The 72,089-nt window shown below is 38.1% G+C and overlaps 3 protein-coding genes across 3 annotated transcripts; all 3 read left to right on the top strand.

Annotated features, from left to right (window-relative positions):
• Positions 1 to 17,617: 17,617 nt before the first annotated feature.
• LOC131983424 (nuclear GTPase SLIP-GC-like) lies at positions 17,618 to 37,101 on the top strand. The gene is made up of 22 exons (XM_059348134.1): positions 17,618 to 17,689; positions 17,981 to 18,088; positions 18,204 to 18,248; positions 19,116 to 19,149; positions 19,261 to 19,353; positions 19,747 to 19,837; positions 19,997 to 20,213; positions 20,346 to 20,561; positions 21,655 to 21,861; positions 21,983 to 22,137; positions 22,432 to 22,468; positions 22,583 to 22,688; positions 22,861 to 22,982; positions 23,312 to 23,482; positions 23,575 to 23,732; positions 23,883 to 24,009; positions 25,991 to 26,099; positions 26,197 to 26,330; positions 27,431 to 27,512; positions 27,621 to 27,699; positions 36,221 to 36,328; positions 36,993 to 37,101. Exons 1-22 carry the CDS (start codon positions 17,618 to 17,620, stop codon positions 37,099 to 37,101), a joined length of 2,580 nt encoding a protein of 859 aa, XP_059204117.1.
• A 4,149-nt stretch (positions 37,102 to 41,250) lies between these two features.
• On the top strand, positions 41,251 to 58,168 carry LOC131983822 (nuclear GTPase SLIP-GC-like). The gene is made up of 22 exons (XM_059348631.1): positions 41,251 to 41,322; positions 41,647 to 41,754; positions 41,871 to 41,915; positions 42,937 to 42,970; positions 43,071 to 43,160; positions 43,446 to 43,536; positions 44,767 to 44,980; positions 45,109 to 45,315; positions 45,818 to 46,024; positions 46,173 to 46,348; positions 53,834 to 53,924; positions 54,010 to 54,097; positions 54,257 to 54,378; positions 54,712 to 54,882; positions 54,980 to 55,137; positions 55,330 to 55,456; positions 56,508 to 56,616; positions 56,714 to 56,847; positions 57,132 to 57,213; positions 57,322 to 57,381; positions 57,471 to 57,516; positions 57,619 to 58,168. The coding sequence occupies exons 1-21, from the start codon at positions 41,251 to 41,253 to the stop codon at positions 57,503 to 57,505; spliced, it is 2,421 nt and encodes an 806-aa protein (XP_059204614.1). The 3' UTR covers positions 57,506 to 57,516; positions 57,619 to 58,168.
• A 3,928-nt stretch (positions 58,169 to 62,096) lies between these two features.
• Positions 62,097 to 70,628, top strand: LOC131983423 (nuclear GTPase SLIP-GC-like). The gene is made up of 20 exons (XM_059348133.1): positions 62,097 to 62,328; positions 62,657 to 62,738; positions 63,063 to 63,175; positions 63,292 to 63,336; positions 64,333 to 64,390; positions 65,010 to 65,100; positions 65,245 to 65,461; positions 65,594 to 65,809; positions 66,333 to 66,539; positions 66,661 to 66,815; positions 67,364 to 67,400; positions 67,514 to 67,607; positions 67,784 to 67,905; positions 68,194 to 68,364; positions 68,464 to 68,621; positions 68,782 to 68,911; positions 69,706 to 69,814; positions 69,938 to 70,071; positions 70,382 to 70,463; positions 70,573 to 70,628. Exons 2-20 carry the CDS (start codon positions 62,672 to 62,674, stop codon positions 70,626 to 70,628), a joined length of 2,262 nt encoding a protein of 753 aa, XP_059204116.1. The 5' UTR covers positions 62,097 to 62,328; positions 62,657 to 62,671.
• Positions 70,629 to 72,089: the final 1,461 nt, after the last annotated feature.

Below are 72,089 nucleotides of genomic sequence, written 5' to 3'. Positions count from 1 at the left end.
CCTCCTTGAACCTGAACAAATTTCATACAGAGGAGGGAATAACAGCTTAAGACAACTTCAGGCACTTGCGTAACAAACTACAAGAAGAAACATATCTGTGTGCATTTCCCTCTTGGGAACCGTCCAATGTTAAGATGCTTCTGCTCTTACTGGCTGCAGTACGCTTCTGTGTACGTAGTGCTTCTCCACTGGCAAGCCCTTGCTTCTCTGGCTTTCTTCTTTTTTTCTTTCCATTTTTTTTTCTCAAAGAAATATTTGTTGGCAGGGTTGAATTAGAGCTTGAATAAACTTCAATAGACTTGGGATTTTGGCATGAAGCCACCAGGCTCATCTAGTGTTGGCATTTAACCCCCTCTACAGGAGAAGGAGATAGCCAGCTTTTCAAGATTTTCATTCAGATGTTATCTCTCCAACAGGCACATGATCATGTTTGAGTTACAAGAGCTGCAGCGCTCTCATGACAAACCAGAACACATAGTTATTTTTTAACTATTAATACATGGAAAATTCCCCTCCTGCTGACATCATTTGGGATGTGCAGCCCCCTGAGGCTATGTGGTGGTGGCCCTGGAAGGTTGGGTAGGGTATACTGAATAAATACTTTGATACATGCTGTGTATTCCCACCCTCCCTCTTTCTTTTTCGTCTACAATTGCTCCATTCAGCCCTGTTATTTCTGATCCCTTGGGCAGTTGGTTGGGTCAGCTAGGCGATCTAATGGTCCATCAGCTAAAGGGCTGGTAGTTACAGAGCAAAGCTTTATGACTCAGGTGCATCCCACCTACTAAAGCACCTGAGGAGAGCCCATGGCTTTGGCTGGCCTGGGTGGGAGGCCTGTTTAGAGTTTTGCCTTTGACTCCAGCTGGTGACCTTTATTGCATGTCATCCCTTTTTAGCTCTCCCATGTTTTCTGCCAGACAGTCGGATATCTTAGAGGCAAAGATAACAATCAAGTGAGAGTTTTGCCTTCAATCCTGGGCCAGTAAGAGAAAGAAAGGGACCTTGGAGATACCACTACAAAGTACAAAATCAGTTTGAAAGAACATGGCCAAAGTAATTTCCATATTTTAGCATTAAAGTGTTGCAACCCAGACAGTTACTGTGCAAATTAAAAAAAACCAAATACATTTTACACATTGAACAGATTCTCACAACTACATTTATAGGGCTAAAGTCCGGTTTTGCTGTATTGATGGCATTTATAATAGGATTGAGATTACAGTTTTCCATCATAGTGCACAGAGAAACCTTTCAAAGGTAGTAAAAAAATATAGGAGAACAGAGGAAAATCTTCATCTCCCTGCCAAAAGGTTAGACATTGTGCAGGTGTGTATTCCTGTGTGGCGTGTTCACCTGTTGCCGAATGCCTCACATGTTCGTCAATATCCATCAAGCTTTAAAGAAAGCAGGACCTGAGCTGAGCAGGCAGTCAGCCGGGCAGCTCACATACACAATAACAGGCAGGGAGGACTGCACTGGTACAGCAAATATTGATACTGACCTGCGGGCGTTCTGGTGTGTTTTCAGGACATTGAGTGGTGAGGTTTGGGGACTGGGAGGAAGGTGAGGGATTTCTCCATGAGTGCAACTGTTAAGGAGTGTGAAACGCTCGCCAACGCCTCGTCCCCTCACCCCAACCCTCCGCCCTTTAATTGTGCCATGCCTTCATGGCGCTGTCATGTTTAGTTTTCCAGTCAGCTCCTGGTGCCCCTCCCGACTTCCCCAGACTCCCGCCAGCAAAGGGATGAGTGGAAACTGAAATCAATCAGCTGCTCTTCCTCGAGGTTTCCTTATGTTTGTGGAGGAAACCGGGAGGAGGATCCCTGCGAAGCCGGTCAGGCCTCCACTAACACTGCTGCTGTATAGTCGAATAGTCAGAGAGGAGCTCCCACAGTCAGATATAGCTTTTATATGTTTACACAGGGGAGATAAAAATCATTTGGCAGTCACTGAAGGCTGAATGTACAGAGTATAGAGGGATGTGTGCAGTCTAGTCTACTGTAGAGATCGGTGTATAATTATATTTAGGGAGTAGACAAAATAATGGAAACACCTGACAATACACTTTATTGTATGGTAGCCTTTTTTTCCATTATCAATCATCCCAAGCTGCGTACATGTAAGGTTTGTAGTTCCTATGAAACGTAATGGCCTGGAATTCGTAGCTATCCCACAAAATGTTGTCCTGTAGCGTAGCATAAGGTGGGCAGGAGTGTCGGTTGGTGACTCAAAGAGGCTTTCACCCAGGAAATCGATGTCGAGACCCGCAGGAGTCCCTCTGACATTAACACCTAATGTTCCACATCATAGTGAAACTGCGTCCAGTATTTATACCAGTAGCTTTATTGCCTAAATGTAACCAAGGTGTGAGTAAAGTGTTTAAAATACCAACCGTCTCGTGTTTACGTGACCAAAACAGGGACCAACATATTTCAAAGGATATCATAGGAACAGATTTTTTATTTTTTAAATAATTTCTATTTATCCAATGCTTGGTACAAACATAAAATGTTTTTAAAATGTTTTTTTTTTCTTTTTTCTTAAATACCCCCCCCCCGTCCTCTAAGTAATAATAAATAAAAAAATAAAATAAATTAGGTGAAAAAAATACATAAATAAAGTATACATACATTAGCTTATACATATACATTAATACAGTATATACAGTAATAATAAAAAGTACAAATGTAAAGTGCAAGTGCTGATCATAAATTGTACAGAGTCGATATTAATGGTTGCTCCTCAGCCGTAAAAGCCAGTTTGTTATGCTGGAGTGTCTTAAAGTGGATCGATCTTGTGGGGGTGGCTATCTGCCGCACCGAGGGATGCGCACATACATAAACATACAATGGGAATTTACAGAGATGCTTCCTGAGCTGACAGCTCATCTAGACAGTTAAGTAGTGGTCTCCAATGAGTATAGAACCTGTCAGATGAACCTTTGAGTGAAAATTTGATCTTCTCCAGTTTCAGAAGAACTAAAATGTCATGCAACCAGACTTTGATTGATGGTGGTTGAGAAGACTTCCACAATAGAAGAATTATCTTAAGAGCAATAAGGGAGGCGAAGGCAACAATGTTATTTTGGATGGCTGTGGTTCGGAGGTCGTCTGGGGGCTTACCGAAAATAGCGACATGTGTGGTCGGAATTAGAGTTATGCCTGTATAATGTATCTGAAATTGCTATAAAGAATTCAGACAACTTGGGGCATGACCAAAACGTGGGTAAGATTGCATGGAATCAGCGAGCATCTACTACACCTCTCATCTAATTTGTCCGGATAGAGCTTTGAGAGTTTTTCTTTATTATAGTGTAGCCTGTGAAAGACTTTAAATTGTATTAGGGAGAGTCTAGCACAGCTGGATGACGAGTTAAGAACCACATAGCTTCTTCCCAGGAGATCTCAGAAAAGTGTAAATGAAGTTTTGACTCCCACTTCATTAGGAACTGCATTTTTGTAAGAAATTATGCAAACTGTTCATGAGAATATATTGATTATTCTGCTGATTTTTAAAAATTTGTTTACCGATTAATGACATTGTCATTTGATGCTCATGCTGTGTAAATAGAAAGATGAATTTTCCCAGGGGGACAAATAAAGTACAGTAAAACCATCAAATACTCATCTTTAGGATGCTAGAACCAGCATATTTTCTGGCATGTTTTTGCTTAATAAAATGTTTTGAATGTTATGATTAATTTTCAGTTGAGCGATTTATCATTTGAGCCCTAGTTTTCAGGTAATCCTCCCACTGACCCACTAAAAAAGTGGTTAATTTTTTTCTACCTCACAATAGGGATGTGTTCTTGGGATCAATAAGCCTATGTGCATTAAAGTGTATGAAAGGCTATTCTATGTGAGAAGAAATAGGGTCAATGTTTTTCTCTCTGTGAGTCAACTTCCTTCACAGACGGTGTAATGGGAGCAACACACACTCGCGCAAACTGGGGAATCACACATTCAGTCCTTGTCACAGAGTCATATAGGTCAAAGCAGAGAAATCGCTTTATGACTGGTTATCTTGCGCCATCTGTAGGTCATAGAGGATAAGTTGCTGATTATTCTCAGACATTTTTTTAAATCCTGAGAGTAAATATGTCACTTTGTGTGTAAAAATGTAAATTTATTTCCTACAATCTGTCTTTGGTGCAATAATATTCAGATGTCATGAGATAAATGCTATGTAATTTATATTATAAATACACAAGGAACTTTTGGACACACAGTATCAGACTTCACACAGTCACTCTGCACCAGTATAAACCTCTATGGTACGCATTATGATGCCAGTTGAGAAAAAAATGTTTGGTGTACTTTTTTGTCTTAAAATAGACTAAATAAACATAATCTGAAGAAATTTTATAATTCTGTTTTTTTTGTGGAAGTTTTTTGGGTTTGTTGCCCGTAGGCAACATTGTAACATAACGATGCACAAGTGAAAAAGAAAGATTTTAAAATTAATTTCAACATAATTTATTTAATAAACATGTGTAAAAGATTCAGTAGCTTCAACAGGGTACAATACATAATATTTTGAATTTAAAAACATTATAAAAGGAACTTTTTAAACCGGTTTCTTGTCTGAATGTTGCTTGTAGGCAACATTGTACCATTGAACCAACGACCCATTGAAGTGAATGAACAGTCTAAGTGTATGAAACTATCAAAAATGAAGTTTTACTCACCTGTTAGTAGGAATATATTTTTTCCAGATGGAAAAGGGCCAGGAAATGACGTTTTGAGTCATTTTTTTTGTGGTGCAAAATGGCAAAGCTCTTTCCTTTTGGAAAAGTCTGCAAAATAGGGTTTCAATATGGCCTCCTGGAGGTCATGTGACAAATTAAAGCATTGCTATTGGTTCCCTATACTCTTACCTCGTTTTTAAAGTATCGCATCACTCAAAAACATGCATTGTAGAAATTTGACAGGCCAAAAATAGGTATGTTTCCTGAGGGCAAGACCGTACCATAGAGGGTTAAAGGAGCACTAAAGATGTCGCCTGTGCATGTGGAAACATTTATTTGTAGTTGTATGTGCCGTGTCTGTCTTTCCATTTGTCTGTCAATATTATGTGCGAAAGAGAGAGCCAGCATTCACACTGGGTCTTCCTGGCTTTTGCACCACTCCCACCCTCAATAGTTAGCAGCTTCACAGCAAGATTTAATTTTTCCTAAAACATGTACCGGGCAGATTGGAAAGTTTTAAATAAACCCAAATGAATACAAACACAGTCTTGCCCATAAAACAAGGATTTCTCTGAGAACCCAGAAGCCAACACTTTGTCTTTTGTGTGCTCCATTCAGCAGTAAAGTTCCATATGCCTCAATTTATGTTTTCCCACTCTGAATTATTTTGGATTTCTTTTCTGTGTTAACGACAGGAGGGAGGCAATGACAAGAGAGAAGTAGGAGAAAAGGTCAGGTTATGAATGGGCTCCTTAAATTTTGCTTAGCTGCGCTGGTAATATTAAAACTTGTTCTCTTGCCCTGAAAATATGTTTTGACTTAAGTCGATTTACCTCTGTTAACAGCCCCTGATAATGTGCTGCATTCAGGCTGTTCATGAGGAAAATCGTGATCTCTCTCTCTTTTTTTCTCTCCTTACCTCTCGCTCCATCATGCCATTCCTTCCCTCCATCCATGTGCCAAAGTAGAAGCTTAATAAAACCATCACTCATGAGGACTCACTGAGGAGGCCAACAGCTTGACAAGTCCAGGGAAGCTTTTCATTGTGCGGAGGAGGGCCTGGTGGATGAGCTGCATGGTAGAAACCATATATCACAGATCTCAGTTAGGCAAAACTTATTGTGCCCTTAAAGCTGCAACAATATGTAGACATATTGATTATAAAAAAGGAATATCATTTCTTTATGGAGTACAATGAAATTAAGTTGCAATCCTGATGCATTGATAAAGAAAAAAAATAATTTTACCTATAAAAATAGTTAGACTATGAGGAATTGCACTTCTGGATATTACACATTTGATTAGTTGATTAGCAGAAGTAGTATTTTTTCTTAAGACATTTATGAAAATTGAGGGATGAATCCTGATGACTTAATTGATCTCTTGACCTATGCTCCAGTGCCACCATGAGGTTCATATTGGTGAATACAGGTTAAATCTGTCATATCGTTCAATCGTTTTATTCACATTCAAGTTAGTGGAATACTAAACCGCCTTTAGTTCGCAAGCCGTATGGGCCCAATAGATCCTTAAGTGTCATTAACATGTGTGACACTGAGTGTTTTTAACAGACAGTTATCCTCTTAAACCTGCAGTAGGTTTTAGAAGTATGTTTTCTTGGAAATAAAAAAAAAACATTAATTGATTTTTCAACTTTCCAATGGCCCTTGAATAAACATATCATGTGTGACTTATGTCAGAAAAAGTAACAAGGAAGAAGCCTAAAATTGTGATATTTCATCAAGATAACTTTACTCGTCATGTCTCACTTAAAATTAACAACAGGGTTATTTATTTTCTCTTGAAAAATACCATGTTTTCCCCCAAAGGATATACAGATTTTTAGGCTTGCAAAATAGTACATATATATAGCCATAATAAATAGGAAAAAATCTCCACAGATTCCCCTAGGTTTGTTTGCAACATCTGGCACTGTCCATGGTGGTCATCGTTATTCCTGCTAAGCTCAGTTTGGTCAGTAGGGGGTGCTGCAGGCACACTGCATCAGTAGCTGACTGAGAGATTTCCTGAACTCATTTATGTTCTCATACATCTACATGTAAGTTAACTATAAACACAGTCCAGGTAATAAACAGCGGTAGTCCTGTGAGTAGAGCCTTAGTGTGTGACTTTTATCTTGCAGAAACAGTGAATTTCACAACAGTGTGAATAAGTGTTGTCTATCACAGACCTTGTGATTAGAGAAGCTTGTTAGCTAAACAAGAGAAAAGCTGGATAATATTGATCTGAATTCCAGTGACTAATGCTTTTTGTATATAAAGCTGTTAAGTTAAAAGATGTTGATGTTTAAGCATAATTTCAGGGTTAAAAATGATGAAAAGACATGGCAAATTCATACAGTATTGAATACTTATCACTTATTTTTTCTACCTGTAATTCCTGTAAAAGACAGAAGTATAAATGTTAAGTGTAAATGAGTATTTAATAGGGAGATCCAGTGAGAGAAAACCTCAGCGATGTCAGATTTGTGCAGATAGTAATGTGTGTGTAATGTGTTTATTTGTTTCTTTAAAAGGATCTCCATTAACTAACACCAAGACCACAGCTAGTCTTCCTGGGGTCCAGACAATCATTATCAGTCATTATAAAAATATATAAAAAAGAAAAAAAAAGAAAGCCTTATACAGTCCTGTATTACATAGCCCAACCATACTCAAATAAAATGACAATATAATTAAGGTGTTGGCATCAAAATCATTCTTAATCTTCTTTTAAAACCAGCCTTCCCCTTAATTTCACCAACCTCACCTGGAAGACTGTTCCAAAGTGCAATTGACCTATAAAATACTGACAACTTCAAAGAGACAGTCTTAGGTAGTGGTAGAGTAATCAGTCCACTATTCGCCCCTCGAGTGTTATAAGAATGATATTATTATAAAAAGATTTAGGAGTCTGAGTATTAAATATTTTATGCAAGTACATTAGTGGATTAGCAGATAGTCTATCGTTGACTCTTAACCAGGTGAGAAGTCCATGCATTTCTACAAAACTAATTCTTGGAGAACAACCAAGAACCAGTCTTGCAGCCTTGTTTTGAGCCACTTGTAATTTGTTTAAAAGCTACATTATGCTATATTGTATGACTTGTTAGTGGCATTTAAAGATTAATAATTGTTGCTCATGTTTGTTTATGTGGTAAGAGAATATGGTAACTATTAGAATGTATACTAGCGAGTAATGTAGAATAATAATTGAGACGTTAAATTGGTTAACATTTATTTAACACTGTTATTGTCTGAACTGTCTCTGCCTGCTTACGTGGATCAACATTGTCTGCAGTGCCCTTATTATACATTTATGTCACCTAAATAAATATCCACAGGTAATCAAAACAAAATGTGTGTGTGTGTGTGTATGGTTACTTTTCCACTGTGTAGCTGTCTACAGTAAGATTATCAGAGGTCGAAATTAAGCAAAAAAAAAAAAAAGCCTTAAGAAATGAAAATTGCATGTTTTGTGGATGTACGGGGTAGATTTACTCCAAAATATGTGTCCGATAAAATAAACACAGCACAGTCAATTGTGTCTATTTCCATAGCCAGGAAGTGGGAACTTAACCCCGCTGCACCTGTTTCTCCCTCCCTGCCCCCCGTCACACTCTTTTGAGCCCAGCTACAAATTAAAATTCCTCCTCGACAGATTTAGGGAAATCAAAAACCCGAAGCCAAAAGGTTTTCTGTCCTCTCCTGAAGGAAGGGAGGTAAGACAATAGTGGGCGAGGGGGAGGGACGTCTGGCTCGATTAGGCCCTGCTATAGTGTGGTTGTAGATCACAGATGTCAGGGTGAGTGTTGAGTCACTATAAGACAGGAAGAAAGCGATGTGATGCTATGCTCACTTACCTTTATAAAATCAAAGCCAAATTCTTCTTTTTCTGTCAATCACAACCACGTCTTGCAGTGTGAAATGAGAGCTGATGACCTGCCAAACACAGGATGTATAGTGTCTGAACCTTGTCATTAAAATAATATAGCGCTAATCCAGCCCAATTATTTCCTCAGCAGGGTAGGAATTTTGTTTTAACAGTGCAATAAGGGCTCACAGTACAAACTTGACAGCTAATAACAAAATCTGAAGACAGCGGGCGTGAGAGAACATTAAGAACGTATCCTGGGATGGTCATAATTGTGTGGTGTGGCAGTTCTCAGCTTAGCCATGTTAGCGGTGTGAGAGAGGAGATCACAGGCGGCGGCGGAGGACATGGAAGTTGTCTCACCACGCCTGGCGGCAGATGAGCCCGCCGCCTGAGCTCTCACGCTGGTAAGACACGGCCGCAGACTGCATTCAAGCCACACAGAGACACTGCAGCAGCACAGAGCTTCATAGTTTGTCAGGACTGTCATCACCTTTTGTGTACCGTCGCATTGGTAAAAGTTAAATAAACTGAATAAATTCTCACAGACACAGGAGGACTGTTGATGTAGGTCTTTTGATTTTGGCCTCGCTGCAAAAGATTTGAATATTCTTGCAACATAAATATCCGAAAGCATTGAACATAACGCACAATATATGGAAACGAGAGGAAACCGTCTATTTTTATGATGATGTAGAGGCAACCAGTGGTGGTTGGAGAAGGACTGATGTGGGAAGGAGGGAGGGGATGGAAGAAGAGCTGGAAGGAAAGGAGGACGTTGTTACTGTAACTTTCCTAGAATCCCACTGAGACAGCCTCGGCTCCATCAACATTTGTAAATGTGTGTGTGCGGATGTGTGCATACCCTTGGCTGTGTGTTCAGTGTGAGCTTTTCCACTCAGTGAAGCGCAAGCTGTCAGCAGAGCAGCAGGCGACTCATACAGTCATGCCCAGTCAGATTTATTGGAGTGAAGAGGTGCTGATTACATATAGAAATGTAAAGGCTACAAAAAGGGCTGCATAAAAAGGAGCCCATATATCACACCCTATTATACTTTATATTCTGTGGGCAGGACTGGATTTTGTGTTACTAGCATGCTGTAACTGGGATTAAAGAGGAAAATACATTATGGCTGCGAGGAAAGTGAGGGGAAGAAGTTGCAACCAAAACCTTGTTATGACCAAGCACAATGTAATTCAAGTGCTTAAACCTTCTGGTTGATTGGTTGATGTGCACCCATCCAATGAAATTCTCATTGTTTGGACAATTGCTGGTGACTTTCATAACGACATGCAGGGTAGTTCGGCCTGATGGTAAGAATCTTTTGCCAGGACTGGTGGCTCAGCCCAGGTTAGCAACCAGGCAGTTTTAACGTTACCTGTAACTTAACATGCATACGCTCAACGCCTCCTCAATCTGCTGTAATTTATAGCATATTATATATATGCTATAATATATGCTTCACAAAAACTTTTTGGTAGACATGCAACACTACCCGGTAGTATGTGCTGTGGCTGATTCAATAAATCTAGATAACATGCAGATCCATTCACAAATTAATTGGTTGAAAAAAAAGTATAAGTTAAGTCCTCCAAGACATAATAAGTAAAACCCTAATCTTGTTTGTTGGGTTTATTGTAGTCCAAAGACAGTTTTCTAATACTCCTTTTTCACCAAGGCAGTTCGAGGGCTGGTTGGGTGCCGGTGCCTAACCTTGAACCAGTTCTTCGCGATTTGATAGCCAAAGAACTGGCTCTCGGCCAGGAAAACTGGTTCCAGTATGGCACCAACTGGTTGTAGGACTCGAACCAGGAATCGCTTATGTCATGGGCTGGAGGCGAGATTATCATCATTCATTATATTTTATTTGTTTAACAAATATGTAGTGATCATGTTGCTGTGATCGAAACGGGCTAGTGTTAGCAGGCAAACGTTAGCAGGCTAGCATTAGCTTACAACAAAAGGCTAACATCAACATCTTACGTTCAGTGTTAATAAGAATGTAATCGCCGTCCATAGCAATCAAGATGAGCAGCACAAATGTGTCGTGCTTGGATGTGAATGTAGGATGGCAAAGTCAGGAGCAACATTTGAAGAGAAGCGATGAAGTCCACCATTATTATTATTATTATTATTATTATTATTATTATGCTTGCTGATAGCGGAGATGTATACAGTGACATAATGACGTCTCTAACCTGTGGTAAAGCAAACAGGTTCTGAGGAGATTCACAAGTTGAACCAACTGCGAACCAGCACCAACCTAGCACTGGAACTAAGTTTGCATTGGTTGAAAAAGGGTACACATGGAGCATGTGAAGTATTTTATAGTTTAAAACTTTAATTTGTGTCATCTTTATCTTGCTTGTCATTAGATTAGCTCTGCATGTGATATGTGTGATAATGTAGCTACTAAACTTGCCTGGTTTACATGAGAGGAAAAGTAAACACGTGTCATCAGTGAATTTTTATCTCCCCCAAGGAGAATGTTGCTGATTTAAGTTGTGCTGGGACATGGGTCGTAGGGTGCTTTTGGCCTGGTTGCTAAGGAGCCGTTTGCCGAACACCATAAAAATAAAGTAGCGTTACTAGGTCTGGATCTGAAGACAGGGGACGGGAGTGGGGAGGTGGGTTTGCAGGCAGGATGTGGTGTTTTTGCTCAGTAGGAGAGGAGGTTTCCCCCCGTGCTGTCATCTATGAATGGAGCTGAATGGACAAACTGCAGGGACTCTGTAGAGTGGCACCACAGCTCCCTGTTCAGTCCAAGGCTCCGCTACCATCCATCACACAGCATCCCTGCCTTTTATGGTCTGAAACAGATGGTGGGTGAGATAGAGAGAGAAAGAGATATTTCCTCTGTTCCTCTTCTTTCTTAAATGTGTCCTGGTTCTGTTTGGTTTCCAGGTAACAACTCTTGTTTCTCTAACTGGCGGAAATGTTCTGAATGTCCCCCCATAATCAAGAACTCAGCTGGAGCCTCCTTAATCAGACTGATCCTCTCACTCTGTGAAAGCATCATTCCACACATGCCTCACACACACTCACACACTGGCATCATCTACAGTGTTTCTTTAGGAGGGATCCCAGGTCCTCTGAGACGGTGCCAGTCCACTTGGCTCGTTTGCTTTTATACACACAAAGTTAATCCAGCCGCTTTACATTGGGCAGAGGCCTGTCTTCCCTCCAATTACCATGCACAACATCACTACCACCACAGCTTTTCTTGGCAGGAGGCTGTGTTTACCCACTGCTAGAATACTGACAAACTCCATGTGCCTGTACACGCACAAACACACACACACACACACACACACACACACTGAGGAGATAGTATTGACAACAAAGGTGATGGAAGGGAAGATTCTTGGACAACGAGAGCAATGGTAACAAAGCAGCACCACATATTGTTTTTTTTCTGATAAAAATATTTAGGTAAATGTCAATTAATGACCCAAGCAGATGTAAAGTTGGTATAGTAATTGTTATAATAATGATAATAATTTCCCTGTCATAGTTTGAATTGTCAGCAGTTTTCTACAGCTGAATGCTATTCGTTTTGAGCATATTTAGTCCAAAAGCAAAATATTGGTTGAAATTGTATGACCTCCTGATGCTTATTTCAATTAATCATAAGAGAGTGATGAATTGTAATAATATCATGGCAATCCATCTTATAGTTGTCAAAATATCTCAGTTGGGACGAGATGTGGATAATAAAATGTTTTAACCATTAGATAATTTACATTTAAAATAGGTTTAATTTCTTACTGCTTTCAGTACTTCTTAATTGACATGCCTTGAAAAATGACCCTTTCTGGGCAGAGGAAGTGGCTGCACTGGCTGCAGAAAGACACGTACACACATACTATACTCAGGAAAGAGTAAACACAGGTGCTGCAGGTTGATCATTTGCCCATTTTTCGTTGAAGTTCACTGTGCACCTGTATGTTTATTTGCACCTTTCACCTTTGTTGCTCTTCCTCCTTTGCCTTGTAAGTGAATGTTTTATTGTCTATTAATTCTAACATCCACAGAGTTGAGGTGACCACTAAATTGTTTTTTCTCATTTACTGAAGTTTGAGAACGTATCTGTCAGCAGAAAATCAGCCTTGTGCTAAGCATGGCTACAAATATACACCAGGGAAATGAGGTAAAGAGAGGTAAACAAGGGGTAAATAGAAGAGTTGTTGTGCTGTGGCGAGCGGAGCACACCTGGGTGGCTGGGGCTGGGTCAGGTTGTGCTCAAGACCTGGTCTGACTGCCCGTCTGTCTTGAAGGAGCCGTTGTTTGGCCGTTCTGGGATGGTGTGTTGTTCCATAGAGACTGGGTGCAGCTGTCACCAGTGAGCAGGGTCGTGGAAAGGTCTGGTCAGTTGGTCTGGCACTGGAGGCAGGTGAACAGGGACGCTCATTTGCAGAGTCACCCAGAGTTGCCATTATATTTGGTACAGAGAGCTACATCCACAGCAATCCAACAGAAGCTTGGAAAGAAATCCTGTCTATTATGATCCTTAATACCGACACGTATGGCTGTCTTATTAGAGGTGTTGATTTGATTCTATGGTTATACATATGTGTGTGTGTGTGTGAGAGAGAGAGTGTGTGCGAGTTTTTAGCACTGCTTTGGTCTCTAAAACGTCTAAAGGAAATGTCTTTTAGCTTCTAAAATCTCCACTGTATTTCTCAGCTAAACACTCACTTTGTTAGCGATGTAAAGATGTAATTTGTAGTTCTCGGAGCAGGAACGTTAGTGTATCTGAGGATAAAGACTTAATGTGATTCAGGTGAGATTAACAGCTACGTGGATTGCATGTTTTTATTCATTATATAAATATGGCTGCTAACTTCACATCTCTTCATTTGATAAACCACAAACACTCTAACTGACTTAAAATTCCAGCTGGTTAAGTTGGTGTCATTTTTGTCCGTTTTATTTCTGTCAAAAGGGGAGAAAAAAAAGATTTATCCTCACAAACACTGTAATCTTTCTGCACTTTACTTTATATCTTGAATCACTGAATCTTCCATGCTCATTCCTACTGTGGAGATGAATTGAAACCTCTGTTCAGCAAAACATTGACTTCTACTGCCCTCTAGTGTTCACAGCAGGGAAGAGTTCTGCTGCCTCCACAGTGCAGACACTCTGAACCAAGGGGTCATCAACTACATGTGTCCAAGGGTCAGACTTGTTCTCAGCAGACACTGTGGTTGTGGGTACATATACTTATGCCTTGTTATCATTGTTGGATATTTTCACTTTCTTACTATATCCATGCTATATTATATTTATTATATAATCCATATTGAAAGCTAGATAATTAACTAGAAAATTCTCTCAGACTTCCAGCTACGAGGCAGTTCACTAAGGAATGATGGTCAAAAACTGTGATTACAGAAAAATCAAGTATGTTAAATACCAGTACACATTTTTTTCCTTCTTATATTTTCTGAATTAATTAGGAAATTACTCTGTGGGCAGGGCTGGAAGCTTTGGAGGGCCGTATGTGGATGATCACTGCTCTCAGTCAGGGGTTATCAAATTTTGCCACTTTTGCAATTGCAATTCAAATAAAAATTACATATACATGATGATGGCAAAATCAAACATACGCCTTATATATTTACCTTACGGTACTTCTATTTCATTATTTCCTCTGTTATGTACATTGCTTGTCATTTGTGTCTTTATATTCAACAGTAATATTTAGAGTAAACATATGTATTTTAGATTTTTACTCTTTTGTTTGGACTATTTATTCATTACATTCAGTGTCTTCGGTTATAAAAGACATATTAAGTACCCCACTTTGAAGAACAATGCTCTAAACAACCAGTAGGAGACACCAGTGCACCAACAATGGCAGAAACAGATTCCTGTCTTCCTTTCCTTTTAACACTGGTGTAAAGTAATTTACTCAAGTAGAGTGCTTAAATGCAATTTTGAGGTACTTTCATTTTCCTCTGTATGTTGAGTTATACTTTAACTCCAGTAGATTGCTGACTGCTGCAGGTACTAGTTACTTTTCAAAGATAAACTCATAAAATGTGATGATCATATGTAAACCTGTGATTCCCTGCTTTGTTATTTGCATGACAGGATGAATGTATTCGATTTTGGAGGTCAAAGCTCACGGTCACTGTTACCCAGAGTTTATTGAACAACTACCAGGAATATGTATTAAATAGCCATATAATAGTTTACATATCAAGACACTTTTTGTATATTTACTGTCAGGCGGATGAGGTTTGGGACACAGTTGCAGACTTGGGGTATCTTACAGTTATCCCAGAGAGACAGCCACAAAAATTGTACGCGATTGTTTGAGAAAGGGGGAAATATCTAAAAGAGGCTAAATGAAAACGAATAACAAGTTACTTTAAATAAAAAGGTTTGGATAAGGAGAAACAAAACCAACACTGCAGAGCAGCTCACTTAAGAAACAAACTCAGGAGGCACTCACTCACTCACACACACACACGACACTAACTTCGACTGTTTCAAAATCCAGTAACTTAGAAACATCAGATATTTACAGAAACAAAAAGAGAAATGTGATGAAAGAAGCCCAAGGTTGTTGCTTGGTGACCGTGTGTTTTAATCGTACATCAGGACTTTGGCACTGGCGGAAATGAGAAAATCTGGTTCATGCAAAGTATTAGGAACATAATCTTGATGAAGCTGCTCTCTGGGCTGAGAGGAGAGCATGCAGGTGAGAGGTGGAGACAACATGAATGAAAGGGCTCCAGTTAGTTCAGGTACCAGAGGGGTCATGTTCATGTAAAGATGAACAGACCAGATGGAAGTACACTAACATCATTTACAGATGGATATATTAGTGAGAGACTAAATTAAACAGTAAGACGATAATGATATTAGGAAACACCACGAATGACGTTGCAGCAAAACACCCTGTGTTTATCAAGTGGCTGATCTTGTATGCCCTGAGATCAGGTTCTGATTTGCATTATTTTTGCATCTTTTTTGACTGTTTTGGGCGTGTGCATTGTTAAGGAAGCAGCTGTTTGTATCATGCAGCAGCAGCAAGTTGTAAATGACGTCTTCACGCCATCAGAACAATTTAAACACACAAACAGCTCTGCTAAATAAAAAGGGGAACTAAGAACTTCCTGATTTATTTTCCTGATTTAATTTGCTGTTGCTACATTTACAAGTGCCACATGCAACACACACATTTTGTAACAAGCATTGATTCCAACATTGAAACTCAAGTCAGAACCTGATGTTATGAGCACTGATAAAACAAACGCAGAACTCAACAAGCTTTCTCACAGACAGCCTGATACATAGATTTTAGTAGTTTTGTCCCCTAACAGCATCCACAGGATGTGTTTTGGTCTCATCATGTTCTAAAACCATTTCTAACCTCATATGAACCTCGTCCAACCTGTTCATCCATTCTTTGGTCATGTTATTTTTGTCTTTCTGATTCAGCTGCCGTGTTTGTCTGTTAGTACAGGGAGGGGACAGTAAATAAAGATCGAAATCCATCGTTGAGTTTTAAAGGGCTGGCTTTTGCACGCATGTTATACAGAGTTGCTCTAAAGGAAGGAGGTGTGAGGAAGACAGAGAGCACAGGGAGTGCAGGTCTACAACATTTCCACTACAAGCTTAAAATAAGAAAACAAATGTAAATACACCTTTATTAGAAAACACAATACTGGTGCCATTGATTTAATAAATGAAATGTTATGCTGTAATGGCCTGAAACGGTGTCTATGCTGATTATGTTTTTTTTGTGTGAAACAGTTGTGTTGCTTTTTTTAATACAAGTCCTCAAGTGCACAGAGGTTTTATCTTGATACACTGAATGTGTGGTTCTTCTAACAACACAGCAGTAAGGGCAACACTGAATTTGTTGTGCAACAGATCTTCAACAACTTATATGGCAATCCATCCAGTTGTTAAGATATTCTCTGAAAGCCCAAAATGCTAATCTGCTGTTGTTGCAGAAGGAAAAGTCAGAGGATCACATAATTTATTTAATGAATATTTATGACTTTTCATGACAAGTCATGAAATAGTTGTTTAGGTATTTAATAATTAATTTATGTTGATTTCTTTTAATTGCTTTTGTTCATATTACCATTTATTGGTTGATAGATGAGGACCTACTCCTTTATATCATTTTTATTTTTTTAAGCTACCAATAAAAACAGTGTCGCAACTGTACCAGAGTTTTAAAGCAGCTATTGAAAAATTAAATATATATTGTTTGAAAACTTTGATGCCAAATTTAGATAAAAAGAGTGTTACTGCAGAGAGAGAGAGAGAGAGAGAGAGAGAGAGAGAGAGAGAGAGAGAGAGAGAGAGAGAGAGAGAGAGACTTTGTTTAACATTGTGACAAAATTGTGCTGTTCAAGATTAAACTCGTGGTTTTCAGCCTTTCTGGTTTGTTTCAATTTAATTAATGCAAGGCAAGCTTCTCTGTAGCTCATTTCTGAAATAAGAAAATGAGACCATTTAAGGTAATATGAGCTGTTCGGCAGATTATGGGAGGAGTTACTTTATGCACACCTTTGGCAGAGTAGTTTAATAACAACAGTTAAGTTTCCATTTCATTTTTTGGGTTGGGTCGACCTGTCGAGAGGGAGACCAGTGACGGACTCCTCTCGCTCACTTCACAGCTGGAAGACAAACATTGATCTACATATATATATGTAGATATCTTTATATTTACACTTTACAGGTAAAGTTTCTTTTTTCTTTTTTAGAGATTAAAAATAGTTTTGATAGATAAAAAAACAGATGCCTATTATGTTCTTTTGTCTTAATTTTCTCAACAAAAAAATATATCTAAGATGTATCAAAACCACACATTTAATATTTACAAGCTAAATGTCTGTACACGTGCACACTGGTAGGTAGAGGAGAAATAAATTACACACTTGCAACCCCTTTTTCCTATTTCCTTCTTCTTTTTGTTACTTCCATTGTCTGTAATAATTACAGATCAATTATTGATCATAACAGTTTTAATGCCATGTAGTCATTGTTGATTAAAACGTGTGTTTATCTTTCAGTTGCTGTTCTTGATCATGGATGATTTTGTCCAGAACAAATTAACTGAGTGGGGTCTCAGCGAGTTGATCGACAAATTTAAAGGTAAAGTATTACTGTAGCCTACTGTTTGTTGTTCACCGATATGATACAATGCTTATATAGCAAACCGTTACTGAAACATACACAAACACACATATATACAGGGGACAGGGTTTATGTACAAGGTTTATGTACTGAAGCATTGTTCTGCAGTACGATACTGACGATTCATTTTTAGGAAAAATAGGAGAAATCAGCCTTAACTAATTCTGGCAATTCTTGTTTGTATGTACACTGTATATGATGGATTTCTGCAACAATTTGTCTAAGATTCAACTGAATACTTTTTAACAGATGAGGGCATTGACAAAGAAAGTCTCCAAGAACTCGGTGATCAAGAAATCGCTGTTTTGATCCCAAAAGTGGGACCAAGCATAAAATTCAAAAAGTACCTCAAGCTGTTGAAGGTAAAATTCTGCACTGTGAAGACAATTACAAAACAGAGACAAATAATGTCATTGACATCAATAGTATTTACTATACTTTTAAAATGGATTTACAACTATTTCCTTTTGTCACTAGAAACAAAAGTCAACAGATCCAGAAACCGTTGATTCCTCTGCTCAAGTAAGTTGAATAAAGTTTCAAACAATTCACTGTATTCATTTATACAAGGCACCATCTGTTTTATGTGCAGATGTTGTTATCGCTACATTTAAAATTATTATAATTATTGTTGTTTATTATGTATTATTGTAATAGCAGTAGTAGTAATCATTTATATCTCTGAATCTAAATGCCTGTGTTGGGGTGGAATGTTGAAATAAAAGACAAGAGACAGAAAGACATTTTCACTTTTTAAGTTTAAACTACCAGGTGATATTAGGTTAAAAATACCAAATAGTATTATATGTGTTTCTTGTGGCAAATTGTTTGCTTTTCTTTCTGTTTAAAGTCTGTCTTCCTTTTTAAATTATTTAACTGTTTTATTAAATTCCACATGGCAGTCATGTTCTCAGTTATATTGTGATGAACTATGACTATCTACAGATTTCTGTTTAAACTTATTTAATAAAGTGTGGGGGTAAAAGATGATTAAAGAATTAAAAAAAAACCTCTTTATGTACATTTTACTGGTGTAATAAAAAACACGTTGGTGTTTTAGTTGTGGAACAGGTTTGAACAGGCGTGGAGCAGAATTTGATTAAATTGTGGAACGCCCACTTAGCTTTAGGTGACAGACAGCTGAGCTGGTGAGGAATTGTCTCATTGGATCACAGTGTGTTGACTGAGGGAAAAAAAGATGCTGAATGTGATCACCTGTTTATCCTATTTTAGATTCTATCTTCAGGTTTTTCTAAGGCTCGTCTCAGGTTGGATGAGAATATAAATGAAGTTGAAGTTAATGAAATTAAGTTGTGGTCAAGCTGGTTGAACCCTGTTAGAGCATGAAGTCAATTTCTTTAAGAGTCAAATATTCCTGTTCGTCCACAGGTTTCTGCATCCACCAGTGGCACAAGTGATAAAGGTGAGATATTTAGTATCTGACTGATTATTAATTGATTTCATGAAGTGTTCATATATGTTTTAAAGATAGTGATATCTTGCTTTATAAAAAAAACAAAAAAAAACGCATCAGGAAAGAGAAAGTCGGATCTTCAGGACTGGTCCAGCGAATGGCAGTCACCAACTAGAAAACCACGACTTGACACAAAACCGGGATCATACTCAGGTATTTATAATACTTTCTAAATAAATACAACTTACTATAGTGTTTTAAATTTTCTTTTTTTTAAAATTGTTTACCAAATGTCTGTCTTTATATCTTTGACACAGAAAATTGTTTCTCATTGTCTCTGTGTTAAAATCTTATCAGGACACCTCAAACATGTTGCGCACACCAGATTTGTGAGGTATCCATAGTAACAAGGGTTCTAAAGATATAACTTAACTGTGGCCTTTTTTTCAAGAAACCAAGTTTCCGTTTAGTATAAGTCTGATGAAACACTCTGAGGCATCCTAAATTAACTTGGTGGAGAAAGTGCCTCTCACATATTCTTCTCTTTTCTTTTTTTGCATAACAACACGCCTTATTGTGTATTACTACTTACCTTTATTCTGACAGAAGGATTCATACTGACTGATGTGAAAGACATCATGAGATGTGTCCAGAAAAAACTGCCTAACCAAGACAACAAGCTAAACAACTTCCTCAAGTAACTATTGAGATTATTTAATTTACCTTAATTTTATAGCAAATAATTCTTACTAAAGGTACATTATGCTTGAGTAGGCTGTTGATAGATAGAGTCATTTTATAGTTGTGTATTTTCCAAATGAATCATTTAACCCATATTTAAACTCTTGTACAACAGGCAAAGCATCCATGATTTGGAGACAGACAAGAGGGAGCTGGTTGGTGTCTTTGGTAAAACCGGGGCTGGGAAGAGCTCTTTGATAAATGCAATCATTGGAGAGAAGAATCTCTTGCCATCTGGAGGTGTCAGTGCATGTACTACAGTCATGATTAAAGTCGAGGCTAACAGGCACAACATGAAGTACGAGGCACACATTGAGTTCATCACAAAAGAGGTAAAATGAGCTGAATATGATGGTTTACTTGCAGCTATTTAACAGTTATGATACAAGTACAAAAAATATAGTTGTTGATCTCACAATGTATAATTTAATTTACTAAGTTAAATTAATTATTTCATTTTTTAGGAGTGGAAAGATGAGTTGTGGACCTTGTTGAATTTCCTCGAGGACAACGCAGATCAGGAGAATGACGAGGATTATTGTGACACCGTTGAAAAGCTGTCAGCTCTGTATGGAGAGGAATGGAAAAACAAATCTGCTGAAAATCTCATGGAATTCAAACATTTCAAAGAAATCCCAGAATTTCTCCATTCCCAGAGGAAGATTTTGACATGTGAATCAGTAAGTAAGAGGACCATCAGATATTGCTTCAGTGAAACATTCTTGTCAGACAGTTAAACGTTTTGAATTCTGAGTTATTGAGGTTTATGTTATTTACATTAGCTTAGCCATGTCAGGTCGGTTTAGTTCTACGTTAGTTAAAAATATCATGTAAAAGTAAAATCAGTATGTAAAGAGTACTTTATAAAAAGATCTGTCCCCAACTAGAAACCCATGTCAAATGTACCCCTCATAGGAAAATCAAAACAAATAGTGTCTTTATTTTGTTGTTTATATTTGATAGTGCAGTGCCCGTAGGAAGTATATATTCGTACATTACATGCCACACTACAACGTCTGCAACTCCATAAAACACTTACTTTTCATAAGGTATGCACACCATCCAGCACATATATTTCCAATATTATTGGAAAATCGAACCTTGTAGCACACTTTAAAACTCCGAAAGATAGGTAGGCTAAATAGACTTACAGATGAGATGAGTCAGGTGTGGAAATCCAGAGCGAAGTGGAGCCTGCGGCTTAATTAGATACGGGAAACCTCACGCAGCCTGGACACGAAAGGATTGGCAGATTTATAGCTCTTCTGTAGGTGGTGGTGCATGGCTGTTCTTTGTTGGTGGTGCGGAGCTCCCCTAAAAGTCTGATTGGAAACAGTGCAATGCCGCGACACGTCCCACGTAAATAATGATATTTTGAAAAATGAATTCAAAAATCTTCAAAATTGAAGATGCACACCTTCGTGCCGTGCGCAAGCCACATACGAAATCTTAGGTCAGTCTGACTAACGGTCAGCGAGATATGCCCTAGACACATATCCACGCACACACATACACACTTCTTGCTTTATAGATAGATTGTGTTAAGGGAATTTTTTAATTAAGTTTTAAAAGTCATTACTATGATTAATAGTTTCAAAATGAATGCAACTGCTTCAAAAAAGTCCATTAAAGTGTAACCTGTGGAGTACTACAAGGATCAGTACTTGGCCCGTGTTTATTTGGTATTTTCATGTTTTATTTTTTTTATTTTTTTATATATAACATCAAGTTTATAGTTATACCTACTTCATCTGATGTTATTGTTTATTGCAGGCTACAGAGCTCTCTGCAAAATTGGTCAAATACACAAGAAGTGACTCAAAAGACAGAGAAGCTAAAGGAGTAAAGAGGTGGTACTGGCCACTGGTGAAGTGTGTGACTGTGATGGTGCCGGATAATGATTTTCTACAGCACGTCACACTTGCGGATCTTCCTGGAAATGGGGACTGTAACAAGAGCAGAGACAAGATGTGGAAAGGGGTAATTGATTCACATGCAATGCTGTTTATTGTGTCTTGTGTTATCTGGAAACTGTAAAGTCATGTTTTTACAAAGCTGGTGATAGATTTTTCATTCCGAACTTGCGATTATGTCCCTTCAGGTTGTTGGAAGTTGTTCTACTGTGTGGGTCGTGACGGAACTTAATCGAGCAGCAGCAGAAGATAAAGCCTGGGAGATCCTAGAAAGTGCCAGCAGCCTCATGGGAAATGGTGGCGAGTGTCAGCGCATTCACTTTATCTGCACCAAGTCAGATCAGTATGTGCAATGTGAAAAGTTTTTAAACAATGTATTTTGTCTTATTGTTATTCTTTGTCTTACTTTAGACGACATGTCTCTAAGACCCTGAAATCTTCCCATAATGCTTAGGGGATATCAATGTATAATGTTGCCATGGATTCAGTGAGTTATTCTGTGGGCTACAACTTCATCCCCATTCTTTAAGCCTGGCAAATTAGTGCAACTTAATTTGATGGCATCTGAGTCAGATTGCAGGTGTTAATACTTCAAATACTGTATGAGGTGCCACTTAATACAAACCATTTCTTACAGGTCAGCAGCCGGTGATCGTGAAAATGCCAAGGAACTAGTGAGAGAGAAATTCAAAAATCAAAAACAGGTTAAGGTATGTTTATCAACTGACAAAAAATATAGCGCAATCATGTTCAACACCTGCAATCCTGACGTTTTTTTTTCTTTTTAGAAACATTTTAGTGATGAATGTTTCCAAGTGTTCACAGTGAGTGCCAAAGAGTTTCTTGAAAAAAACAAACCTGAAAAAAAACCCCATCCAGACGCAGATGACACTGGTAAGTTGAGGTGTCAATGAGCACTTTGTGGATAACAGAACATTAATATTTAAATTTTTTGTTTTACTTTATTTTAAATTCTATAATTTAACACAAAATAATGAATTTAATTTTCTATTTTAATATTAGCATGTAGCTTAAATATGTGACATGCAAACTGCATTTTTTACAGAGATACCCAAACTTGTAAAAGTTCTGCAAGATCTCAACGACTGTCACTCAGAGACATTAAACTATGTGTCTGGAGCTCTTGGGATTCTCTCTCTGATTCAAGGGGCCAGCTGTAGACAAGGGGTAAGATCAAGAAATAACACTTCTTTCATTGTCTTTGTTATTAATATTGAGAGAATATAATGATATTCATAGCAAAATAAGTCAACAGAAATAAACTGCGCTCAAATTCAGATTCTGATTAAAATGTCACGACACAGCAGATTGGGAGAGAAAGCAGCTGTCAGATACAGACCCAAGATACACATCTAAGTGACAAGAAGCAGCATAACCATATAATAAATAACGGTTAAAGATTCTCTAAATTTCAAATTCATTTCACATGTGACTAAATAAAGGGAGCAGCCTAGTTTCATTGCTTTAAATCCTGAATGTGTTGTGTTTCATTTCAGGATGACAAGACAGCTGTGTGCACAGAACTTGAAGAAAAGATGAAGCATGAACTTGATAATGTCATAGAATCCATGAAAGACACTTACCGGTCTTTTGGAAGATGCATCAGTGAGGGTGTCGAAAACTCCAAAAGTTCATGGGAAAGAAACTTAAAGTCGGTCTTACATCCTGTATGTATTTGAATTATAATTAAAACAACCGATTTTGCCCTTCATATGAATATGTATTGCATTACGTCTGTTGTCTTTCTTTCTTGTTTCAGCATAAGGGCAAGGATAAAGGTTTTCACAGGACACTTAAGTCTATAGTTCATAACGGCGGCATACACAAGCCAAGAAGAAAGAAAGAAATAAACCTGAACATGAAGTTGGCTTCAGACCTGACTGACAGCATTGATGAGGAATTCAAGAAGACCTTCCCGTAAGAAATTTCTTAGAAACCCAGTGTTTGCACGTATTTACTATGGAGAAGAAGTAACAAATGTTATGTTGAAGCCTACAGTTACAGTTGTGTTAAATAATACATACAACTTACATTGAATGGACAGCATTTTAACTATTTATGTTTCAGAAATGAAGGAAAAAGTGAACCATTTAATGGGATCATCAACAAGTTTTCACTTGGCACAAAGAGGATGATGGGAGAGGGGCAAAAGTACAAAGATGTTGAACTGCAACTCACATTTTTGAACACAGAGGTAAAAGATTAGAATGGTACTATCCTATTCATAAGTTTATCTATTTATCTGCTGTTTGTCCAGATCAGGGAGACTGAAGCAGAAGAGTAAGCATTTGTCCATCCATTCATATTTTCTTCATTTATCTGGGGCCAGTTTGTGGGGCAGAAGGATCCCAAGACCTTCTGCTCCCCGTGGCTGCACCTTGACATCCTGTCCATAACACAGCCTGAGCCAAGGTTTGTGCTTGTGCAAAATCCCCCTGCTTTCTGGCCATCTGCTGGTTCAGGAAACTCCTGGTCTTACCAAGCCCATAAGGCTCGATGGCTTCCTTCTTAGGCTTGATGGCTTCCTTCACTGCTGGTGAATAGTTCTTAGGTGGCAGATGCAACAGGCACACCAGTCTACCAACCACAACTCCTAGCAGCTGCCTCCACAGTGGAGGTTTTAACATGGCCCACTCAGGATTTGATGTCCACAATCGTTCCTAGGATCCACAAAAATTCTACTGGAGGTGGGAGTTGAAGACCTCATAGACGGAAGCCATTCCACTTCCACCGTAGAATGAGTCAGTGATACCAGTGGTTAGCCTATGTCCTGCCGCACAGCTCACATTGCACCAAAATGCCTGCCAGGTGGCGGGCCCATGGCGCGATACAGTACAGGGTGGCAAGAGCAATAAAAAATAGTGTAGATGTTGCATGTTGCCAGTGTTGTCCGCGCCTTTTTCCCCATTTTTCGATTCTGCTGCTTATATAACGGTGCGGCTAATCTATGGATTTTTACAGCTAACGGCCAGTAGGTTACCTCCTAAATCTATGGATTTTACAGGTTACAGTCCACCAACTTTAACTCTTAACTCTCGCGAGGAGCGGCGGGCTCCAGCAGGAAAAGCTGGAGGCAGGTGTACATACCAGATCGGCTCGGGGTCCTTCATATACTTAAGCTATTTTTCACTTGTCTGTGTGTATTTGTGTCGAAAGCTACTTAGTTTGTCGGAGTCGCCGTGCCGTAATCAGCGGCAGACGAAGGACCCCGAGCCAATCTGGCAGGGCGCCGGAAAAGAGTGAAACAGGTAGCGCGCAAAAGTAAAAGTGAAACCGAGAGTGGTATGAGACAGAACGAGAGCAAGACCGACATTACGAGAGCGAGATAGTTTGTGCAAAGGAAGTTTTCATGCACAAACCCTCATTATGGAAAACAAACGTAGAAATGCATATGATGCAGCTTTTAAGTTAAAGACAGTCAATCTGGCTGTAAAAGAAGATTCCTCAAGCAGCCATCTCTTTCCCGACAATCCCCTCTGTGCATGAACCCTTACATATGGTAATTAAACATTAAATCACCTGCGGCTTATAGTTCAGTGCGGCTTATATATGTACACATCATTCAATTTAGCTGCTGCGGCTTATACTCCGGTGCGCCTTATAGTGCGGAAAGTACGGTACTGTATATGGAGAATTCTATCAATACAATATTCCGAATGCAGATGTTGGGCATTTTCTTTGTTCTAAGGACTGCTTTGAAAAAGCCAATCAACATCCATACCAGCAAACATACACACATCAAATTCATGCCAGCTGTAAAATCACCCACACATCCTCAGCTGTACCCCCCTGATGCCACACGGAGCCTTCAAACATTAAACTAGACTCATGAATCTGTATTTTGAGTCAATAACTAATAAGAAATGTGTAGGTAGAAAGTATTGATTTTGGTGATAGCAAGCTGTGATTTGTTAGCATGCTCAGTGTTTAGTCTAGTCTGTATGTCCAACCATCTGATTAAAATGTCACGACACAGCAGATTTGGAGAGAAAGCAGCTGTCAGATACAGACCCAAGATACAGTAAAATAAATGTTAACAATGCAGATTTTTAAAAGATGTAAACACCACAGGTCCTGCCATAAAATTAATTTGAATAATTAAGAGAAAAAAAAAAGTAATGTTTTGATTAATTGCTTTAATATATGTTGATCCTGCTTTAATTTCTCTTTCTAAGGAAGAAATAATAAAGCCAAAACTGAACAAAATCATCCGGGAGCGCAAGAAAATAATCTACAGCAGTCTGATGACGACAATCGAGGAAGCCATGCAAGAATGCTATCAAAGTAAGAAAATCATGACATAAAACCTGAGCATTAATACTCATTTAGATTTATCATAACTGTGCAGAAAAGTTGACAACAATTTTCTGTTTTACTGCAGGAGCAGCAGTATTTACAGGAGCCGGCTCACTGGACAAAATGAGAAAAACTATTAAGGAACATGTACATAATTCAGGAAACATCATGTTTGAGAAGGCGAAAAAGGAAATGTTGAACGAGCTGTTCAAGCTGATGGTTTGTCACATTTTATAAAACGTCACACGATAATATAGTAAGAAGGGCTGTGCCGTGCTGTCTGAATTTAAGGGAAATATGCATCGGAAAGCTAGCCTGGCTAACACCAGACCAAATCTCATTGGAGATTAGGTCTGGACACCTTCAATGCTTTTCTCCGTAGAGGAGGTGTGGTTTACGATCCTCCGGAGCCGTTTATTGGACGCTTAGAATGTCTATCAAAGCGTCTGTAGGTAGCTCTTAGCCAATCAGATCAGTTATACCAGATGACGTAGTAGAGCAACAGAGATGGATGTTTGTTGTGTGTGTGTCTGTGAGAGAGTGTTGCTGCTGCTTTGCTTCTCCAGTTCTCGCTTTCTGCAAGATTATTTATTTTCACGCTTTATTCCCCCTCATGTCATTCAGCCACACACATCCACTGATTTTATGGGCAACAAACAAGCTGCTGCGGGCCTCTGGGGGCTCCGCTGTCCCCCGATTCGGAGCGAGATCACCGGCGGTGACCGGCGGTCTCACCGGCTCGGCGCAACGAGCCGCAGAAACCGCCCGTGCGGCGCTAATAGCCCCGCTACCGGTGATCTGGCTACCAGCCGGGGGACAGCGGAGCTGCCGAGAGACCTTTCGCCTTTCAACTTTCGCTCTAAACTATTTAAAACACCATCTACAGCTAAAGAGAGATTCGCGTCTGCAGCAGCCATGTTAGATCCGGAAAGCTTCCAAGTGCCGAGTAGTACGCGTCATCGTCTCACCGTCCCTCCCCGCTCTGTGATTGGATCCCTAAAACAGGGCTAAGATAATCGCCTAGTTGCCAGACCGCCTGGAGGTTCGAAATCAAATTCGAGCGCGCAAGGCAGTCTGGGTATACCCAGGCTATCGGAAAGCTGCTTTTGCTACCTAAAACACGCCACTGTAACAAACATTAAACAAACAAACTAACAAACAACTATTGTTCTAAGACAGAAATATACAAAATATTATGTAACTATTAATATGTAAGCCCAGTCTGACCTCCTCTCTGAACTCACATCTAAACAGTTAATTCATGTAGGATTCAGTTAATCTTGAACACTATATTTGACAATAAGTTGATGCTCATTTAGGAGGAGATCCTGCAGATACTGAAGAGAACAATGCAGGAATCAATCGAGCTGTCACTCAAGACAGATGGTGACTCGATCCCAGGTAAAGGAAATCTATCAAATTCAAATGTGATGTAAAAAATACTGTAAATATTAAACTGGCATCACTTAGTCATTAATAGTGTAATTTACAGTGCACTGTCTTTTTTAGATGTACAAGCGGAGCTTGAGCTGGTGAAGAACCACTACATTAAACTGAAGGGAAGCCCAGGTGATGAACCTCTTGTTTGGTAAAAACCTTCGTTAAAATGTTTACATAATGTCCTTATTAATTTATTGTTCTGAATTATGTAAATAATAATATGTTTAATAGATCCACTGGGCCCAACAGCTGCACTGCATCCATGACATCTGCACAGGTACGTTTTAGTGACATGAAGCATTCAAAAAGGATAAATGAGATGACAGCTCTACTGTTTGTTACTAATATTCAGCGTTTGTCTCTCTGGTGGATGTTTCAGGTTTGCTCAGTGGAGAGAAACTGCAGAGGCCTGATCACCCACTGAAGGTTCCTGCAGGCATTAGAGAGGAGAGGCTTCTGGATTTAGTCTCAACCAGTTTTGTCAAGTTATTATCCCTGTTTTTTATATGTACTATTTTTGTTTGGTGGTGGTGAATTACATGTAGCGAGGTTTTAGATTTTGTCGTTCTGGTAGGACATTTTTGCCTTCAATGGATTAAAGATCAGAGGCAGAAATGTGTGGAGAAAGAAAGAGGGATGACATGCAGCAATCCCAATCAGATTTAAACATTGTGATTTTAATGTCTTAGCCATTAGGCCTGTAGAGACTCTTTGTTTTTAATGATTTAACATTTAATGTTTTGAAAAATATTCAAAATATATATATATTTTAGTAGTTTAGCATGCTGAAATTTCAATGATTTTATAGTCGTCCTGAACCTGGATTACAGTACATATCACAGGTTGGATTGGACAGAGACGTCAGGCTTATTGAAGGAATTATCTTAATAATTTTTCTTTCATGTTCAATGAAAAAACTGTTTTGTTTGTTCATCCATATATGAGAAATAAAGACAACTAGAATAAACCTGCTTATCTTTACTGAACCATTGTGTTACTACTAGCTGCGACAGTTATGCTTGTATTATTATTATTATTATTATTATTATTAGTAGTAGTAGTAGTAGTATGTGTGTGTGTGTCATTGTGGCAAAATGTGATCCTAGAGGCACCTACTGTGTCTTCCAGGCATTTCATTTAAAATGTTAAAATCTAATTTTTAATTAGATGAAATAAAAAATGTAAACAAACAACAAACACAATTTAAAAATAAAAACACATCTGTAAAAGAGTTCTGAGATGTGACAAATATGTCAAAAAATGTCAACAATCAAAACTGATTTACAGATGTCTTTAATTTAATTATCGATATCTTCTTTTACAACTGAGAGTATTGTACATATTTACAATTGAATTCCTGCATGTTGAAAAAGGATTAAGACTAATTATATTATAGCTTCCTGTTTCAGGTATCAACAATTGATAGTAATAATATTAATATTTTTTCATCACTATTCATATATTTTCTGAGGCAGCAAAGTCACTTCATAAACTCACTAATTTACATTGAATGTCTGAAACATTAAATGTGACACACTTACTGCTGGTGATGCTCCAGTGTTGAATGCAGTGGAATGATATCAGGCAACCACATACTAATAATGTTCCAGTAAAACAGTCTGAAAACTGCAACATATGAATAAGAATCTACATTAAAGAGGTAAACACGGAGTAAATAGAAGAGTTGCTGGGGCGAGCGGAGCACACCTGGGTGGCTGGCAGGCCCGGCCCCAACCAATCAGGCGCCCTTGGCAAGATTCTAGGTGGCGCCCCCCTTGCATCGCCAGTGTAGTGTATATACTCACAAAAGAAAGCAAATTCACAATCAGAATAAAATCAAGATAAAAAATATATATAAATAAATAAAAAAATAAATATATGAAATACAATCATTTTACATATGGTACATTCAAATAGCCTACATAAAGTATAAGATAACGAAACACAAAATAAAACGTGTCAACAAGTTGCATAAAACAAATTAAAAATACAATATTAATAAGGCACTGCACAAAACAAGATATTAAAGAAACCAGTAATGACTTTAACAACTATATTACAAAAAAGGGGGACCTTACAGAGTTCTCTAGTTGTGCTTTTTAATACTGCATTAACTAGAATGACTTACAAATTACTGTACACCATCCCCTCATCAACCTCACATCACCTGCTACAGCCTTACTCTCCTAGTCTTTCTTGCAGCCAAGTCATCTACAACATCATCATATGACAACTAATTTCAGACCACATGATTTATGCTTATGATGGAAAGTCCACTGAGACGTTCTTGCACCATAGTAGATCTCAGGTAAGTTTTAATGAGTTTGAGCTTAGAGAAGCTTCTTTCAGCAGCAGCCACTGTAACGGGAAGAGTGGCAGAGATTCTCAGTTCAACCCACATGCTGGGGTAAATTTCTGCCTGCTTATTCTCATGCAGCAAGGTCAAGAGTTCCATGTTTGTCATGTCAACTTCAACAGCACGTCTGAAGAGAGGAGTATGTGACACCATTGAGTATTACAGTCTAACAATAAAAACATGATTCCAGGAATAAAATGAAATTATATAATATAAATGAAAAACCAAAGAGATATATGTATAATGTTGACTGATATGCAAATTCGATTAGATTCAATTTATTGTCATCATTACTGTACAGCAGAATGCAAAATAGCAATACAATATATCATAAGAGAATGGTATGTTATGATTATCTTTGACCGAATCACAGCAGTGCTGATATTCAAAACAGCATTCCCTCTCATGTGACATTGCTTAATTAACATTAATGATGTGCACTTTAACAACTCGGCTTACAACTATAATATATAAAGGGGTGGAAAAGTGACTATTACCAGCAGGGCAAACGTTAGCTAACCAGAAGGCAATAAAAATATAAACAGATGTAAACACCTGCTTTAACGATCTAATATTTACAAATGTCCCAGAGGAATGTAAGGTGGGAGTACTGTAATTGCCTACATTATCATTTTCCATAATGACTTAGCCCCTACACAATATTAACTGACGTTAAAAGAGTTAACACTAGCTATTAATTGATTAGCATTTAGCGAATCATGTAGCTTAAAGTTAAAAAGCCAGGTTACTATCACGTTCTGTAACAGACAAATTATTTCATGTAACGTTACCTCTGTCTCTGTCTTGTTTCTCCTCCTCTTCTTTTCTTTTTTTCTTCCCTGGGCACCGGACAGTTTTGGCCGTTTTGACATCTTGTGTTGATTTTTTGATGTGGTGACGTCCAAAAACATTCATGGAGGACACGTGCTAATGAGCATGTAGGGAAGGGAGGGGGTGCACCGTGCGTAGGGGGGGTTCGGTGGGGCGACGTAATGTTGTAACATTACAAACATATATATTATTTCTATTAAATATAGGCCTGGGCCGATAATCAATAAATCAATTAATCGCACGATAAATTAAATGAACTCAATAATTTTGCCGGCCTCGATATATCGCCATGCGCATGCGTGTTTGTTTTCCTCGTCTGTTGCCTCCAAGCAGGCTGGATGACAAGAGGGTTCACTCAGTGCTCGATCTCAGCACCTGGGCGCTTTTGTTCCATAGCAGAATGAGCGGAGTGAACCCTCCTGTCAGTCATTCAGTCTCTTTGTCTCTGTGGAGAAGGCTGGGCCGCTAGCATTGGCTACACACAGAGTGCAGCAGGTGAGCCTCGTGCGGAGCAACGCGAGGAAAAAAGATGATTGCAAAGCCAAATGCCACAGCCCCGGTGTGGGAATATGTCGGTTTCAAACCGAATGAAAAAGGTGAGCCCATCAACACACGGACGAGCCTGTATGCTGAATTTGTTCAAAAGTGGTGGCAACAAAAAAAGCCACCACAACAAACTTGCATGCCCATCTAAAGCAGAACCACCCGACCCAGTTTTCCCAGCTGGGGGAAAAAACTGCTCCTGGAGATGCAGAGCCTTCGTCCTGACAGTCAACACTGGTCGACAAAGTAAATATAAACGCTGTGCGCTCACAGAAAGTGGAGTTTGCTACATCGCAAAATAAATGCTGCCCTTTAAAAAAAAAAAAAAAAAATGTTTGTTTTATTTATTTAAGATATTTAAACGTTCTTAAAATTACAATTACAATGGTAAAAAACACTGAGAAATAAAAGTGTATTGTATTTGAAAGGGTGTGCATTATTATGATATATTATCATGTTGACAATAATATCGTTTATCGGCAATAATTTGTGGGACAATATATCGTCCAGCAAAATTTGTTATCGTCCCAGGCCTAATTAAATAGGCTTTGCTTTGCATTTAAATTAATGTGGGATTATTTTTGTATTAAGAAATAATAGTACCAACTAGTTATAAAAAATAGTGAAAGTTACACTTTTTTTTCCTTTCCCTGCTAACACAAAGTTTTTTTTTGTCTTGGTATGAAACAAATAATTTGCAGTGCACTCTGCTCGAGCCAGTTCATCGCTGCCTGCAGCTTTAATTTATCTTTATTTAATTTATTATTTTAAGTGTTCAACATGCTTATTTCTAGATTTAATAATCTTAATTTAAAAAATCTTGTCAAGTGAAATTATATAAAAATGTATTAAATTGTAAAAAAAATGTATTGTAATGTATGTAATTATTCTTGAGTATGCAGGAACATAACCACAACTCTGAGGTAGACTATGATGTGATGCCTATGCCGCCATCTAGTGTTTATATATATATATATATATCTATGGCCTATGCCACGGCTCTGGTGGCTAGGGTTAGGGTTACCTGGGTCAGGTCGTGCTCAAGACCTGGTCTGACTGCCCGTCTGTCTTGAAGGAGCCGTTGTTTGGCCGTTCTGGGATGGTGTGTTGTTCCATAGAGACTGGGTGCAGCTGTCACCAGTGAGCAGGGTCGTGGAAAGGTCTGGTCAGCTGGTCTGGTACTGGAGGTGAACAGGGACGCAGAGTCATCCAGAGTTACTATTATATTTGTTACAGAGCGCTACATCCACAGCAATCCAACAGAAGCTTGGAAAGAAATCCTGTCTATTATGATCCTTATTATTGACACGTACGGCTGTCTTATTAGAGGTGTTGATTTGATTCTATGGTTATATACATATGTGTGTGTGTGTGTGTGTGTGAGTGTGTGTGTGAGTTTTTAGCACTGCTTTGGTCTCTAAAACTTCTAAAGGAAATGTCTTTTAGCTTCTAAAATCTCCACTGTATTTCTCAGCTAAACACTCACTTTGTTAGCGATGTAAAGATGTAATTTGTAGTTCTCGGAGCAGGAACGTTAGTGTATCTGAGGATAAAGACTTAATGTGATTCAGGTGAGATTAACAGCTAAGTGGATTGCATGTTTTATTCATTATATAAATATGGCTGCTAACTTCACATCTCTTCATTTGATAAACCACAAACACTCTGACTGACTTAAAATTCCAGCTGGTTAAGTTGGTGTCATTTTTGTCCGTTTTATTTCTGTCAAAAGGGGAGAAAAAAAAATGATTTATCCTCACAAACACTGTAATCTTTCTGCACTTTACTTTATATCTTGAATCACTGAATCTTCCATGCTCATTCCTACTGTGGAGATGAATTGAAACCTCCGTTCAGCAAAACATTGGCTTCTACTGCCCTCTAGTGTTCACAGCAGTGAAAGCGTTATGCTGCCTCCACAGTGCAGACACTCTGAACCAAGGGGTCATCAACTACATGTGTCCAAGGGTCAGACTTTTTCTCGGCAGACACTGTGGTTGTGGGTACATATACTGGTACATATACTTATGCCTTATTATAATTGTTTGATATTTTCACTTTCTTACTATATCCATGCTATATTATGGGAAATCCATAATGATAGCAAGATAATTAACTAGAAAATTCTCTCAGACTTCCAGCTACGAGGCAGTTCACTGAGGAGTGATGGTCAAAAACTGTGATTACAGAAAAATCAAGTATGTTAAATACCAGTACGCATTTTTTTCCTTCTTATATTTTCTGAATTCATTAGGAAATTACTCTGTGGGCCGGGCTGGAAGCTTTGGAGGGCCGTATGTGGATGATCACTGCTCTCAATCACGGGTTATCAAACTTTGCCACTTTTGCAATTGCAATTTAAATAAAAAAAATACATATACATGACGATGGCAAAAATAAAACATACACCTTAATATATTTACATTATTTCTATTTCATTATTTCCTTTGTTATGTACATTGCTTGTCATTTGTGTCTTTATATTCAACAGTAATATTTAGAGTAAACATATGTATTTTAGATTTTTCCTCTTTTGTTTGGACTATTTATTCATTACATTCAGTGTCTTCTGTTAAAAAAGACATATTAAGTACCCCACTCTGAAGAACAATGCTCTAAACAACCAGTAGGAGACACCAGTGCACCAACAATGGCAGAAACAGATTCCTGTCTTCCTTTCCTTTTAATGCTGGTGGAAAGTAATTTACTCAAGTAGAGTACTTATATGCAATTTTGGGGTACTTTCTTTTTCCTCTGTATGTTGAGTTATACTTTACCTCCAGTAGATTGCTGACTGCTGCAGGTACTAGTTACTTTTTAAAGATAAACTCATAAAATGTGATGATCACATGTAAACCTGTGGTTCCCTACTTTGTTATTTATCCATTTGCACGACAGGATGAATGTATTCGATTTTGGAGGTCAAAGGTCACGGTCACTGTGAACCAGAGGTTATAGAACAACTGCCAGGCATATGTATTAAATAGCCATATAATAGTTTACATATCAAGACATTTTTGTATATTTACTGTCAGGCGGATGAGGTTTGGGACACAGTTGCAGACTTGGGGTATCTTCAAATTATCCCAGAGAGTTAACCACAAAAATTGTACGCGATTGTTTGGGAAAGGGGGAAATATCTAAAAGAGGCTAAATGAAAACTAATAACAAGCTCCTTTAAATAAAAAGATTTGTGTAAGGAGAAACAAAACCAACACTGCCGAGCAGCTGACTTCAGAAACAAACTCAGGAGGCATAAAATAGCCCTTATAAACAAAAACACAAAAATGGCTGCCAAGGAAGCCTTTAAATAACACAAAGAGCCCTGGAACCCAACTACATATATAGGCCTCTCACACAGATATTGATGCAAAAAGAATGCAAATCAGAACCTGATGTCAGGGCATACAAGATCAGCCACTTGATAAACACGGTGTTCTGCTGCAACATCATTTGTATGGTTTCCTAATATCATTATTGTTTTACTGTTAAATTTAGTCTCTCACTACATCCATTGCGTGCACGCACGCACGCATTTACAAATGGATTTAACAGTAAAAATTTAACAGTAAAACGAACACCCTGTGTTTATCAAGTGGCTGATCTTGTATGCCCTGACATCAGGTTCTGATTTGCATTCTTTTTGCATCTTTTTTGACTCTTTTGGGTGTGTGCATTGGTAAGTAAGCAGCTGTTTGTACCATGCAGCAGCAAGTCAACAAGCTTTCTCACAGACAGCCTTTTGTCCCCTGACAGCACCCACAGGATGTGTTTTGGTCTCATCATGTTCTAATAGGCCGGTGCATATATGAAAAAAACACCTAACCCTAAAAAAATTCTAACAAAAGGTTTCTCATCTGTTTTTTTTTGTAGTATTAGATGTCCTTAATAACATACTAAAAGTTTACAAAAATCTGACCACTAGGAAGGTGTCATTTTCAAGATGGTGTCCAAGATGGGCAGGAAGCCTAGGGAAATCGATATGAGAAAGGAGAAATATGCAATTACTTAAGGACACGCTGGACAAAAGCACCTAATTCTTTCCACATGCTCTCTATCACCATAGGTTTAAATTTTTGATGGGAGCCACTTCATCAAGATTGCGGATCGGAGATGGCAGCCATATAAAATCTATGAGAAGCAATATATCTTCCAAGCCACTTAGATGGTCCATCTTGGTGTCAAAATATACATTTTCTGGGTCAAGGAATAATTTAAAACTCCTGAGAATATCACTAGATGATTATTTAATCAAATAGATGTGTTTATTTTGGCCATGTATGTGCGGTCGGACATTATATCATATACGGTACATACTATATTCTGAGAAATGAATATCATGCATAAATTTTATTGAACTTTATGAGCTTCACTTGTATTATTTATTAAATTTACAACTACAAAGATCTTTGCACCACAACTGCTTGCACCTTTACAACCACACTTGACCAGTTCACTGCAGGCTATTGATGAGATTGGTAGAATACTTCACACAGAAAGCCAGACCTGGCTGTCTTCATCCAGTGTCCTGTGTAGACATTCCTTCTTCATGGTGTTGTTGTTTGTCTTCTTCTAAAATATAATCCTGAGCTCACCTCAGTATTCTGCGGGAAGGGGAAGAAGTCAGCGTTGGTGGTTTGGAAATCCTACGCTGAGGTCACTCAGGCCTTCAACTACACTACTCAAAGAAATTAATGGAACACTTTATCGTCACAGTGTAACACAAAGTGAGCTTAAAATCAAGGACATCAATCTGTCCATTTAGGAATAACAAGTGATTGTGAGCCAGTTTCACTTGCTTTGGTGCAAAAAAGTGACAACAGCTACAATGGAGAAGCAAAAATAAGACCACCCAATGGTTTTGCATGTGGTGGCCACAAACAATTTCTCTCTCCTTATCCTTCATGACTGATTCTTCTCTAGTTTTGTGTTCTGCTAGTATCCTTCTCACTACTGGTAGCATGAGGCGGTACCTGCAGCCCAATCAGGTTCCACAGGTAGTCCAGCTCTTCCAGGATGGCACATCCATACGAATGGTTGCAACAAGGTTTGCTGTGTCTCACAGCACTCTCTCAAGAGAATGAAGGAGATACCAGAAGGCCGGCCATTACACAAGGAGAGCTGGACAGGGCCATAGAAGGTCATTAAGCCAGCAGCAGGACCAAGAACTGCTCCTTTGTGTTGGGAGGAACTGGAGGAGCACTGCCAGAGCCCTACAAAATGACCTCCAGCAGGCTTCTGGTGTGCTGGTTTCTGACCAAACTGTCAGAAACAGACTCCATGTGGGTAGTATAAGGGCCCAACGTCCTCTACTGGGATCTGTGCTCACTGCCCAGCACCTTGCAGCTCAATTGGCATTTGCGAGAGAACACCAGAATTGGCAGGTCCACCATTGGCTCCCCGTTCTCTTGACAGATGAGTGCAGGTTATCCCTAAGCACATGTGACAGGCGTGAAAGAGTCTGGAGACATCATGCCATGCTACCTGTAACATCCCTCAGCATGACCAGTTTGGTGATGGGTCAGTGATGGTCTAGGGAGGCATATCCTTGGAGGGTCGCACAGACCTCAATGCCATAGCTAATGGTACCCTGACTGCTGTTAGGTACCGGGATGAAACCCTGCAGGCAGTTCCTGGACGATGAAGGCATTGATGCCATTGACTGGCCGTCTCGTTCCCCTGACCTAAATCCATTGGGAGATTATGAATAGGTGCATCCGAAACCACCAAGTACCACCACAGGCTATCCAGGAGCTCACTGATGCCATGAACCAGGTCTGGGAGAAGATCCTCAAGGACACCATCATCAGATTTTGTTGAGAGTGCATACAGGCATGCAGGGACCATACACACTAATGAGTCACACTAGAGTTGTCGTGATAAAATTCATGCAAGTTGGATCAGCCCTCAATGGGTAAATGATTTTGGTTTTCATTGACTACTTTTCATACGTCATTTCGATTTGATCAACAAGTTATACAATGTACATCAGTAAAAATTCTCACCGTAAATAACTTGTTGATCAAGATCTGACATGAGATTAAAGTGTTTCCTTGATTTTTTTGAGCAGTGTACATGGCAGCTAATCCCCACACTCCTGTAAACATAGGCTGTATCCCAAAGTCAAGGATCCTTCCTTGGTAGGATCCTTCCTTCAGAGTCGGGTCCTCCAGAGGCGGGGCCAGAGTCCTCCCTTTCACTGTAATAATGCACAAATGGAACAGCCTTCAGAGTGTGCAGGTGTGCGTCATTGCGTAATTGGACGTCCTGTTTAAATTCAGCGCTGCAGTTTAAAACAGTTATTTATAAATAACAATAAAGGATTATAGCGGACTGTCGGTCCCTGTTAACACAATAAACAAATGTATAATTTTCTGAATGGCAACATCTGAACTGGCCCAGCAGCCGACACCCAGTCCAGGAGGATGGGGATGTACATTGGATGAAGACAGCCATGTCTGGCTTCCTGTTTGAAGCATTCTACCAATCTCGTCAATAGCCTGCAGTGAACTGGTCAAGTGGGGTTGTAAAGGTGCAAGTAGCTGTGGTAGTGCGAATGCAGGAAGGCTCAGTGGAACTGCACAGATCTTTGTGGTTGTAAATGTAATAAATAATAAAAGTGAAGCTAATAAGTTCAATTAAATTTATGCATGTTATTAATTTTTCAAAAATATATGTACTGTATAAGACCTATATTGATATATGTCCGAACGCTGAAGAACTGAGTTGGAAATTCCATAAATACATGGCCAAAATGAACATATCTATATGATCAAATAATCATCTGGTGATATTCTCAATAGCTTTAATGGATTCCTTGACCCAAAAAATTTTATATTTTGACACCAATTGTGGTTTGGAAGATATATTGCTTCTCATAGATTTTATATGGCTGCCATCTCCGATCCGCAATCTTGATGAAGTGGCTCCCGTCAAAAATTTAAACTTATGATGATAGAGAGCATGTGGAAAGAATTTGGTGCTTTTGTCCAGCGAGTCCCTTTTATTTAGCTAAGCCGATTGACTGTAAGAAGTAATGGTCATTTTAAAGACTTGGCGGCCGCCATTTTGAAAATGGGGCATTTCTTGGAGTCAAAGATTGGTAAACTTTTAGTATGTTTTTAAGTACATCCGATACTACTTTAAACCACTGAAAACCCATTTGCACCTGACTAATTTACTGTCAGGCAGATGAGTTATGGGACACAGTTAGACTTAAAGTTATCCTAGAGAGATAACTGCAAAAAATCACATGCGATTGGAATGGAAAGGGGGAAATATCTACAAGAGGCAAAATGAAAACGAATAACAAGCTCCTTTAAATAAAAAGGTTTGTGTAAGGAGAAACAAAACAGCTGACTTAAGAAACAAACTCAAGAGGCATAAAATAGCCCTTAAAAACAAAAACACAAAAATGGCTGTCAGGGAAGCTTTTAAATAACACAAAGAGCTGGGTTTGATAACTACTCAGAGTAAAGAACCAGCACACTAGAAGACACGAGTAAACATTAGGAATAATCTTTGAATGCATGAAAGGGGAAGAGGAGACAATGAGTCAGCACAGAGCCCTGGAACCCATCTACATGTATAGGCCTCACACACACACACACACACCCACACACACACTGCACTGAGCTGATCACTGATCCAAACTCAATGAGTGGCAAAGTGGGAGTCCCCCTCACTATTAACTTTGACTGTTGCAAAATCAAGTAACTTAGAAACATCAGATATTTACAGAAACAAAAAGAGAAATGAAAGAAGCCTGAGGTTGTTGCTCGGTGACCGTGTGTTTTAATCATACCTCAGGACTTTTGCACTGGCGGAAATGAGAAAAACTGGTTCATGCAAAGTATTAAGAACATAATCTTGATGAAGCTGCTCTCTGGGCTGAGAGGAGAGCACGCAGGTGAGAGGTGGAGACAACATGAATGAAAGGGCTCCAGTTAGTTGAAGTACCAGAGGGGTCATGTTCATGTAAAGATGAACAGACCAGATGGAAGTACACTAACATCAATGCATTTACAAACGGATATATTAGTGAGAGCCTAAATTTAACAGTAAGACAATAATGATATTGGGAAACCACAAAAAATGATGTTGCAGCGAAACAACCTGTGTTTAGCAAGTGGCTGATCTTGTATGCCCTGACATCAGGTTCTGATTTGCATTCTTTTTGCATCTTTTTTTTTGACTGTTTTGGGTGTGTGCACTGGTAAGTAAGCAGCTGTTTGTACCATGCAGCAGCAGCAAGTTGTAAATGACGTCTACACACCATCAGAACAATTTAAACAAACAGCTCTGCTGAAAAAAAAGGGTAACAACTTGCTGATTTATTTTCCTGATTTAATTTGCGATTGCTACATTTACAAGCACAACATGCAACACACACAGCCGTTTTTCTCCGTCAGTACAGGGAGGGGACAGTAAATAAAGATCGAAAGCCATCAGTGTTGAGTTGTAAAGGGCTCGCTTTTGCACGCATGTTATAGAGAGTTGCTCTAAAGGAAGGAGGTGTGAGGAAGACAGAGAGCACAGGGAGTGTAAGTTTAAACATTTCCACCACAAGCTTAAAAGGAGAAGAAAAAATGTAAATACACCTTTATTAGAAAACACAATTAATACTGGTGCCATTGATTTAATTAATGAAATGTTATGCTGTAATGATCTGACATGGTGGCTATGCTTATTGATTATGGTTTTTTGTGTGATAATACAGTTGTGTTGCTTTTTTTTCTCAAGTCCTCAAGTGCACAGAGGTTTTATCTTGATACACTGAATGTGTGGTTCTTTTAACAACACAGCAGTAAGGGCAACACTGAATTTGTTGTGCAACAGATCTTCAACAACTTATATGGCAATCCATCCAGTTGTTAAGATATTCTCTAAAAGCCCAAAATGCTAATCTGCTGTTGTTGCAGAAGGAAAACTCAGAGGATCACATAATTTATTTAATGAATATTTATATGACTTTTCATGAAAAGTCATGAAATAGTTGTTTAGGTATTTAATAATTAATTTATGTTGATTGCTTTTAATTGCTATTGTTCATATTACCATTTATTGGTTGATAGATAAGGACCTAAGGTCGCAACTGTTCCAGAGTTTTAAAGCAGCTATTGAAAAATGTTATATATATTGTTGGAAAAGCGTTCATGCCAAATTTAGATAAATAAAAAGACTGTTACTGCAGAGAGAGAGAGAGAGAGAGAGAGAGAGAGAGAGAGAGAGAGAGAGAGAGAGAGAGAGAGAGAGACTTTGTTTAACATTGTGACAAAATAAATTGTGCTGTCCAAGATTAAACTAGTGATTTTCAGCCTTTCTGGTTTGTTTCAATTTAATTAATGCAAGGCAAGCTTCTCTGTAGCTCATTTCTGAAATAAGAAAATTAGACTATTTAAGGTAATACGAGCTGTTCGGCAGATTATGGGAGGAGTTACTGTGTGCACACCTTTGGCAGAGTAGTTTAATAACAACAGTTAAGTTTCCATTTCATATTTTGGGTTGGGTCGACCTGTCGAGAGGGAGACCAGTGACGGACTCCTCTCACTCGCTTCACAGCTGGAAGACAAACATTGATCTACATATATATATGTAGATATCTTTATATTTACATTTTACAGGTAAAGTTTCTTTTTTCTTTTTTAGAGATTAAAAATAGTTTTGATAGATAAAAAATACTGATGCCTATCATGTTATTTTCTCTTAATTTACTCACCAAAAACTAAATCTAAGATGAAAACCACGCATTTAATATTTACAACAAGCTAAATGTCTGTACACATGCACACTGGTAGGTAGAGGAGAAATAAATTACACACTTGCAACCCCTTTTTCCTATTTTCTTCTTCTTTTTGTTACTTCCATTGTCTGTAATAATTACAGATCAATTATTGATCATAACAGTTTAAATGCCATGTAGTCATTGTTGATTAAAACGTGTTTATCTTTCAGTTGCTGTTCTTGATCATGGATGACTTTGTTCGGAACAAATTAACTGAGTGGGGTCTCAGCAAGTTGATAGACAAATTTAAAGGTAAAGTATTACTGTAGCCTACTGCTTTGTTGTTCACCGATATGATATAATGTTTATATAGCAAACCGTTACTGAAACATACACAAACACTCATATATATTCAGGGGACAGGGTTTATGTACAAGGTTTATGTACTGAAACATTGTTCTGCAGTACGATCCTGACAATTCATTTTTAGGAAAAATAGGAGAAATCAGCCTTGACTAATTTTGGCAATTCTTGTTTGTATGTCTCAGAAAAATGCTCACACATTTTTCTTTTACACTGTATATGATGGATTTCTGCAACAATATGTCTAGGATTCAACTGAATACTTTTTAACAGATGAGGGCATTGACACAGAAAGTTTCCACGAACTCGGTGATCGAGAAATCGCTGTTTTGATCCCAAAAGTGGGACCAAGCACAAAATTCAAAAAGTACCTCCGGTTGTTGAAGGTAAAATTCTGCACTGTGAAGACAATTACAAAACAGAGACAAAATAATGTAATTGACATCAATAGTATTTACTATAATTTTAAAATGGATTTGCAACTATTTCCTTTTGTCACTAGAAACAAAAGACAACAGATCCAGAAACAGTTGACTACTTTGCTCAAGTAAGTTGAATAAAGTTTCAATTAATTCACTGTATTCATTCATACAAAGCACCATCTGTTTTATGTGCAGATGTTGTTATCGCTACATTTAACACTATTATAATTATTGTTGTTTATTATTTATTATTGTAATAGTAGTAGTAATTTATATATCTGAATCATATGCCTGTGTTGGGGTGGACTGTTGAAATAAAGACAAGAGACAGAGAGACATTTTCACTTTTTAAGTTTGAACCTACCAGGTGATATTAGGTCAAAAATACCAAATAGTATGATATGTGTTTCTTGTGGCAAATGATTTGCTTTTCTTTCTGTTTTAAAGTCTTTTTTAAATTATTTAACTGTTTTATTAAATTCCACATGGTAGTCATGTTCTCAGTTATATTGTGATGAACTATGACTATCTACAGATTTCTGTTTAAACTTATTTAATAAAGTGTGGGGGTAAAAGATGATTAAAGAATAATAATAATAAAAAAAGCCTCTTTATGTACATTTTACTGGTGTAATAAGAATCACGTTGGTGTTTTAGTTGTGGAACAGGTTTGTACAGGCGTGGAGCAGAATTGGATTAAATTGTGGGACATCCACTTAGCTTTAGGTGACAGGCAGCTGAGCTGGTGGGTGGAGCTGTCTAGTCTAGTTATTGCCTAGTTAAGAGAGTATTACTTTTATCTGAAGCGTAAATGGGAATATGAAGTATGATGTTAAGGATTTTGAGGACATTACATTTCACAAGTATGTGATTAATGATCATGCTGATCTTTGACTGAAGAATTGTCTCATTGGATCACAGCGTGTTGACTGAGGGGAAAAAGATGCTGAATGTGATCAGCTGTTCATTCTATTTTAGACTCTACCTTCAGGGTTTTCTAAGGCTCATCCCAGGTTGGATGAGAATAAAAATGAATTTGAAGTTAATTAAATTAAGTTGTGGTCAAGCTGGTTGAATCCTGTTAGAGGACAGAGCATGAATGCAATTGCTTTCATTTAAGAGTCAAATATTCCTGTTCATCCACAGGTTTCTGCATCCACCAGTGGCAGAAGTGATAAAGGTGAGATATTTAGTATCTTACTGATGACTTATTGATGACATGTTCATGTATGTTTTTAAGGTAGTGATATCTTGCTTTATCTAAAAAAAAAAAAAAACAGGAAAGAGAAAGTTGGATCTTCAGGACCAGTCCAGCAAATTGCCGCCAACTAGAAAATCACGACGTGAAACTAAACTGGGATCATACTTAGGTATCTATAATACTTTCTAAATAAATACAACTTCCTTTAGGGTTAAAAAAAAGGAATAACATTTTTACTTGTATAGCAAATGTCTGTTTTGATATTTTTGACACAGAAAATAGTTTCTCATTGACTGTCTGTTATAATCTTATATATATCTTATAATCCTAAATACGTATATAACTTAACTGTGGCCTTTTTATCCAGAAACCAAGTTTCCATAGTATAAGCCTGATTAAAACACTCTGAGGCATCCTAAATTAACTGCATTACTGCTTATTTTTATTCTGACAGAAAAAAGCATACTATCTGATGTAAAAAATACCATGGAACATGTCTATCAGAAACTGCCAGACAACAAAAATAAGCTCAACAACTTCCTTAAGTAAGTATTAAGTTTATTACATTTCCATATTCTTGGTATCTATGCCAGGGACCAGGTTCACGACCAACTCTTGGCAACTAACAAAAGGTTGGCAAACCACCTTAGTGTCACTGTGTTCAGGCTCTCGTCTCATGGTGATGGAACACAGTGTGACTTCATTTTCTGGTGGGCAAATGCTTGTTCATGATAAGAGAAGATTATTACCAGAGACAGTTTAGAAGTCACTTTCTGTCCCTTTAGGAGACTAGCAGCAGGTCTGAATCTATATGAAGGTTGGACGACTTCTTCACTTCCTCCCACTGTACAATGGAAAAGCCAAAATGTTCCTGATATGGTTGCTGCCATCCTGAAGTGGTGACATTTGCTGGATCCAGAATCTGCGCAGTAGTAACTAAGAGTGGATACCGCAGTTTCAAGTTCCTGCCCAAACTAACCAATCTTGAGTAATTACAGCAGTCAATCATGAGTTTACAGCCCCGTTTTATAGAATGGTTTGATAGCTATGACTATGCTTCAGTATTGATGTGTGGATGTGTTCAGCACATTGCTGTCTATGTGTCAAATTGACAGGTTAATACACATGAGAAATTTGGGGCAGATTGGACAATGTATGCTTGTATGTAACTTCCTGCTTCATGGCGAGTCATCGAAGTCCACTGCACAGCCACAGCAACACTGTTCAACGAAAACACACTGTCTTCATTAGGAGGCAACGACAACATTTTGAGGCTTTGCTGACCAGACTTGACTTGCTTAAACTTTACTTCCTGTTGCCAGCAGGGGGGGGGATTATAACTATGTGTCAATATTGACATGCAACTGCATTCAGGGCTGGACTCTCATCATGCATGAGAAATTTGGGGCAGATTGGATAACTTTCTGTTATCCTGGCAAACACAATATTTCGCTGCCATGCCACGGCCACATTCTTTAATAAAAACAAAAATCTGTCTTAAACTTGTAAATCAAAAAGGTCTTAATATGGTTCTGACCAAATTTAAAGTTGATCTGGTTAAAGCTCAAGGAGGAGGAGTTACAGTACGGAGCCTTGAAATGGCCAAAAATGGCCCAACTTCGGAGACAGGAAGTGTTTACCATTTCATAGCACTGGTAAAGCTTGTAATGTGCCATCTTCCTTCTATCAGTATCTTTGGTATTATCCATAAAGACCAGTAGGAGGCGGTCTGTGTGAGATACTACTTAATAGTTTGACTGACTCTTGTACAACAGGAAACGCATCCGTGACTTGAAGAAAGACAAGAGGGAGCTGGTTGGTGTCTTTGGTAAAACCGGGGCTGGGAAGAGCTCTTTGATAAATGCAATCATTGGAGAGAAGAATCTCTTGCCATCTGGAAGTGTCAGTGCATGTACTACAGTCATGATTAAAGTTGAGGCTAACAAGCAGGACGAGTACGAGGCAGAAATTGAGTTCATCACAAAAGAGGTAAAATGAGCTATTACGGTTTACTTGCAGCTATTTTAAAAGTTATGATATAACTACAAAACATATAGTTGTTGATCTCACAACATGCAATATACATTTAGAGATAAATTCATTCATTTATTTTTTAGGAGTGGATGGAAGAAGTGTGGAATTTCCTCAAGGATAAATCAAATCAGGAGAATGACGAAGATTACCGTGACAACGATAAAAAGTTGTCAGCTGTGTATGGAGAGGAATGGAAAAACAAATCTCATGGAACCCTCATGGAAGACAAATATTTCAAAGAAATCCCAGAATTTCTCCGTTCCCAGAGCAAGATTTTGACATGTGAATCAGTAAGTAAGAGGAACATCAGCATCGTCTGTCTGACAGTTAAGTTCTACGGTAGTTAAAAATATAATCTAAAAGTAACTTCAAACCCATATTAAATTTACCCGTCATAGGAAAATCATAACGAACATTGTCTTTATTTTGTTGTTTTAATTTATTGTGAAATGTACCTTTTTTGTCCATCTAAAAGGTCATAATTATGATTAACAATTTTAAAATGAATACACATGCTTTGACTAATTCCAGTATACTCAGGCCAAATTTCTGTTCTTCTATAATTAAATCTCCTTAAAAGATTTTTACCCATACTCCTACCTTAGTGTTGAACAGGATGGAAAACTGGGTTGACCTATTGTTACTAAAATATTTATTATTTTATTTCAATTGGCAACCTTAATTCCATGCAGTTAAGCGTGACCCGTGGGGTACCACAAGGATCATTCTTTGAAGATAAAACATCAAGTTTATACTAAGACTTACTTCATCTGATGTTATTGTTTATTGCAGGCTGAAGAGCTCTCTGTGAAATTGGTCAAATACACAAGAAGTGACCCAGAAGACGGAGAAGGTAAAGTAGTAAAGAGGTGGTACTGGCCACTGGTGAAGTGTGTGACTGTGAGGGTGCCAGATAATGATTTTCTCCAGCACGTCACACTTGCGGATCTTCCTGGAAATGGGGACTATAACAAGAGCAGAGACGAGATGTGGAAAGGGGTAATTTATTCACATGCAATTATTATTGTCTGTTGTGTTATCTGGAAACTGTAAAGTCACCTTTTAACAAAGCACTAGTAATTAATTATCATCATCATTATAGCACCGGTAATCATATTATTATCAACTTGCTATTATATCCCTTCAGGTTGTTGGAAGTTGTTCTACTGTGTGGGTCGTGACAGAACTTAATCGAGCAGCAGCAGAGAAGGAAGCCTGGGAGATCCTGGAGAGTGCCGGCAGCCTCATGGGAAATGGTGGCGAGTGTCAGCGCATTCACTTTATCTGCACCAAGTCAGATAATATTGAAGACTGCGATGATCAGTAAGTGATTTAAGGTGCCAAAAGTAGAAAGTTAAATAACATCCAGAATAGACACTGAGTCATACTGGGCCCAAGAGCTCATAAACACAAGTACAAGTACATATAACTAGTTCAGGGGCATGAATATTCAAAGTCTCATACTATGGGCCCACCCTCAAACAAATTGTTGCAACTGCACCCCCACCGACATCACCAAACCATGTCGAGACACTCTGAGCCTGTTGTTGTAACTCCGCAACGGATGGTACTCCTCTGGGGAGTGGTGGAGAAAAAGAGAGAGGGGATGGAGTACTGGCTCCTTATAGCAGACCAGTGGACCCCCTGTGGTGCCAAGAGTGGCTTGACCAATGAAGGAACCTGGAAGGTGTCGTAAAATGCCAAGCATTCTGGTGACTGAGCGGCACAACTGGAAAACTGACATTCTTGTTAACGTGGAACAGCATCAATCATTTATGACATACAGTGGCGGACTCAAACTGTTAGAAGGGCAGGGGCGAAAAAATAAAAAGGGCTCATTCTGCACAACATGGGGCCCCACAAGCACGCAAAAAGCTCTGATGCATCATGTATGATGAAATATTAGCATTAAGTTAAAAGGAGATCCAGATCAAAGTCATTAATGATATGGTACTGACAATTAAAAGTATCGAACCAAACCATCTAGGGGGGTCCGGGGGCATGCCCCTCCGGGCGAAAATTTGTACATTTTTAAGTAAAATGCATCTATTTTGTGCACTTTGAGGCACTTCCTCTTGTTTTCACCACTCTAGAGACACTTTAGCGCGTTTTTTCAACCATGGAGGCATGAAGGGGGGCGGTCGCCCCTCCTGCCCCCCCGAGTCCGCCACTGATGACATAACATATTCTTTCTATAAGGATAGATGGTCAGATCAACAGATCTTCCACGTCGGAGAAGCAAAGTAAGCTGTTTGTTGTTGTTGTTCACCTTATACACAGTTTATCACAGGATCTCGCGGTCTCCCGTATGGTCAGGATTATCGCATGTTCTCGTTATCTCGCGTGTAAACGGCTGGCTCGCTACGCTGCCGCTATGCTGCCGCTAAGCGCCCGGTGGGAACTGACGCCGGGCAGACAATGGAGCAAACCCGCGGCGGAGCCGTTCCGCGCCTGGTGGAAATGTGGGAGCGCACGCACGGACCGTATAGCCGTGTTTCGACTACCACCGGGAAAGTCTCATGCCACTCCCTCTCAAATTCTTAACGAGCCTGCCTCCGGCGGGTCGTTAAAAAGAGAGTAAGAAGGAGTCGCTGGATTTGTCTCCAGTCACTTTCTTGAGAAATAGTAATGACGTGGGTCTAAGCACGCTCGCCAATGAGCCGCATTCTTCTTCTCCGGCAGGCTATACGCTATCCACCGTAATGCCGCCCTCCCCGGTCATACCCAGATCTAACTAACTAAGGGTTTTTGGTGTTTTTTTTTTTTTTTTAAACATGATTAAAAAAAAAAAAAAAACACCAAAAAAAATCCCGAGCCAGATTTCCGGCACTGTGCCGGAGGTCTTCAAGCCCTGCATTTATAATTTGTGAATGCACATTCATTTCGGTTTTGATCATATTCGGGACATTGCATTACATTCAGTGACTGGAGTCACTAGAACTATCTCCTACTGAACACCTCAAAGACTAAGGAAATGATCAAAGATTTCCGCAGGTTCAAGCCCCCCCTTCAGCCAGTGAATACCTGCGGGGTGGACATGGAGGTGGTGCCAAGTTATAAATATCTAGATGTACACTTGGATAATAAGTTGGACTGGTCCCTAAACACTGACGCTCTCTACAAAAAGGGGCAGAGCCTCTTTTTCTTAAGGAAGCTCAAATCTCTGGACATCTGTAGTAAGATGCTGCAGATGTTTTATCAGTCTGTGGTGGTAGTGTGTTGTTTTATGCTGCAGTCTGCTGGGGAGGCAGCATCACACACACAGATGCAAGGCGGTTGGACAGACTGGTCTAAAGAGCTGGTTCTGTGGTTGGAGCCAGGTTGGACACACTGGAGGAGGAGGTGGAGAGATGCACTGTCAAGATGTTCGAGGCCATCTTGAAATACCCTGATAACCCGCTACACAAAACCTTTATGGACCAAAAAAACAGCAGTGGACTCTCTCTCCGTTGCAGGACGGAGAGATACAAGAGATCCTTCGCTCCTACAGCCATCAGGCTGTCTCATTCTAACAGAGATAACAGACTCACTGAATTTCCCCTTGGGGATACATGAAGTAATTAGGGCCCGAGCAGGCAACGACCTGCGAGGTCCCTATTGTATTTCGAATGATTATTCTTTTTTTTTTTATTATTAGGGCCCGAGCAGGCAACGACCTGCGAGGTCCCTATTGTATTTCGAATGATTATTTATTTTTTTTTTTTTTATTATTATTCTTCTTCCCAAATGATCGCATATTTCACTGCCTGAACATACCCCAAAACTCATGAAACTTTAAATATAAGTCACACATGGTGAAAAATTTTATAATCTATTGTCATCCTGAATTTCCACCACTAGGTGGCGCTATAATAAAGGAAAGTGCGTTTAGGCTAATAACTTCCACATACTTTATCGCACATTCAAAAAACTTATATCCACGCGTTCACTGAGTTGTGCTGAATCTCGTGATATAGGCCACTCCCATTTTCGCCTACCGTTTTTTTTCGCAAATTCGCGAAATGTCGCAAACCTACTTTTTCGAACTCCTCCTAGGCAATTTCATCGTTTTGCACCAAACTTTGCACACAGCATCTATGGACCCTCATGACAAAAAGTTATTAAAAGAATTTTGATTACCCAAAGAATACTCAAGTTATTTAATAACAACTTCCTGCAGGTGGCGCTATTTTCAACACAAAACACAAAGTGTTGCATATCTCCACATTGGTGTGTCTGAATGACATGAAACTCAGGTTACTACTTCCCCATGAGCCCCTGAGGCTCTGTGCAAAATTTTGCGCGATGACCACTAGGTGGCGCTCTTTAAATTGAAGTATTTTATATCTCCACATCGGTTCGTCGGATTAACACCAAACTTGGTATACTTATTGTCAAAGCCCTCCTGAGGATAACCCTTGAAGATTTTATTGATCGGCCCCTAGGTGGCGCTCTGGCGGCAGTTTAATTTAATAAGTTCCACTGTGCCCAGACCACAAGACTTAAGGCAATGAAATTCATAGGGGTGGTATAGACTGGCCCCTGTAACGCACAAACCCCGACGGCTGCATGCCCCGACACGCGTGTACTGCGAGGGCCCGTTCAGTACTGCGCGCAGTCCTAGTTCTTTTTATTTTTCTTCTCCCTAAATGATCGCATATTTCACTGCCTGAACATACCCCAAAACTCATGAAACTTTAAATATAAGTCACACATGGTGAAAAATTTTATAATCTATTGTCATCCTGAATTTCCACCACTAGGTGGCGCTATAATAAAGGAAAGTGCGTTTTGGCTAATAACTTCCACATACTTTATCGTACATTCAAAAAACTTATATCCACGCGTTCACTGAGTTGTGCTGAATCTCGGGATATAAGCCACGCCCATTTTCGCCTAGAGTTTTTTTCCGCAAATTCGCGAAATGTCGTAAACCTACTTTTTCGAACTCCTCCGAGGCAATTTCATCATTTTGCACCAAACTTTGCACACAGCATCTATGGACCCTCATGACAAAAAGTTATTAAAAGAATTTTGATTACCCAAAGAATACTCAAGTTATTAAATAACAACTTCCTGCAGGTGGCGCTATTTTCAACACAAAACACGAAGTGTTGCATATCTCCACATTGGTGTGTCTGAATGACATGAAACTCAGGTTACTACTTCCTCATGAGCCCCTGAGGCTCTCTGCAAAATTTTGCGCGATGACCACTAGGTGGCGCTCTTTAAATTGAAGTATTTTATATCTCCACATCGGTTCGTCGGATTAACACCAAACTTGGTATACTTATTGTCAAAGCCCTCCTGAGGATAACCCTTGAAGATTTTATTGATCGGCCCCTAGGTGGCGCTCTGGCGGCAGTTTAATTTAATAAGTTCCACTGTGCCCAGACCACAAGACTTAAGGCAATGAAATTAATAGGGGTGGTATAGACTGGCCCCTGTAACGCACACACCCCGACGGCAGCATGCCCCGACACGCGTGTACTGCGAGGGCCCGTTCAGTACTGCGCGCAGTCCTAGTTTTGATTTGAATTTGAAACATAACTAGGACTGCGCGCAGTACTGAACGGGCCCTCGCAGTACACGCGTGTCGGGGCATGCTGCCGTTCGGGTGTGTGCGTTACAGGGGCCAGTCTATACCACCCCTATGAATTTCATTGCCTTAAGTCTTATGGTCTGGGCACAGTGACACTTATTAAATTAAACTGCCGCCAGAGCGCCACCTAGGGGCCGATCAATAAAACCTTCAAGGGTTATTCTCAAGTGGGCATTGACAATAAGTATACCAACTTTGGTGTTAATCCGACCAACCGATTTGGAGATATAAAATACTTCAATTTAAAGAGCGCCACCTAGTGGTCATCGCCTAAAATTTTGCAGAGAGCCTCAGGGGCTCATGGGGAAGTAGTAACCTGAGTTTCATGTCATTCAGACACACCAATGTGGAGATATGCAACACTTCGTGTTTTGTGTTGAAAATAGCGCCACCTGCAGGAAGTTGTTATTTAATAACTTGAGTATTCTTTGGGTAATCAAAATTCTTTTAATAACTTTTTGTCAGGAGGGTCCATAGATGCTGTGTGCAAAGTTTGGTGCAAAACGATGAAATTGCCTAGGAGGAGTTCGAAAAAGTAGGTTTACGACATTTCGCGAATTTGCGAAAAAAAACTCTAGGCGAAAATGGGAGTGGCCTATATCACGAGATTCAGCACGACTCAGTGAACGCGTGGATATAAGTTTTTTGAATGTGCGATAAAGTATGTGGGAGTTATTAGCCAAAACGCACTTTCCTTTATTGTAGCGCCACCTAGTGGTGAAAATTCAGGATGACAATAGATTATAAAATTTTTCGCCAGGTATGACTTATATTTAAAGTTTCGTGAGTTTTGGGGTATGTTCAGGCATTGAAAAATGCGATCATTTGGGGGGAAGAAAAATAAAAATAATAAAAAAAATAAAAAGAATAATCATTCGAAATACAATAGGGACCTCGCAGGTCGTTGCCTGCTCGGGCCCTAATTAGTTACATACATTACTCATATCCCTTTTAGCACGATCATAACATTATCAAAGTTTATAATTGTCAGCATGCAGGTGTGACAATATTTGTGATTATTAGGGCCCGAGCAGGCAACGACCTGCGAGGTCCCTATTGTATTTCGAATGATTCTTTATTATTAGGGCCCGAGCAGGCAACGACCTGCGAGGTCCCTATTGTATTTCAAATGATTATTTATTTTTATTTTTATTATTCTTTGTCCCAAATGATCGCATATTTCACTGCCTGAACATACCCCAAAACTCATGAAACTTTAAATATAAGTCACACATGGTGAAAAATTTTATAATCTATTGTCATCCTGAATTTCCACCACTAGGTGGCGCTATAATAAAGGAAAGCGCGTTTAGGCTAATAACTCCCACATACTTTATCGCACATTCAAAAAACTTATATCCACGCGTTCACTGAGTTGTGCTGAATCTCGTGATATAAGCCACTCCCATTTTCGCCTACCGTTTTTTTTCGCAAATTCGCGAAATGTTGCAAACCTACTTTTTCGAACTCCTCCTAGGTAATTTCATCGTTCTGCACCAAACTTTGCACACAGCATCTATGGACCCTCATAACAAAAAGTTATTAAAATAATTTTGATTACCCAAAGAATACTCAAGTTATTAAATAACAACTTCCTGCAGGTGGCGCTATTTTCAACACAAAACACGAAATGTGGCATATCTCCTCATTGGTGTGTCTGAATGACATGAAACTCAGGTTACTACTTCCCCATGAGCCCCTGAGGCTCTCTGCAAAATATAGGCCAGTTACCACTAGGTGGCGCTCTTTAAATTGAAGTATTTTATATCTCCACATCGGTTGGTCGGATTAACACCAAACTTGGTATACTTATTGTCAATGCCCTCCTGAGGATAACCCTTGAAGATATTATTTATCGGCCCCTAGGTGGCGCTCTGGCGGCAGTTTAATTTAATGAGTGCCACTGTGCCCAGACCATAAGACTTAAGGCAATGAAATTCATAGGGGTGGTATAGACTGGTCCCTGTAACGCACACACCCTGACGGCAGCATGCCCCGACACGCGTGTACTGCGAGGGCCCGTTCAGTACTGCGCGCAGTCCTAGTTATTATTTTTTTTTTTATTATTCTCGTGCCTAAATGATTGCATTTTTTACTGCCTGAACATACCCCAAAACTCATGAAACTTTAAATATAAGTCATACCTGGCGAAAAATTTTATAATCTATTGTCATCCTGAATTTTCACCACTAGGTGGCGCTATAATAAAGGAAAGTGCGTTTAAGCTAATAACTCCCACATACTTTATCGCACATTCAAAAAACTTATATCCACACGTTCACTGAGTTGTGCTGAATCTCATGATATAAGCCACTCCCATTTTCGCCTAGAGTTTTTTTTCGCAAATTCGCGAAATGTCGCGAACCTACTTTTTCGAACTCCTCCTAGGCAATTTCATCGTTTTGCACCAAATTTTGCACACAGCATCTATGGACCCTCATGACAAAAAGTTATTAAAAGAATTTTGATTACCCAAAGAATACTCAAGTTATTAAATAACAACTTCCTGCAGGTGGCGCTATTATCAACACAAAACACAAAGTGTTGCATATCTCCACATTGGTGTGTCTGAATGACATGAAACTCAGGTTACTACTTCCCCATGAGCCCCTGAGGCTCTCTGCAAAATTTGGGGCGATGACCACTAGGTGGCGCTATTTCAATTGAAGTATTTTATATCTCCAAATTGGTTGGTGGGATTACCACCAAACTTGGTATACTTCTTGTCAATGCCCTACTGAGGATAACACTTGAAGATTTTATTGATCGGCCCCTAGGTGGCGCTCTGGCGGCAGTTTAATTTAATAAGTGCCACCATGGCCACACAATAACACTTAAAGCAATGAAATTCATAGGGGTGGTATAGACTGGCCCCTCTAACGCACACACCCCGATGGCAGCATGCCCCGACACGTGTGTACTGCGAGGGCCCGTTCAGTACTGCGCGCAGTCCTAGTATTTCTTGTGTAACTGACTAACTGCTACTTAACTTGACTTGATGACACACCCGGCAGCGGTTGTTATTCCTGCTTTTGCAGGAAGCTAGCAAGCGGCTAAGGTAGAGACAGGGATGTTACACACCTTCAGATAAGGTGTTACACTATTTAATTAGTTGTTAGTAACAGGTACAGACTTTTATTCTCAAGGAGAAAAAAAAAGTTAGATTTCAGGTTTCAGTGTTTCAAATACTATATGAGGCGACACTTAATACAAACCTTTTCTTACAGGTCAGCAGCCCGTGTTCGTGATCTCATATTTAAAAGAAACGAACATGCCAAGAGAAAAGTGAAAGAAGAATTCAACCTAAACCAGATTAAGGTGAGTTTTATCAAGTGACAGAAAATATAGCACACTGATGTTAAACACCAGCAATCCTTCCTGAAAAAACGTTTTTTTATTTCAGAAACATTTCAGTGATAAATGTTTGGAAGTGTTCACAGTGAGCGCCAAAGAGTTTCTAAAAAAGAAACATCTAGACGCAAATGACACTGGTAAGTTGAGGTGTCAATGAGCACTTAAATGTAAAGCTTAAATTTTTGTTTTCGTTTACTTTAAATGCTATAATTCAAAACCAAAATAATTTATTAAATTATTTACATGTTCGCATGTAGCTTAAATATGTAAAATGCAAACTGCATTTTTTTTTACAGAGATACCCAAACTTCAGGAAGTTCTGCAAGATCTCAACGACTGTCACTCAGAGACATTAAACTATGTGTCTGGAGCTCGTGGGATTCTCTCTCTGATTCAAGGGGCCAGCTGTAGACAAGAGGTAAGATCAAGAAATAACACTTCTTTCATTGTCTTTGTTATTAATATTTAGAAAATATAATGAGATTCATAGCAAAATAAGACAACAAAAATAAACTGCACTCGAATTCAGTGAAAACATGATAAAGTCAAAGAGAGACTATGAACAACTCCAAAGAAATTTTAGGGAGTTGATTCCCTGATGTTCCTTTTTTCATTTTTTTTTTGCTTAAGAAGCAGCTCAACCATATTAAATAGAGGTTTTTAATTTTTAATTAATTTCATATGTGATTAATTAAAGGGAGCAGCCTAGTTTAATTTATTTAAATCCTGAATGTGTTGTGTTTCATTTCAGGCTGACAAGACAGCTGTGTACACAGAACTTGAAGGAAATATGGAGCATGAACTTAATAAAGTCAGAAAATCCATGGAAGAGACTCGCAATTCTTTTGATAGTTGCCTCATTGAGGGTGTCAAAAACTCCAAAAGTTCATGGGAAAGAACCTTAAAGTCGGTCTTACATCCTGTACGTATTTGAATTATAATGACATCAAAGCAACCAATTTTAAAATTCATGTGAATCTGTTAACCGCATCGCATTACGTCTGTTGTGTTTCTTTCAGCCTAAGGGCAAGGATAATGGTTTTCACAGGACATTGAAGTGTGTAGTTCAGAAGGGCGGCATACACAAGCCAAGAAGAAATAAAGAAATAAACCTGAACATGACGTTGGCTTCATGTCTGACTGACAGCATTGATGAGGAATTCAAGAAAACCTTCCCGTAAGAAATTTCTTAGTGAAGACAAGAAACCCAGTGTTAGCACGTTTTTACTATGGAGAAGAAGTAACAAATGTTATGTTGAAGCCTACAGTTACAGTGTTGAATAATACATATATACAAAATACATGAAATCGAAATTGAGACTTGGGTCAATGTTTCCTTCATAAAGCATTTTAACTTTTAATGTTTCAGAAATGAAGGAAAAAGTGGACCATTTAATGGGGTCATCAACGAGTTTTCACTTGGCACAAAGAGGATGATGAGAGAGGGGCAAAAGTACAAAGATGTTGAACTGCAACTCACATTTCTCAGCACAGAGGTAAAAGATAAGAACGGTACTATCCTATTCATATGTCTATTTTTCACTTGTTTGGTGAATGGTTCTTAGGTTGCAGACGCAACAGGCACACCAGTCTACCAACCACAACTCCTAGCAGCTGCCTCCACAGTGGAGGTTTTAACATGGCCCACTCAGGATTCAATGTCCACAATCGTTCCTAGGATCCACAAAAAATTCTACTGGAGGTGGGAGTTGAAGACCTCATAGACGGGGGCCATTCCACTTCCACCGTAGAATGAGTCTGTGATACCAGTGGTTAGCCTATGTCCTGCCGCACAGCTCACATTGCACCCAAATGCCTATTCATGCAGGTGGTCGGCCCACGCCGCTATACAGTACAGGGTGGCAACAGCAATAAAAAATAGTGCAGATGTTGCATGTTGCCAGTGTTGTCCTAGATAAACATATCATGCTGGAAGAAGTTGTAAACAATAAGTAAGTACATATTAACATTCATGTTTACTATAAATGGAGAATTCTATCAATACAGTAAATATTCTGAATGAAGATGTTGGGCATTTCCTTTGTTCTAAGGACTGCTTTGAAAAAGCCAGTCAACATCCAAACCAGCAAACATACACACATCAAATTCATACCTGCTGTAAAGACACCCACACATCCTCAGTGGTACCCCCCTGTTGCCACACAGAGCCTTGAAACGTTAAATTAGACACATGAATCTGTATTTGGAGTCAATAACTAATAAGAAATGTGGATATGTGTAGGTAGAAAGTATTGATTTTGGTGATAACAAGCTGTGTTTGTTAGCATGCTCAGTGTTGAGTCTAGTCTGTATGTCCAACCATCTGATTAAAATGTCACGACTCAGCAGATTGGGAGAGAAAGCAGCTGTCAGATACAGACCCAAGATAAAGTAAAGTAAATGTTAACAATGCAGATTTTTAAAAGATGTAAACACTGCAGGTCCTACTATGAAAATGAATTTGAATAATTCACAGCAAAATGAAATGTAATGTTTTTTTATTTTACTTTAAAATATGTTGATCCTGCTTTAATTTCTCTTTCTAAGGAAGAAAATATCAAGACAGAACTGAACAAAATCATCCGGGAGCGCAAGAAAATAATCTACAGCAGTCTGATGACGACAATCGAGGAAGCCATGAAAAAATGCTATCGGGGTAAGAAAATCAAGACATGAAACCTGAGCTTTAATACTCATTTACATTTATCACAACTGTGCAGAAAAGTTGACAACAATTTTCTGTTTTACTGCAGAAGCAGAAGCATTTACAGGACCCGGCTCACTGGACAAAATGAGAGAAACTATTGAGGCACATGTACAAACATCAAGGAACATCATGTTTGAGAAGGCGAAAAATGAAATGTTGAACCAGCTGGTCGACCTGATGGTTTGTCACATTTTATAAAACGTCACAAGATAATGTAGTAAGAAGGGCTGTGCTGTGCTGTGTTGTCCAATTTTAAGGGAAATATGCATCGGAAAGCTGCTTTTGCTATGAAAACACTCCAGGCATTGTTACTAACATTCAACTATTGTTTTAAGACAGAAATATACAAAATATTATGTAGCTACTAACATAAAAGCCCAGTCTGACCTCTGTGAACTCATCTAAACACACAAATTCAGTTCATCTTGAACACAATATTTGACAATAAGTTGATTCTCATTTAGAATGAGATCCTGGAGAAACTGAAGGAAACAATGCAGGAATCAATTGAGCTGTCACTCAAGACAGATGGTGACTCGATCCCAGGTAAAGGAAATCTATCAAATTCAAATGTGATATAAAAAATACTGTAAATATTAAACTGGCATCACTAAGTCATCAATAGTGTAATTTACAGTGCACTTTTTCTTTTAGATGTTCAAGCTGACCTTGAGATGGTGAAGAAGCACTACATTGAACTGATGGGAAGCCCAGGTGATGAACCTCTTGTTTGGTAAAACCTTTGTTAAAATGTTTACATAATGTCCTGATTAATTTGTTGTTCTGAATTATGTAAATAATAGATCCACTGGGCCCAACAGCTGCACTGCATCCATGACATCTGCACAGGTACGTTTTAGTGACATGAAGCATTCAAAAAGGATAAATGATATGACAGCTCTACTGTTTGTTACTAATATTCAGTGTTTGTCTCTCTGGTGGATGTTTCAGGTTTGCTCAGTGGAGAGAAACTGCAGAGGCCTGATCACCCACTGAAGGTTCCTGCAGGCATTAGAGAGGAGAGGCTTCTGGATTTAGTCTCAACCCGTTTTGTCAAGTTATTATCCCTGTTTTTTATATGTACTATTGTTGTTTGGTGGTGGTGAATTACATGTAGCGAGGTTTTAGATTTTGTGGTTTTGGTAGGACATTTTTGCCTTCAATGGCAAGAAATGTGTGGAGAAAGAAAGGGGGATGACATGCAACAATCCCAATCAGATTTAAACATTGTGATTTTAATGTCTTAGCCATTAGGCCTCTAGAGACTCTTTGTTTTTAATGATTTAACATTTAATGTTTTGAAAAATATTCAAAATATATATTATTTTTAGTAGTTTAGCATGCTGAAATTTCAATGATTTTATAGTCGTCCTGAACCTGGATTACAGTACATATCACAGGTTGGATTGGAGAGACTTCAGGCTTATTGAAGGAATTATCTTAATATTTTTTCTTTCATGTTCAATGAAAAAACTGTTTCTTGTTTGTTCATCCATATATGAGAAATAAAGACAACTTGAATATCTTATCTTTACTGAACCATTGTGTTACTACTAGCTGCGACAGTGATGCTTGTATTATTATTATTATTAGTAGTAGTAGTAGTAGTATGTGTGTGTGTGTCATTGTGGCAAAATGTGATCCTGGAGACACCTACTGTGTCTTCCAGGCATTTCATTCAAAATGTTAAAATCTAATTTTTAATTAGATTAAATATAAATTGAACACATCTGTAAAAGAGTTCTGAGATGTGACAAATATGTTAAAACATTTCAAAAATCAAAACTTTTACAGATGTATTTAATTTAATTATAGATATCTCCTTTTACAACGACTAATGGTAATATAGCATCCTGTTTCAGGTATCAACAATTGATAGTAATAACATTAACATTTCAGACAAACGTCATTGAAATGATCTACCACAACATTTTGTTGTGGAAATTTTCAGTCCTGAGTTTGATCACTACTTTATACATTTTCTAAGGCAGCAAAGTCACTTTATAAACTCACTAATTTACATTGAATGTCTGATACATTAAATGTGACACTCAGAGTTACTGCTGGTGATGCTGTTATAAACATTGCTTCTCATTTCTATCTTTATATTCAACAGTAATATTTAGAGTAAACACAATATTTCATAATTTTCCTCTTTATTTTGGACTATTTATTCATTACATTCAGTGTCTTCTGTTATAAAAGACATATTAAGTACCCCACTCTGAAGAACGATGCTCTAAACAACCAGTAGGAGACACCAGTGCACCAACAATGGCAGAAACAGATTCCTGTCTTCCTTTCCTTTTAATGCTGGTGGAAAGTAATTTACACAAGTAGAGTACTTAAATGTAATTGTATGTTGTATGTTAATTTATACTTTAACTCCAGTAGATTGCTGACTGCTGCAGGTACTAGTTACTTTTCAGAGATGAACATATTAAATGTTTAGATCACATGTCAACCTGTGGTTCACTGCTTTGTTGGCTTTCCATTTGCACTATAGGATGAACAATTTTACATTTGAATACATTTTTGTACATTTACTGTCAGGCAGATGAGTTATGGGACACAGTTGCAGACTTGGGGTATCTTGAAGTTATTCCAGAGAGATAAACACAAAAATTGCACGCTGTTGGATGGAAAAGAGGGAAATATCTAAATGAGACAAAATTAAAATGAATAAGAAGCTCCTATGAATAAAAAGGTTTGTGTAAGGAGAAACAAAAGCAACACTGCCGAGAAGCTGACTTAAGAAACAAATTCAAGAGGCATAAAATAGCTTTTATAAACAAAAACACAAAAATGGTGTCAAGGAAGCCTTTAAATAACACAAAGAGCTGGGTTTGATAACTACCCAGGGAAGAGAACCAGCACACTAGAAGACACGAGTAATGCTGGGCTTACACCAAACGATTTTACCAGGCCCAGACTAAAAACTGAAAGTCTTTAGTAAATCTAGGAGTCACAGCGAGCTCCCGTCATCTCCATCATTAAGTTTAAAGTAGTAATCTGCTCTGTTCCATATCAGTCTTTTCCTAGTCTTGGGTTTGGATCATATCAAACGTGTTTGATATGATCGCAAGTCGCAGTGACGTAACCCAATCAACAACCAATATATGAGCGGTTCCAGACCGGCAGTAAAACCACTTCGACAGGAAAAAGGAACATCACAATAATGCTAGTAAGCTCAGTCCTAAATACAAATATAGTGATGTCATATATTTACGGCCACAAGCGGGATTTTGGGGGCGCTGTTTCTTACTAAAGAGAAAAGTAAGGAGACACAGTTAAAATGTAGAAATAAATGTAGGCCTATACATAAATAAGTAATAAATAATCAATATTTAATGTATGATTAACTAAATGAGAGTTGAAAGAGATGATAAATATAACTATTCAATTAAACACATAATAGGGCATAAATGTATATCATGAATTCATTTATAAATGTTCCTTTCCTTTATTCTTCCTTATATCTATTTTGTTTACTGTAAAATAGTCAACTTTTCATGTCAGAAAAACAGAAACCCTTTTTCAGCTTTGTGAGGGGGCATTTTGTGGCATCTATTATTCTTTTTATTGTTTTTGTTTTTTTCAACACAAACCACTGACTAAACACTAGAGCAGCTGTAGCCAAAAGCTGCTTCTCCTCCATTTTGTAAGTTTTTACTTTGAGCATGATGAGGAAAAAAATTGCATGGTAGGTAAAAAATGCTAAAAGAATCTAGTTGTAGTCTTGTAAATAGCGACCCTGAAAGATTCACAGTCTTTGTAGAATCTCAGTCTGAGACTAGGCTGGGACTAAAAACTCGAATCACTTGTCTTTAGATGTGAGCAGGTGTGAGCTGATAGTCTTCCAGGAGTCTTTCCAAACCTTTTCAAAGTCTTCTGGTGAATAGGTAGCATAAACCCAACTACATATATAGGCCTCACACACCTGGTCCAAATCAGGGACAATCAGAGACACACACACAGACACACACCTGACACTGCACTGAGCTGATCACTAATCCACACTTATTGAGTGGCAAAGTGTGAGTCCCCACTAATTTAGAAACATCAGATATTTACAGAAACAAAAAGAGAAATGTGATGAAAGAAGCCCGAGATTGTTGCTCGGTGTTTTAATCAAACATCAGGCCTTTTGCATTGGCGGAAATGAGATAAACTGGTTCATGCAAAGTTTTAACAACATAATCTTGATGAAGCTGCTCTCTAGGCTGAGAGGAGAGCACGCAGGTGAGAGGTGGAGACAACATGAATGAAAGGGCTCCAGTTAGTTCAAGTACCAGAGGGGTCATGTTCATGTAAAGATGAACAGACCAGATGGAAGTACACTAACGTCATTTACAACTGGATATATTAGTGACTTAGAGAGTCAATTTAACAGTAAGACAATAATGTTATTAGGAAACCACAAAAATGAAACACCCAAAACACATGCAAAACACCCTGTGTTCATCAAGTGATCTTGTATGCCCTGACATCAGGATCTGATTTGCATTCTTTTCGCATGACTGTTATGCATTTGGGTGTGTGCATTAGTAATTAAGCAGCTATTTGTACCATGCAGCAGCAGCAAATTGTAAATGACGTCTACACGCCATCAAAACAATTTAAACACACAAACAGCTCTGCTGAATAAAAAACGAAACTAAGAACTTCCTGATTTATTTTCCTGATTTAATTTGCTGTTGCTACATTTACAAGCACCACATGCAACACACACATTTTGTAACAAGCATTGATTTCTACATTAAAACTCAAGTCAGAACCTGCTGTTATGAGCACTGATAAAACAAACGCAGAACTCAACAAGCTTTCTCACAGACAGCCTGATACATAGATGTAGTTTTGTCCCCTGACAGCACCCACAGGATGTGTTTTGGTCTCATCGTGTTCTAAAACCATTTCTAACCTCATATAAACCTCGTCTAACCTGTTTATCCATTCTTTGGTCATATTATTTTTGTCTTTCTGATTCAGCTGCAGTGTTCCTCTGTTAGTACAGTGAGGGGACAGTAATTAAAGATCAAAAGCCATCAGTGTTGAGTTTATAAAGGACTGGCTTTGCACGCATGTTATACAGAGCTGCTCTAAAGGAAGGAGGTGTGAGGAAGACAGAGAGCACAGGGAGTGCAAGTCTACAACATTTCCACCACAAGCTTAAAAGAAGAAAACAAATGTAAATACACCTTTATTAGAAAACACAATTAATACTAGTGCCATTGATTAAATAAATGAAATGAAAAGAGAGAGACAGAGAGAGAGAGAGAGAGAGAGAGAGAGAGAGAGAGAGAGACTTTGTTTAACATTGTGACAAAATAAATTGTGCTGTTCAAATTAAACTAGTGTTTTTCTGGTTTGTTTCAATTTAATTAATGCAAGGCAAGCTTCTCTGTAGCTCATTTCTGAAATAAGAAAATGAGACAATTTAAGGTAATGCGAGCTGTTCAGCAGATTATGGGAGGAGTTACTGTGTGCACACCTTTGGCAGAGTAGTTTAATAACAGTAATTAAGTTTCCATTCCATTCTTTGGGTGGGGTCGAACTGTCGAGAGGGAGACCAGTGACGGACTCCTCTCACTCACTTCACAGCTGGAAGACAAACATTGATCTACATATAAATGTAGATATCTTTATATTTACACTTTACAGGTAAGGTTTCTTTTTTCTTTTTTAGAGATTTAAAATAGTTTTGAAAAAACGATGCCTATAATTTTCTTTTCTCTTAATTTTCTCAACAAAAAATATATCTAAGATGTATCAAAACCATGCATTTAATATTTACAACAAGCTAAATGTCTGTACACGTGCACACTGGTAGGTAGAGGAGAAATAAATCACACACTTGCAACCCCTTTCTCAAATTTCCTTCTTCTTTTTGTTACTTCCATTGTCTGTAATAATTACAGATCAATTATTGATCATAACAGTTTAAATGCCATGTAGTCATTGTTGATTAAAACGTGTGTTTATCTTTCAGTTGCTGTTCTTGATCATGGATGATTTTGTTCGGAACAAATTAACTGAGTGGGGTCTCAGCGAGTTGATAGACAAATTTAAAGGTAAAGTATTACTGTAGCCTACTGCTTTGTTGTTCACCGATATGATATAATGTTTATATAGCAAACCGTTACTGAAACATACACAAACACTCATATATATTCAGGGGACAGGGTTTATGTACAAGGTTTATGTACTGAAACATTGTTCTGCAGTACGATCCTGACAATTCATTTTTAGGAAAAATAGGAGAAATCAGCCTTGACTAATTTTGGCAATTCTTGTTTGTATGTCTCAGAAAAATGCTCACACATTTTTCTTTTACACTGTATATGATGGATTTCTGCAACAATTTGTCTAAGATTCAACTGAATACTTTTTAACAGATGAGGGCATTGACACAGAAAGTTTCCACGAACTCGGTAATCGAGAAATCGCTGTTTTGATCCCAAAAGTGGGACCAAGCACAAAATTCAAAAAGTACCTCCGGTTGTTGAAGGTAAAATTCTGCACTGTGAAGACAATTACAAAACAGAGACAAAATAATGTAATTGACATCAATAGTATTTACTATAATTTTAAAATGGATTTGCAACTATTTCCTTTTGTCACTAGAAACAAAAGACAACAGATCCAGAAACAGTTGACTACTTTGCTCAAGTAAGTTGAATAAAGTTTCAAACAATTCACTGTATTCATTCATACAAGGCACCATCTGTTTTATGTGCAGATGTTGTTATCGCTACATTTAACACTATTATAATTATTGTTGTTTATTATTTATTATTGTAATAGTAGTAGTAATTTATATATCTGAATCATATGCCTGTGTTGGGGTGGACTGTTGAAATAAAGACAAGAGACAGAGACATTTTCACTTTTTAAGTTTGAACCTACCAGGTGATATTAGGTCAAAAATACCAAATAGTATGATATGTGTTTCTTGTGGCAAATGATTTGCTTTTCTTTCTGTTTTAAAGTCTTTTTTAAATTATTTAACTGTTTTATTAAATTCCACATGGTAGTCATGTTCTCAGTTATATTGTGATGAACTATGACTATCTACAGATTTCTGTTTAAACTTATTTAATAAAGTGTGGGGGTAAAAGATGATTAAAGAATAATAATAATAAAAAAAGCCTCTTTATGTACATTTTACTGGTGTAATAAGAATCACGTTGGTGTTTTAGTTGTGGAACAGGTTTGTACAGGCGTGGAGCAGAATTGGATTAAATTGTGGGACATCCACTTAGCTTTAGGTGACAGGCAGCTGAGCTGGTGGGTGGAGCTGTCTAGTCTAGTTATTGCCTAGTTAAGAGAGTATTACTTTTATCTGAAGCGTAAATGGGAACATGAAGTATGATGTTAAGGATTTTGAGGACATTACATTTCACAAGGATGTGATTAATGATCATGCCAATCTTTGACTGAAGAATTGTCTCATTGGATCACAATGTGTTGACTGAGGGGAAAAAGATGCTGAATGTGATTCACCTGTTTATCCTATTTTAGACTCTACCTTCAGGGTTTTCTAAGGCTCATTCCAGGTTGGATGAGAATATAAATGAAGTTGAAGTTAATGAAATTAAGTTGTGGTCAAGCTGGTTGAACCCTGTTAGAGGACAGAGGATGAATTCAATTTCTTTAATTTAAGAGTCAAATATTCCTGTTCATCCACAGGTTTCTGCATCCACCAGTGGCACAAGTGATAAAGGTGAGATATTTAGTATCTGACTGATTACTAATTGATTACATGAAGTGTTCATGTATGTTTTCAAGGCAGTGATATCTTGCTTCATAAAAAAAAAAAAAATCGCATCAGGAAAGAGAAAGTCGGATCTTCAGGACTGGTCCAGTGAATGGCACTCACCAACTAGAAAACCACGACTTGACACAAAACCGGGATCATACTCAGGTATTTATAATACTTTCTAAATAAATACAACTTACTATAATGTTTTAAACATTTTTTTTTTTTTTTTAAATTGTATAGCAAGTATCTGTCTTTATATCTTTGACACAGAAAATTGTTTCTCATTGTCTGTGTTAAAATCTTATCAGGACACCTCAAACATGTTGCGCACACCAGATTTGTGAGGTATCCATAGTAACAAGGGTTCTAAAGATATAACTTAACTATGGCCTTTTTATCCAGTGCAGCAGAGCAGCTTCATCAACCAGTTTAAGTTTCCATAGTATAAGCCTGATGAAACACTCTGAGGCATCCCAAATTAACTTGGTGGAGAAAGAGCCTCTCACATATTCTTCTCTTTTCTTTTTTTTGCATAACAACACGCCTTATTGTATATTACTACTTACTTTTATTTTGACAGAAGGAATCATACTGTCTGATGTGAAAGACATCATGAGATGTGTCCAGAAAAAACTGCCTAACCAAGACAACAAGCTCAACAACTTCCTCAAGTAACTATTGAGATTATTTAATTTACCTTAATTTTATAGCAAATAATTCTTACCAAAGGTACATTATGCCTGACTAGGCTGTTGATAGATGGATGTATTTTCCAAATGAATCATTTAATCCATATTTAACCTCTTATACAACAGGCAAAGCATCCATGATTTGGAGACAGACAAGAGGGAGCTGGTTGGTGTCTTTGGTAAAACCGGGGCTGGGAAGAGCTCTTTGATTAATGCAATCATTGGAGAGAAGAATCTCTTGCCATCTGGAAATATTAGTGCATGTACTACAGTCATGATTAAAGTCGAGGCTAACAGGCAGAACATGAAGTACGAGGGACACATTGAGTTCATCACAAAAGAGGTAAAATGAGCTGAATATGATGGTTTACTTGAGGCTATTTGAAAAGTTATGATATAGCTACAAAAATGCAGCTGTTGATCTCACAATGTATAATTTAATTTACTAAGTTAAATTAATTATTTCATTTTTTAGGAGTGGAAAGATGAGTTGTGGACCTTGTTGAATTTCCTCGAGGACAACGCGGATCAGGAGAATGACGAGGATTATTGTGACACCGTTGAAAAGCTGTCAGCTCTGTATGGAGAGGAATGGAAGAACAAATCTGCTGAAAATCTCATGGAATACAAACATTTCAAAGAAATCCCAGAATTTCTCCATTCCCAGAGGAAGATTTTGACATGTGAATCAGTAAGTAAGAGAAACATCAGATATCGCTTCAGTGAAACATTCTTGTCCTACAGTTAAATGTTTTGAATTCTGGGTTATTGAGGTTTATGTTATTTACATTAGCTTAGCCATGTCAGGTCGGTTTAGTTTTACGTTAGTTAAAAATATCATGTAAAAGTAAAATCAGTATGTAAAGAGTACTTTTAAAAAAAGGTGGCTTGATCTGTCCCCAACTAGAAACCCATGTCAAATTTACCCCTCACAGGAAAATCAAAACAAATAGTGTCTTTATCTTGTTGTTTATATTTACTAGTGCCCGTATGAAGTATATATTCGTACATTACATGCCACACTACTTTTTTAATGAAGTTTTAAAAGTCAAAATGAATAAAACTGCTTCGAAAAAATTCCATTAAAGTGTAACCTGTGGAGTACAAGGATCAGTACTTGGCCCGTGTTTATTTGGTCTTTTCATGTTTTTTTAAATAAATAACATCAAGTTTATAGTTATACCTACTTCATCTGATGTTATTGTTTATTGCAGGCTAAAGAGCTCTCTGCAAAATTGGTCAAATACACAAGAAGTGACTCAAAAGACGGAGAACCTAAAGGAGTTAAGAGGTGGTACTGGCCACTGGTGAAGTGTGTGACTGTGAGGGTGCCAGATAATGATTTTCTCCAGCATGTCACACTTGCGGATCTTCCTGGAAATGGGGACTGTAACAAGAGTAGAGACAAGATGTGGAAAGGGGTAATTTGTTCACATGCAATGCTGTTTACTGTGTGTTGTGTTATCTGGAAACTGTAAAGTCATGTTTTTACAAAGCTGTTGATAGATTTTTCATTACGAACTTGCTATTACGTCCCTTCAGGTTGTTGGAAGTTGCTCTACTGTGTGGGTCGTGGCAGAACTTAATCGAGCAGCAGCAGAGAAAGAATCCTGGGAGATCCTGGAAAGTGCCAGCAGCCTCATGGGAAATGGTGGCGAGTGTCAGCGCATTCACTTTATCTGCACCAAGTCAGAGCAGTATGTACAGTGTGAAAAGTTTTTAAACAATGTATTTTGTCTTATTGTTATTCTTTGTCTTACTTTAGACGACAGGTCTCTAAGACCTTGAAATCTTCCCATAATTGTTAGGGTATATCAATGTATGATGTTGCCATGGATTCAGTGAGTTATTCTGTGGGCTACAACTTCATCTCCATTCTTTAAGCCTGGCAAAATTACAGTCTTATCAAATGAGATATCATATTTATGAATTCCTATCAATAAATTCAATCCCTGGAAACATTGATTATCTTTACATGCACATTAATGGCTTTGATCACATTCAGGAAATAGCATTTACATCAAATGTAAAAAAACTAGGTCATTCATATCCCTTTTAGCACGATCATAACAGTATCAAAGTTTGTAATTGTGAGCATGCAGGTGCGCCAATATTTGTGATTATATTTCTTGTGTAACTGACTAACTGCTGCTTAACTTCATCTGATGGTATCTGAGTCAGATTGCAGGTGTTAACGTTTCAAATACTGTATGAGGTGCCACTTAACACAAACCATTTCTTACAGGTCAGCAGCCGGTGATCGTGAGAAAGCCAAGCAACAAGTGAGAGAAAAATTCAAAAATCTAAAGCAGGTTAAGGTATGTTTATCAACTGACAAAAAATATAACACAATGATGTTCAACACCTGCAATCCTGACTGTTTTTTTTTTTTCAGAAACATTTTAGTGATGAATGTTTCCAAGTGTTCACAGTGAGCGCCAAAAAGTTTCTTGGGAAAAAAAACCCCCATCCAGACGCAGATGACACTGGTAAGTTGAGGTGTCAATGAGCACTTTGTGGATAACAGAACATTAATATTTTAATTTTTTGTTTTACTTTATTTTAAATTCTATAATTTAAAATGAAATGATGAATTTAATTTTTTTTTCTAATATAAGCATGTACGTAGCTTAAATATGTGACATGCAAACTGCATTTTTTACAGAGATACCCAAACTTGTAAAAGTTCTGCAAGATCTCAACGACTGTCACTCAGAGACATTAAACTATGTGTCTGGAGCTCGTGGGATTCTCTCTCTGATTCAAGGGGCCAGCTGTAGACAAGAGGTAAGATCAAGAAATAACACTTCTTTCATTGTCTTTGTTATTAATATTGAGAGAATATAATGATATTCAGAGAAAAATAAGTCAACAGAAATAAACTGTGCTCAAATTCAGTGAAAACATGATAGTCAAAGAGAGACTTTGCACATCTAAGTTACAAGATAGCATAACCATATAATAAATAAAGGTTAAAGATTCTCTAAATTTTAAATTAATTTCACATGTGACTAAATAAAGGGAGCAGTCTAGTTTCATTGCTTTAAATCCTGAATGTGTTGCATTTCATTTCAGGATGACAAGACAGATGTGTGCACAGAACTTGAAGAAAAGATGAAGAATGAACTTTATAATGTCAGAAAATCCATGGAAGAGACTTATCGGTCTTTTGAAAGATGCATCAGTGAGGGTGTCGAAAACTCCAAAAGTTCATGGGAAAGAAACTTAAAGTCGGTCTTACATCCTGTATGTATTATAATTATAATGAAAACAACCGATTTTGCTCTTCATATGAATCTGTTAACTGTATTGTATTACGTCTGTTGTGTTTCTTTCTTGTTTCAGCATAAGGGCAAGGATAAAGGTTTTCACAGGACACTGAAGTCTGTAGTTCATAACGGCGGCATACACAAGCCAAGAGGAAAGAAAGAAATCAACCTGAACATGAAGTTGGCTTCATGTCTGACTGACAGCATTGATGAGGAATTCAAGAAGACCTTCCCGTAAGAAATTTCTTAGTGAAGACAAGAAACCCAGTGTTGGCACATTTTTACTATGGAGAAGTAGTAACAAATGTTATGTTGAAGCCTACAGTTACAGTTGTGTTAAATGATACATACAACTTACATTGAATGGAGGGCATTTTAACTGTTTATGTTTCAGAAATGAAGGAAAAAGTGAACCATTTAATGGGCTCATCAACAAGTTTTCACTTGGCACAAAGAGGATGATAATGCAAAAGGGGCAAAAGTTCCAAGATGTTGAACTGCAACTCACATTTCTGAGCACAGAGGTAAAAGATTAGAATGGTACTATCCTATTCAAAAGTCTATTTTTCAGCTGTTTGTCCAGATCAGGGAGACTGAAGCAGAAGCGTAAGCATCTGTACATCCATTCATTTTTTTTTTCCATTTATCCGGGGCCAGTTTGTGGGGGCAGAAGGATCCCAAGACCTTCTGCTCCCCCTGGCTGCACCTTGACATCCTGTCCATAACACAGCCTAAGCCGAGGTTTGTGCTTTTGCAAAAACAGCCTCCTTTCTGGCCATCTGCTGGTTCAGGAAACTCCTGGTCTTACCAAGCGCATAAGGCTTCCTTCTTAGGCTTGATGGCTTCCTTCACCGCTGGTGAATGGTTCTTAGGTTGCAGATGCAACAGGCACACCAGTCTACCAGTCTACACAGTCAGCGGTGCCCCCCTGATGCCACACAGAGCCTTCAAACGTTAAATTAGACTCACAAATCTGTATTTCGAGTCAATAACTAAAAAGAAATGTGGATATGTGTAGGTAGAAGGTATTGGTTTTGGTGATAGCAAGCTGTGTTTGTTAGCATGCTCAGTGTTGTCTAGTCTGTATGTCCAACCATCTGACTAAAATGTCATGACACAGCAGATTGGGAGAGAAAGCAGCTGTCAGGTACAGACCCAAGATACAGTAAAGTAAATGTTAACAATGCAGATTTTTAAAAGATGTAAACACCACAGGTCCTGCTATGAAAATTAATTTGAATAATTCACAGCAAAAAAAGGAACGTTTTGATTAAATGCTTTAAAATATGTTGATCTTGCTTTAATTTCTCTTTCTAAGGAAGAAATAATTAAGACAAAACTGAACAAACTCATCCGGGAGCGCAAGAAAATAATCTACAGCAGTCTGATGACGACAATCGAGGAAGACATGAAAGAATGCTATCAAAGTAAGAAAATCATGATATAAAATCTGAGCTTTAATACTCATTTACATTTATCACAACTGTGTTAGAAAAGAAAAAGTTAGAAAAGTTAAACAAGAAAAACAACAATTTTCTGTTTTACTGCAGGAGCAGAAGCATTTACAGGAACCGGCTCACTGGACAATATGAGAAGAACTATTAAGGAACATGTACATAATTCAGGAAACATCATGTTTGAGAAGGCGAAAAATGCAATGTTGTTACAGCTGGTCGACCTGATGGTTTGTCACATTTTTTAAAATGTCACACGATAATATAGCAAGAAGGGCTGTGCCGTGCTGTCTGAATTTAAGGGAAATACGCATCGGAAAGCTGCTTTTGCTACCTTAAACACTTCAGGCACTGTAACAAACATTAAACAAACAAATAAACAACTATTGTTTTAAGACAGAAATATACAAAATATTATGTAGCGATTAACATGTAAGCCCAGTCTGACCTCCTCTCTGAACTCACATCGAAACCGTTAATTCATGTAGGATTCAGTTCATCTTGAACACAATATTTGACAATAAGTTGATGCTCATTTAGGTGGTGATCCTGGAGAAACTGAAGAAAACAATGCAGGAAGCAATCGAGCTGTCACTCAAAACAGATGGTGACTCGATCCCAGGTAAAGGAAATCTATCAAATTCAAATGTGATGTAAAAAATACTGTAAATATTAAACTGGCATCACTAAGTCATCAATAGTGTAATTTACAGTGCATTGTCTTTTTTTAGATGTACAAGCGGAGCTTGAGCTGGTGAAGACGTACTACATTAAACTGATTATTTAATCCCAGGTGATGAACCTCTTGTTTGGTAAAACCTTTGTTTAAATGTTCACATAATGTCCTTATTAATTTGTTGTTCTGAATTATGTAAATAATAATATGTTGTTTAATAGATCCTCTGGGCCCAACAGCTGCACTGCATCCATGACATCTGCAAAGGTACGTTTTAGTGACATGAAGCATTCAAAAAGGATAAATGAGATGACAGCTCTGCTGTTTGTTACTAATATTCAGTGTTTGTCTCTCTGGTGGATGTTTCAGGTTTGCTCAGTGGAGAGAAACTGCAGAGGCCTGATCACCCACTGAAGGTTCCTGCAGGCATTAGAGAGGAGAGGCTTCTGGATTTAGTCTCAACCAGTTTTGTCAAGTTATTATCCCTGTTTTTTATATGTACTATTGTTGTTTGGTGGTGGTGAATTACATGTTGCGAGGTTTTAGATTTTGTGGTTTTGGTAGGACATTTTTGCCTTCAATGGCAAGAAATGTGTGGAGAAAGAAATGGGGATGACATGCAGCAATCCCAATCAGATTTAAACATTGTGATTTTAATGTCTTAGCCATTAGGCCTCTAGAGACTCTTTGTTTTTAATGATTTAACATTTAATGTTTTGAAAAATATTCAATATATATCTATATCTTTTTGTAGTTTAGCATGCTGAAATTTCAATGATTTTCTTGTCATCCTAAACCTGGATTACAGTACATATCACAGGTTGGATTGGACAGAGACTTCAGGCTTATTGAAGGAATTATCTTAATAATTTTTCTTTCAGGTTCAATGAAAAAAACTGTTTTGTTTGTTCATCCATATATGAGAAATAAAGACAACTAGAATAAACCTGCTTATCTTTACTGAACCATTGTGTTACTACTAGCTGCGACAGTTATGCTTGTATTATTATTATTATTATTATTATTATTATTATTAGTAGTAGTAGTAGTAGTATGTGTGTGTGTCATTGTGGCAAAATGTGATCCTGGAGACACCTACTGTGTCTTCCAGGCATTTCATTTAAAATGATAAAATCAAATTTTTAATTAGATGAAATAAAAAAATGTAAACAAACAACAAAATTTAAAAATAAAAACACATCTGTAAAAGAGTACTGAGATGTGACAAATATGTCAAAAAATGTCAACAATCAAAACTGATTTACAGATGTCTTTAATTTAATTATCGATATCTTCTTTTACGACTGAGAGAATTGTACATATTTACAATTGAATTCCTGCATGTTGAAAAAGGATTAAGACTAATGATATTATAGCTTCCTGTTTCAGGTATCAACAATTGATAGTAATAATATTAATATTTCAGACATATCTACGACAAAATATCTACAACATTTTGTCAAGGAACTTTTCAGTCCTGAGTTTTATCACTATTCATATATTTTCTGAGGCAGCAAAGTCACTTTATAAACTAACTAATTTACACTGAATGTCTGAAACATTAAATGTGAC

The sequence above is a fragment of the Centropristis striata genome, chromosome 13 (genome assembly GCF_030273125.1).
Source record: "Centropristis striata isolate RG_2023a ecotype Rhode Island chromosome 13, C.striata_1.0, whole genome shotgun sequence".
Taxonomy (NCBI): Eukaryota; Metazoa; Chordata; class Actinopteri; order Perciformes; family Serranidae; genus Centropristis; species Centropristis striata.
This window is presented reverse-complemented; position numbering and strand designations above follow the sequence as displayed.

Bases quoted from the DNA above. Each gene is read 5' to 3' on its own strand.
- LOC131983424 (XM_059348134.1), top strand. From the start codon at position 17,618: ATGGATGATTTTGTCCAGAACAAATTAACTGAGTGGGGTCTCAGCGAG. The intron at 22,983-23,311 runs GTAAGATCAAGA...GTTTCATTTCAG, and splicing joins GGGCCAGCTGTAGACAAGGG to GATGACAAGACAGCTGTGTG. The intron at 23,733-23,882 runs GTAAGAAATTTC...TTTATGTTTCAG, and splicing joins GAATTCAAGAAGACCTTCCC to AAATGAAGGAAAAAGTGAAC.
- LOC131983822 (XM_059348631.1), top strand. From the start codon at position 41,251: ATGGATGACTTTGTTCGGAACAAATTAACTGAGTGGGGTCTCAGCAAG. The intron at 54,098-54,256 runs GTAAGTTGAGGT...TTTTTTTTACAG, and splicing joins TCTAGACGCAAATGACACTG to AGATACCCAAACTTCAGGAA. The intron at 57,382-57,470 runs GTGATGAACCTC...TGTAAATAATAG, and splicing joins TGAACTGATGGGAAGCCCAG to ATCCACTGGGCCCAACAGCT.
- LOC131983423 (XM_059348133.1), top strand. From the start codon at position 62,672: ATGGATGATTTTGTTCGGAACAAATTAACTGAGTGGGGTCTCAGCGAG. The intron at 63,337-64,332 runs GTAAGTTGAATA...TTAATTTAAGAG, and splicing joins CAGTTGACTACTTTGCTCAA to TCAAATATTCCTGTTCATCC. The intron at 66,816-67,363 runs GTATGTACAGTG...CATTTCTTACAG, and splicing joins ATCTGCACCAAGTCAGAGCA to GTCAGCAGCCGGTGATCGTG.